Source organism: Haliotis rubra, unplaced genomic scaffold (assembly GCF_003918875.1).
Source record: "Haliotis rubra isolate DU_JTF1 unplaced genomic scaffold, ASM391887v1 Scf209, whole genome shotgun sequence".
Classification (NCBI taxonomy): domain Eukaryota; kingdom Metazoa; phylum Mollusca; class Gastropoda; order Lepetellida; family Haliotidae; genus Haliotis; species Haliotis rubra.
This window is the reverse complement of record NW_025766103.1, coordinates 1,404,500-1,476,588: the sequence shown is the minus strand read 5'-3', so window position 1 is coordinate 1,476,588 and position 72,089 is coordinate 1,404,500. Positions and strand designations below refer to the sequence as shown.

Genomic DNA, 72,089 nt, shown 5'->3' with positions numbered 1-72,089 from the left:
TACCGATCCCTCGTCGAAGCAAGACACTAATAGACGTAGATATGGTCATCATGATTTTTTTTAAATCAGCTTCATCCCCAAATTTTCCCACATCCTTCTCAGTTAATTTCGCAGTTTACGCAGGTGCCTCCAATGTGGCCTTTTAAAACGCCCCAAATTGGAGCGGATTGATGTATCTGTAGCCAATTTATAAACGGCAATGATATTCGGAAGATAACTCCTCACGTACTAAATATTTACCTTCAACATCAGCTGTCTGAAGTAGTAGCAGGAAAATGTACAACATCTTGTCAATTGGACAAACACGTCAAACTATAAGAGTTAGTGCTTTCCTTATCTGTCGTTATCTCTTTTTAATTTGATGGCCTGGCATGTGACACAACATGTGATGGTAATGATCAAACCTTTATCATGTGTTTTATCATGTTTTGTTCCAGTTAATTTGCATGTAGGTGTCTGTTTACAGTTACAGCTAAACCTATGTTGATGTCTTAGATATGTGACTTGATGTCATACGAAATAGGCACAGACCGTTTTCCTATGACTGGCTTCTTTTGCGTGAGTGAATGCGTGAGTTTAGTTTAGCTTTACGATGCAGTAAGCAATATTCCAGCTATATGACTGCGGTCTGTCAATAATCGAGTCTGGACCATACACTCCAGTGATCAACAGCATGAGCATCGATCTACGTAATTGGAATACGACGACATGTGTCAACTACGTTTGAGAGCCTGACCACCCGATCCCGTTAGTCACCTCTTACGACAAGTAAAAGGTCAATTCTAACCCGGTTCTTCACGGGCATTTTGCACGACCCATGTACCGCGTGTACGTGCAGTGTGTTGAGGAGAAGAGCAATAATGCGACCTTCGCTTTGATGAGTGAGAGGATAAATTAACGTCTCAAAGTCACTTTGTTAGCATTCCGTTGCATTGCACATAGCATGACTATCAAAGCTATGAACTCATAATCATAAACCTAACGATACGAATATATACTCACATCGCTCTCCTGTTGCAGTCTGCCCTGACATGCAACATCTGGGTAAATTTTGGGTCCCGACATATTTTAGTTCCATCTAAGACAATTTTTGCCAGTTTACATGCGACAAGGGCATTTATAACTATGATCACGCTGAATTTCCTGCATTCCTGATAACTCTGATCGAACCCAACGTACACCATGTTACATACTGACCATTATTTCTATCTCAGTGAATGTAAGTCACAGTACCATACACATCCCCGGTATTATGTTGCATGTACTACAGCAGCGGCTGCATGTTGTCCTGATGGATGGGTTCACTATCATCACATCACACAGACACTGGAATGAAGCAGCAGTTTGTAGCATAATTTCTTCCACTCTTGCACGATACTCATAGAAACGGACATATATACTATTCGGTTATGTTTTCATGTGCTGATGTATGTATGTATGTGTATGTATACTGTAATCATTTACATTACTTTGATATACGTCAGCGATACTCAAACATACAGAAAACAATATTGTGTGCTTCTGATAATATCAGATAGAGTCTATTAAATAAGTGATAATTTCATTTGTCTCGCCAGAAACTTGAACCTTGAAGTTCTTAACATTGTAGATAGGCTTGAGTGACATGCCAGATGGCAATGGATCCCTCACGGGGAAATCGCCTTCACAGACTCGACAGCCAGGGCAGCCTGGCCACCATGAGGCCAATTCTAGCTTTTAAAATCTTAAATTTATTCAAATAGAGGACCATCGGATGCCAACGGAAATAATGATCAACCTTTGTTTGTGCCTTCCTAGCTTGTTTGCAGTCATCGTTAAACAAATGGTTTTCATATGTGAGGATTTGTGGATTTCCATGCGGGTATAGCTATGTGTGGCATTGGAATTCAGTCACATCCATCACAGTGAACGGGCGACCACTGTTATTACATGATTTGCATGTATAGAGTCCCTTGAACAGAATGAAATAAGATGCTTGAAAAAGAGGTATTAAATCAGAACATCGACGTTTCATGATATGCTCCCCAAAAGGATGATGGTACTTCATCACAACCATACATGGTAACATGAGATGCCTAGGTGGCACATATGTGTTGAAAGGCAGTCACAAACTGAGAAGCCGGTATTTCAAGACGGATGTTTCGAGAAGGGAAAACAGATCCTCCAGCTGTCCAATCACAGCTTGTACAGACGCATATCCTGACGTATTTAGTTTTCTCAAGATATCAGTATATGTTTCCCCTTTACCACAACCTATCGATAACAAAACGCAGGGCACATATATGTATATACTTGCTTTGCTTACCTTTCTGAATCACGTTAAAGAAAATCATTAAAAGTTGTATCTATTTTTTTTACATTATTTACTTCTGACATGAAACAGAAGTGCGAGTAATAGTCTTATCGTGGATGAATTGTTTTTACACATAATATCCATGTGAGAAATCGATCTCATGTCTTCGATTGAACGCTTTAACCACTCATTATAGCATTTTGATGTAACTTTAAGGTTTGAATCTACTGCTCACTAACAAGAGGCAACTGATCAACAATGAAATTGAGGCCACTGATCAACAATGAAATTGAAAATCGCTTGCATTGGACGAAGTCTTTTCCCAGATTTACGAAAGCATATAAATAATGAAGCCATTGGAAGCTAAACTCTCTTCCCAATATGCGTGTATTTACATAGTTGGTATGAAATCCAAGAAATATATAAAACCATGTGGACATAGAGCATTTACGGTACATGTCAATACATTTGATGCCGAACAATTATCATGGATAAAACAGAGAACAGTGTGAATGACAGAAATAACCAGCAAAGGCTTTTAATGTGTTCACCGATTTCAGCTTGGTACCCGGGTTTATCCAACAAGGGGAGGAGATTGCATCCTAAAACGAAAATAGATACTACATTGCATGGACGTGATTGTATCTTGAAATGATCTAGGAAAGAAAAGGATCACCATCTATAGCTACGCCCTGCATATTACTAGTGTCACAAACTGGTCGATTAATAAATGGCTGCACTTTGTGTAATTTAGGGGTCCTCAACAGGAACAGCTTTACAAGTTATGAAACAACTTAATGGGTACACGTCCGGTGACCTGGTTTATTGTGTGTGTCCTATAGTGTGTCCTTCATTCAACAGTGTGTGGAACGTTCCTCCTTGTATCAGCCACTGAACTGGTTGAGTATTTACAAGCCAATGCCGCAACTGAAGCATGGCGGTGTCACGCAAAATTAAACAAAACATATTATTTATACTCTGTGTATCGTATCCTAATAGAGTTGTTAAATTAGAGTAACACTGAGCTCCTCTACTTGTACACGGGTGCATGCCCCAACAACACAGCACATTATACATACGCCTTCTCGCATATAAAGTTTTGAAGTAAGTTGCATCCGTAATCCGACCACGAATAGCCTCCTGGTGCCCAGAGAATACCGCAGTTGGAATTGGCCTCATGACGGTCAGGCTCCCCCGGTGTCCAGTCTGTGAAAGATAACGGTTTCCCCTGTGGGGTCCATTGCCAGGAACCTACCATGTCCGTCAAGCCTATCCACGATGTCAAGGAGGCACCGGAATCTGGGGAGACAAATGTAATGGTCGCTTTGGTAAATGGACAAAGTATTTTTCGCAGTACCCTTGCTGAGTACATTAAAGTATAATTGTGAATTAAAGTCGTTAATTACGTTTTACTGTTTCATAGCTATAGGGATATCCATTACTTGCAAACTTCTTCAAATAGTTCTTGATGAAGTCGTTTTCGGCCTTTGTTTCAATATGTATCAGGTGTGCTCCGTAGATGCCACAATCCGTCTATCAAAAACAAACAAAACTGAAGAGCTTCGCGAGTATGTTTGGTAAATTGAGTATATTCACAGTTGACTGAAAACAAGAACCAACCACAGAAAGCAAAAAGTATAAATCATTCCTGGAAAATCATTCACATAAACGAATAGGAAATCGTTTCATTTAATTTTGCATCGTTTAAGAGTGTAAACGTGCTATATGAATATCTCAGATACCAACTGCTGCTTTAGTCCAGTCTCTCTGTGATGTGATGATGATGTAGCAGGAGCCTCCATACTGCACCCATCCATCTGGACAGCATGCAACCGCTGCTGCAGCACCTGCAGTAATTTACAGGGAGTGTGTATGATACAGTGACACTAGTATTGTACCAGGCGCGCATGTATAAACTTACAGTCACTGAATAAGAAATCATAACCGTTTTGCAACATGGTACCCGTGAAGCTGGATGCATCCTTTTTGTTTGGGTAAAGTTCGTTGCCACAGCACATTTGATGGCGTTTTGTTAATTTAACCAGAGGTGTCTCAATTTCATTAAAATTTGAACTTCTAACACTACAAAAACACCATAAACTTTCCCTCTCGTATCACTTTCAAATTCAAAACTAGTCTGGACTGACCAAATTACCAACCAGTACTATTCATTGTGATAATTGGTCACTGTTTGAGTATTAACATGATTAGTTAATCGTAAATCAACCTCATATTGAAGATCTACTCAAAACGTATCCTCGGAAGAATCTGTTAAAAATCATTTTTAGATAAAATATACGTTCATAGAAGTCCCTTTCGTATTCACAACATATACTCATGGACAAAAATAAGGGAACGCATATTTCTTAGAACAAAGGGGAATTTCATTGAACTATGCTTACTGGTGTGTTGCCGTTACCATGAAAAGCATTGCGCCGAAACTCACCAATTTGGTTTACTTGCACGTGCATTACGTGTTCCTGAAGTCATGGGCATTTTGGATTAATGCATTACATGCATGTGCGCTGTCAAACACGCAGCTTAAAATCAGCGTTAACATGGCGAGACAGTACTTGACTTTGGCACAAAAATGGGAAGCAGTTGGTATGGTTAAGAGTGGAAGCTCATTATATCAGGTTACCACGACATTTCAGAAGTCTGTAAGCGTAATGCCCATGCTTTGGAACCTGTACCGGTATAAACAGACTGGGGATGTCAAAATGAGACGTGGTCGAAGACGGAAATCCAAAAATACCCCTCGGGATGACCGGACCCTACGCCTTATTGCCTTACGAGCTAGGTTTAAATCAAGGACAAACGTTGGAATTTGTTCCCGTACTGTACGGAATCGCCTTAAATTAGTTAGTCTAAAGAATCGTCGTCCTATCGCTGGAATCAACATATTGAGCAGCACAAGCGCTTAAGACTGCAGTGGGCACACAAACATGGTGGAAGAACCTTACGCCAATGGAGACACACCGTGTTTAGCGTGAAAGGAGGTACACATTCGACCATAATGACGGACGAATCCGGGTTTGGAGACCACATTGGTGAAGGTTTCAGTGCCTACACCATTAAACAGCATGGTGGTTATGGATGGGGTTCTGTGATGGTATGGGGCGGGATCACCGTTGACAACAGAAAAGATCCTATTCGTGTTGATGGGGGGATGACAGGTGTACGCTATCGTGACAAAATTTTAATCCGATTGTCATCCCATTTGCGCGTACGGTAGGAAGAATGTTTGAGTTTCAACAAGACAATGCCCGCCCTCATATCGCCCATGTTTGTAGGGACAGACTGAGGGCTGCAAACACCTGAACGACCTATGTGGCCTAACAACTTGGATGAACTTTCCCGGACTCGACAAGAATCCCCATTGGTACCATTCGTAAACTCATACGGAGCATGCCAGGACGATGCCAAGCAGTTTTCCACAAACATGGGGGACACGCCCGATATTGAAAATGATCGCTAGAGGCAAACATTTTCATCTGTGTGAACTTTTCTCTTACCTCAAAATATATTAAAATGACAATCAATTCATGCGTTCCCTTATATTTTTTCTATGAATATATAACTAACCTGTATGCAAAATTGAAAGCAGGAAAATCCCCGTTATCATGTTTAGGAATGCCGTCGTCGCATGTAAACTAGCAAAAGTCGTCTTAGCTTATATCTTAGGATGTGTGAACTATCATATGTTGGGACTGAAATTAGAAAGACTGCTCACAGGTGTTGTTTCAATTCAGGGCTGAATGCACGTTCGGTGTATGCAAGGCAGGCTGTGGTGGAAGAACAATGCAGTTACTTGAGACATCTATTTGACACGCAGTCTATCGGATCTGCTGATTAGATACTACACACTTTTACAGGTGCAACAATTGCAATGAGTGAGTGAGTGAGTTTGATTTTACGCTGCTTTTAACAATATTCCAACAATATTACGGTGGGGGACACCAGAAATGAGCTTTACACATTGTACCCATGTGGGAATCGCACCCGGGCCTTCGGCGTGACGAGCGAACGCTATAACGACGTGGCAACCCCACCGCCCCTACACAATCACAGCGAAGCTACATACAGCCACCTTGATTGAGCAAATGCATCTTACACGTTATCAGGTTTATGTTTTGACGATAAAACATAACTTGGTTTACCTACCATTAATTAAAATGTGTAGCAGTATTTTTGTGTGTAACCCACATGTACGTCTTTGTGTTGTCAAAGAAAAAGAACACGATGGTGGGTCTGGGTCGATGACAGGAATACCAATAGCGAAATTGAGACAAAATTTACATGTATCGTAAGGAGTTATCTACTTGGAGGAGTGTATTGTCCAACATAAAAAAATGAGCACTATCCTTTATATCTGCCACTATACACACAACGAACTGTCAGTGTCACATGTCTGCCGTGGGTTGCGCCCCTGTGTCGGTGGAGGAAGGGGTCTGTTGGTTGAGGGCACTGGTTCCAGGAATAGCGTTCCTTTGCCCAACACACCACTTCGCCCCTTACTTCACCTAGACGGGTGGTAGAATGGGCCCGATTATACCAATCGGCTGGTCATATCGAGTCCTGTGCATTACTTGTATTAGCACAAATTCTATTATGAACTACATTTTTTACTTTATGTCTTGGCTCTTTTGGTTTGTAATATATAAACTGGTTTTGAAATATATCCTATTTAAAATGCCTAGAGTCTTATGCCCAGAAGGCGATGGCTCATGGGCCAATCTGGTGGATTGATTAATTTTCAATCAATCTTCTTCTGGAGTATACCATCTCAGTTTCCCTGGTCATGCCAGTCGGAGACCCACTGGTATATAGCATTGTCCTTGTGATACTCCGTGGTGGGTGGGGAGCTGGGATTGTGAACCTTCTCAAATTAACCATGGCTCAACCAAAAAAACATAAACGTGCATTAGATAAAATGCTCATTCTCTGATGAGGACTCTACCACAAACAAACCTCTTGATACTTGGAGCAGATTTCTAGTAGTATCGTCTACTGATGGTGGACCTCTTAAATTAAATCCTTTTGCGACATCCAAAGCAATTTATGGAATTGTTGGGGATGTTCAAACTGTCCAAAAGATCAGATCCGGCTACCTTTTGATCGAATGTAAAATCGCAAAGCAATCTGCCACTCTTCTAGCAACAAGACACCTCGCCAATGTTGACGTCACAGTTTCTCCTCACAAATCCCTAAACAGCAGTAAAGGCATCATTAGAGACAGGGACCGATGGCTCTATGATATGAGTGAGGCTGAAATAGAAACCGAACTTCAAAGTCAAGGTGTCACGAATGTGAAACGTTTCACAGCCAAGAGAAATGGTGAAATTATAAAAACAAATACATACTTGCTTTCTTTTTCTCAACCCAAACATCCAAAATGTATCAAAGCTGGATATTGTATCATCGAAGTGGAACAGTATATACCGAATCCACTTCGATGCTACAAGTGCCAAAAGTTTGGCCATGGTGCCCAATCTTGCAGGAATCCCATCACTTGCTACCGGTGTGGTGAAGCTGCACATGACGGATCTGATTGTCTCACATCTCCAAAATGTGTGAACTGCCATGGAGAACACATGTCTTCATCCAAGTCCTGTCCTATCTCGAAACGTGAGTATGAAATAGTCAAAGTTAAAGTACAAAAGAATATAACATACCAGGAAGCAAAACTTTTATTCAATGCAGCCACGTCATCGACAGGTATGTCATACTCAGCAGCTGTCACACACCCTCTTTCTAAAAACGTCAAGTCTGTTGACTGTCAGACTGATATTACGTGAGTAAAAACAGAAAAGTACACTGTTTCCAAACCATCTACTAATAGAAAAGAGACATCACAGTCACAGACTGATCCACCATCAATAGTTTCATCTCTTATTGTGAAAAAATGCAAGCCAGAATGTAGATTACACCCAAAAATCTGATCGATTACAAAAGGGTTCACGAGACCCAGTACAAATTTTCAACAAATTTCAGATGCTGGAAGATATGGATGTCTCCCCTCATCCTCGTGCACACGACAGAAGTAAGTCGCCTCTGACTAGGAAAAGTAGATCCCCAGTACTTCCACCATCAAATTAAGTCATAACTCTTTAATTCAGTGGAATTGCAGAGGTCTGAAAAATAATTTCAATGAAATACAATTACTGATACAGGACTTTCGACCGTCAGCGTTATGTCTTCAGGAGACATATCCAAAATCTACAGACACTTTTAATTTACGACAATATAGTGGTTATCACTGTTTCTCTCCTCAAGGTGATAAAGCAACTGGAGGTGCTTCTATTTTGGTAAGGCAGGGTATTACCCATAGCTCTGTTCCACATAAGACCAATCTTCAGGCTGTAGCGCTTCGTCTGACTTTACACATTGCGTTAACACTGTGTAGTTTGTATATCCCTCCTTCTTCCACTATTCAACAGTCAGATCTTCAAAACCTGTATGATCAACTTCCGAAGGCATGTCTAATCATGGGCGATCTCAACGGACACAACCCGCTTTGGGGAAGTAACCATACAAATAATAAAAATAAAATCCTTGAAGGATTCAGTTTAGATAATAACCTATGCATATTTAATGACGATACAAGCACCTATTTACATTCAGCTACGGGCACATATTCTTCCTTGTATTTGTCACTTGCTGACTCCATCTTGTATTATGAATTTGAATGGATGGTCCATGAAGACCTATGTGGGAGTGATCACTTCCCCACCATTCTCAAAACAATCAGCACTGGTGATGATCCTCCTTTATCAAGAAGGAACTTTGCCAGGGCTGATTGGTCATTAAATAAGACTCTATGTGTTGAGCACTTAAAACATGACCTTTTCAGGAACAGTGAAGATTATATACAGTCGTTTTCCGAAGTACTCAATGACATTGCTGACCACACTATACCGAAGTCCTCTGCAATTCCACATATTCGTAAACCATGGTTTACTAATGCGTGTGAACAGGCTAGAAAGTGTAGGAAAAAACCTGAAAAGTTTTTTCGCAAACATCCTACAGTCCATAATTTAGATAAAGTAAAAAATTTAAATGCCAAGACTCGACGCACTTTTAAACAGACTAAGCGTCAGTCTTGGAGGAACTATGTTTCCAAAATTAATTCACGTACACCTATTTCAAAGGTGTGGAACATGATTAAACGAATAAAGGGCAAAGGTTCCAAATCTACTGTCAACCATCTGAAGGATGCTGACAATTTATTAACTGATATGTCTGACATTGCCAATAAGCTTGGTGAAACTCTCGCCAAACATTCTTCTTCGTCAAATTATGTCCCAGAGTTTCAAAAATATCAGAAACAACAGGAGAAGAAGATAATACATTTTAACTCAGACTGAGGGGCTGATCATATACACTATCAGCTCTTGAAACATTTTCCTGAATCCTGTTTAGAAATCCTTTTAGAAATTTTTGATCAAATAACGACTTCAGGGAATTTCCAACCTTCGTGGCGTAATGCCGTTGCTGTCCCTATTCCAAAGCCTGACCGGGATCATACAGATCCATCCAACTACAGACCAATCTCTTTAACGAGTTGTGTTTGTAAAACCATGGAACGAATGGTAAACAATAGATTAACATGGTATCTTGAAACGAATAACCTTATTTCAAATATTCAATGTGGTTTCAGGAAAAATCGTAGTACCATTGATTGTTTGGTACGACTAGAATCCTTTGTTAAAAATGCAATAGTAAATAAACAACATGCCGTATCGATATTCTTTGATCTCGAGAAAGCGTACGATGCCACCTGGAAGCATGGTATTTGGAAGGATTTAAATGATTTTGGTTTAAGGGGTCGTTTACCTCTTTTTATCACAGTTTTTATCAGACAGACAATTTCAAGTCCGAGTAGGTTCAACCCTGTCTGACCATTACAATAAGGATCGCGGTGTCCCCCAAGGAAGTATTTTGTCTGTCACTTTATTTAGCATTAAGATCAACAGTTTATCCAAGGTTTAAACGATTCAATCGAAGGATCACTTTTGTGGATGATTTTAATATTTCTTGTTGCGGTAACAATATGCATACTATTGAACGGCAACTGCAGTTGTGTTTAAACAAAATAAATAAATGGTGCCTTGAAAACAGCTCTAAATCTTCTAAGTCAAAAACTAATTGTCTACACTTTTGTAGAAAATATAAGCCTCATAAGGACCCAGAACTATCTTTAAATGGCACTCCCATCAAAGTTGTAAAGGAGGCCAAGTTCTTGGGCCTAATTTTCGACTCCCATTTAACTTTTCTTCCCCATATCAACTATCTCAAAAATAAATGCCTGAAGGCACTTGACTTGTTGAAAGTCGTTTCCAATTCTAAGTGGGGAAGGGATCAAACTACCCTCCTACATCTATACCGATCACTGGTCCGTTCGAAGGTTGATTACGGCTCCAGTGTCGAATTCTTGATTCTGTCCACCATCAAGGTCTAAGACTATGTCTTGGATCCTTCAGAACTTCTCCTGTTGACAGTCTCTGTGTTGAGACCGATGAACCATCTCTTACACAACGCCGTATAAAGTTATCATTGCAGAATATAACAAAACTGTATTCTAACGAGTCTAACCCTGCATTTAACTGTGTTTTCAACCCTCTTTATGAGGACCTGTACAACAAAAAGTCTTCTCTTGTTCTGCCTCTGGGACTAAGAGTCAAACCTTTCCTTTCTGCTGCTGACATTGAGCTAGAAAATATATCTCCTTCCCGTCTTCTTTCTTCTCCTCCTTGGCAATTGGTGAGACCACAAGTAGACCTAACACTAGCAACATTTAAAAAATCAGAAACTAATGAATTACAATATAGACAAGAATTTAATCAATTAAAAAGTAAATATATACTTACAAATCCTTATTTACAGATGTCTAACCCTGCATTTAACTGTGTTTTCAACCCTCTTTATGAGGACCTGTACAACAAAAAGTCTTCTCTTGTTCTGCCTCTGGGACTAAGAGTCAAACCTTTCCTTTCTGCTGCTGACATTGAGCTAGAAAATATATCTCCTTCCCGTCTTCTTTCTTCTCCTCCTTGGCAATTGGTGAGGCCACAAGTAGGCCTAACACTAGCAACATTTAAAAAATCAGAAACTAATGAATTACAATATAGACAAGAATTTAATCAATTAAAAAGTAAATATATACTTACAAATCCTTATTTACAGATGGGTCCAAGGATGGTGGTGCGGTTGCTTGTGCCACTGTCATTGGATCCAGAACAGTCTCTTCTAGATTACCAAATAACAGCTCTATTTTGACAGCAGAAGCTAACGCCATATTAACAGCGCTTAAATATATTAAACAACACCCTAAATGTAAACAATATATACTATTTTCAGACTCTCTTTCGTGCCTTCAGGCTATTAAAAATCTTTCTTGCAAACATTCACTTTTAATAGAAATAATATAATTATACAATGAGCTTGCTACTGGTCAATATGACATCGTTCTCTGTTGGTTACCCAGCCATGTTGGAACCTCTCGTAACACTTTACGTACTATGGCCGATTTTGCTGCTAAGGGAGCACTCAACAAATCTGTGACACCACTTCTCATTACATACTCCGATTACAAGCCTTCCATTAGGTCGTACATCCGTGATCTGATGCAGAAGAAGTGGGACACTCAAGTAGGTATTAATAAAATACATGAAATAAAGCCATATATTGGATATACCTACTTGGGTTGTCAGTCCAGATTTGAAGAGGTCATAATGCGACGATGTCGTATTGGCCATACTAGATACACGCATGAATACCTGTTAAAAGGTGAGGATCCTTCGTTTTGCATCCCTTGTGATGAAAGAATCACGGTCAAGCATGTCCTGCTTGACTGTATTGATTTTTCCATCACAAGGGATAAGTATTTCAATGTAAAAAGTGTTAAGGATCTTTTTAATACTGTTAATTGTCATTTAATTATTGAATTTTTAAAAGAAATAGAATTATTAGATACATTTTGATGAATTGTTTGTATATAGACAAATATGATAATATTGATAGTTTAGATTAGTAGCTGGGATTGTTAGTGGCTGTACCCTCAAAGGGGGTTGAAGTATAGTACAATTATTGTCCTCCTGAGAGGGTAGGTAAGTCTCAAAACTTTCAAACTAAATTTAAACTTATCAGGATTTTAAACGTAGTATTCTTGTTATTTTAATTCTGGCTAACATTTCTTACAATTGCCAACAGCTGAAGGGATGATGTAAATCCAACTCCGGTCCATGCAGGTAGCAAAGGTACTGTAAGTCCCCATGGTCCCTAGTATGGTGATCTACCTTCAGCTGTTAGCGATCTATAGCCTGTTTTTATATTGTATTGTCCAAATAGTGATATCAGTTTTAACTTTCCTCGCTAGTTTTAATTCTAATTGTGATATTCTAGTTGTTTTACTGTCCTTTCACGACAGGTTTATATGATATACACATGTTTCATTTCAATGTCAAATATGTTCTCGTCACGATATGGCTGAAATATTGCCGATGTGACTTAAAATCTTAACGCACTCACTCACAAAATATACAGCGTATCGTTATATTATTCTCAAAGGCAAAATGTGATCTACACATTTGTTTATATAAATGCATTTTAACATTCTATATAATACACTTACAGTCCGTTTGACTTCATTTGAGACCGATGAATTGCTCACTAACACAAAATCTAATAAATGCAACAAAATCAAACTTTGCACAGTCACATGAAATCGACAGACCAACTCTGATGATTTGTCTCATCATGTTGGACACCCAAATATAAAAGTTGTTTAACAAACGATTATTATTTTGTTGTCACTTTTCGCTATTTCTTACGAGGGTGGACCACTTGCTGGTAGAACAGCCAGGTAATCAACAAGCGTGAGCAGTGAAATTTCAATTTCACACGTACACCTAGCACACCTGGCTCTTCTACCAGCAAGTGGTCCCCCCCTTTATTAGATTTTGTGTTAGTGAGCAATTCATCAGTATCAAATGAAGTCAAACGGACGGTATGTTCACCTTGCGAGACTCCGTGCACTCTACAGTTCACTAGGGATATGTTGAAGGCATGGCAGAAATTTAATAACAGATTACCAAAATTATTAACAACACTGTCGTGAGAATTACAAATCATCAATAGGATAGTTGTCATCATTAAAGCTTGCTTGGAATATATGATTCATATTATCACCATCAAGACTAGGAAGCACATTGTTCTGTTTGCCTGTACGGGCATTCATATCACCACAAATAACTGTGTGACATTCAGCAAAGTCATAGAGATTCGCTAGGAGCTGATCAATATTACATTTGTGATTCACATGCTTATAGTACGTTGAACCAATAGGAGGTGAGGTGAGGTGAGGTGAGGTGAGGTGAGGTGAGGTGAAATTGGGTTTTACGTCGAGCTTGAGAATATTTCGCCCATATGACGACGTGCATGCGCGTGTATGTGTATGTGCGCTTGCTTGTACTAGCCCAGACTTAAGCTGGTTTTATAGTGCTAGCCCACTGAGATACCATGCCGCAGTGAAGCATGAATACCCCACTCAGACACATTATACTGACTCTGAGGCCACCAGTCCTTGTTGTACCCATTAATGCCGAGCGCCAGGCAGGGACCAACAAGTACCATATGTTAACGTCTTTTTGTATGACGCGGTCGGGGATGGAACCCGCGACCTTCCGCTCTCCGGGCGGACGCTCTAACCACTACACCACGGAGACGGTCACCAATAGGAGGGATAAAGGTACACATCAAATTCATTTAAGAATTTGATACAAATGAAATTATCAATACCAGATGTTAATAGTCTAAACATGTTTCTAAGCGAATGGTGGATAAGGGAAAAAGAACATTTCCAAGCCACCCCACAAGAATGAATGACTTTTACTCACAGAAGATCGTATAAATATTTGGGCGTTCGCTTTTCATGCTCAGGACAAATTACACAGAATACCTAGCTGAACAAGTATGGAAAGATGAACCATTCTTAGTTCATCTGTAAAGATATTTGCCTCATATATTTAGTTACATATGTTTGATATTGTAACGGAAAGGCCAAGGACTAGTCCAAAAATACTAGTAGAAAGCTACATTTCGCGATGACAATCAGCGACAATCAAAATTTATAAAATAAAAAAGTCTTATAATGCGAAAATGAGAATTAAGCTATGACGTAACCCTGGTACCCTACCTTGCTTCTCAAAAGTGAAAATGTCCGCACCGAAATTAACCTTGACTGGTCTATTTATTGGTGACCTAAAGTCAAATGATACGCAAACATGACGTCAAAATATCCAAGATGGCGACTGTAAACATGACTGACGTTACTTGTGCTGGAATTTACTGCTATACGTGATACTGCAGCCTGGAAGCAGACTGCATAAAGGTATGTCACAATAAAATGCAGCATGAGACTGAGACAATGTCAAGATTTTACATTTCGTATGTATGAATGGGAATTTTTGGGATTTCGCCCTTCGCTAAATACTACACATGTCCATTATAGATTTTGCAAACAAGCTCTTAATCTTCCATGAAATGTTCCAAAAATACAGCAAATGTTGTTGCTCGTGGTAAAAGTATCAGTATTCATTGAACGTTTATCAGTATTTAAGATTATTAGATATTGGATTTCCAAAGTATAAATATTAGTATAATGTCAGTGACAACGGAATTTATTGATGTGCATTAATGTCAAGTTGAAAAAGTGAAAATCGTTCGTCTACCTCTGGACTGGACCGTTATTCTAAATTGATCGTTCGTAGAAGTGTTTAAATTAATATTTAATTCGCAATTCGTCAAAAATAATGGGCGATAAAAACACATATAGGTTACCTGAGTAACTCCAACCATAGGCTAATGCTTGAGTGTGATAGAGAGAGAGAGAGTGAGAGAGAGAGAGAGAGAGAGAGAGAGAGAGAGAGAGAGAGAGAGAGAGAGAGAGAGAGAGAGAGAGAGAGAGAGTTTGTTTGATAGGGCAAAGAGAAAGATGTTCTTGGTGGTGTGTGTGAAGATATTGAGTGTGATAGATGCTAGACCTAAAAGGGAGAGAGAGAGAGAGAGAGAGAGAGTGAGACTCCAACCATAGGCTAATGCTTGAGTGTGATAGAGAGAGAGAGAGAGAGTTTGTTTGATAGGGCAAAGAGAAAGATGTTCTTGGTGGTGTATGTGAAGATATTGAGTGTGATAGATGCTAGACCTAAAGGAGAGAGAGAGAGAGAGAGAGAGAGAGAGAGAGAGTGAGACTCCAACCATAGGCTAATGCTTGAGTGTGATAGAGAGAGAGAGAGAGTTTGTTTGATAGGGCAAAGAGAAAGATGTTCTTGGTGGTGTATGTGAAGATATTGAGTGTGATAGATGCTAGACCTAAAAGAGAGAGAGAGAGAGAGAGAGAGAGAGAGAGAGAGAGAGTGAGACTCCAACCATAGGCTAATGCTTGAGTGTGATAGAGAGAGAGAGTTTGTTTGATAGGGCAAAGAAAAGATGTTCTTGGTGGTGTATGTGAAGAGAGAGAGAGAGAGAGTAGAGACTCAACCATACTCCATAGGCTAATGCTTGAGTGTGATAGAGAGAGAGAGAGAGTTTGTTTGATAGGGCAAAGAGAAAGATGTTCGTGGTGGTGTATGTGAAGATATTGTTCGGAAAATCCTAGTATATGTGACAGGTCGACTATGTTTGTGATGAGGCATGTGACTGGATTGTAAGTAAGATGATGAGGTAAGTGACTGGACTGTAAGTAAGATGACGAGGTAGCTAACTGGACTTTAACTAAGATGATGAGGTAAGTGGGTGGACTGCAAGTAAGATGATGAGGTCAATGGCTGGCCTGTAAGTAAGATGATGAGGTAAGTGGCTGGCCTGTAAGTAAGATGATGAGGTAAGTGGCTGGACTGTAAGTAAGATGATGAGGTAAGTGGCTGGACTGTAAGTAAGATGATGAGGTAAGTGGCTGGCCTGTAAGTAAGATGATGAGCCTGTAAGTAAGAGTAAGTGGCTGGACTGTAAGTAAGATGATGAGGTAAGTGGCTGGACTGTAAGTAAGAGATGAGGTAAGTGGCTGGACTGTACGGCGGGGAAGTAAGATGATGAGGAATAAGTGGCTGGACTGTAAGTAAGATGATAAGAAAGGTAAGTGGCTGGCTGTGTAATGTAAGATGATGAGGTAAGTGGACTGGACTGTAGATGTGAGGCAAGCTGGAAGTGATGAGGATAAGTGGCTGGACTGTAAGAGTAAGATGATGAGGAGGTGAAAGTGGTTGGACTGTAAGTAAGATGATGAGGTAAGTGGCTGGCCTTGTAAGTAAGATGATGAGGTAAAGTGGCTGGCCTGTAAGTAAGATGATGAGGTAAGTGGCTGGCCTGTAAGTAAGATGATGAGGTAAGTGGCTGGCCTGTAAGTAAGATGATGAGGTAAGTGGCTGGACTGTAAGTAAGATGATGAGGTAAGTGGCTGGCCTGTAAGTAAGATGGACTGTAAGTAAGATGATGAGGTAAGTGACTAAGTGGCTGGACTGTAAGTAAGATGATGAGGTAAGTGGCTGGCCTGTAAGTAAGGTAAGATGATGATGAGGTAAGTGGACTGTAAGTAAGATGATGAGGCAAGGACTGTAAGCTGGCCTGTAAGATGATGAGATGATGAGGTGGCTGGACTGTAAGTAAGATGATGAGGTAAGTGGCTGGACTGTAAGTAAGATGATGAGGTAAGTGGCTGGACTGTAAGTAAGATGATGAGGTAAGTGGCTGGCCTGTAAGTAAGATGATGAGGTAAGTGGCTGGACTGTAAGTAAGATGATGAGGTAAGTGGCTGGACTGTAAGTAAGATGATGAGGTAAGTGGCTGGCCTGTTCGCATAAGGAGGAGGTATGTGGACTTTGTGTCTGGTCTGTTAGTAAGATTGTTAGTTACACGGCTGTTTGCCAGGGCGTGGGGAAATACGGACTCAACCGGCCGTACCATTTCAAATTACCTTTCAGATGGTGTAACGAATGTATTACTCTTATGAAGTTTAGGTGCTTTCCAGTACATATTTTTCTCATCTATTGCCGTTTCCCATCTATGTCTGGCGGGGTATGAGATAAAACACGACACGCCATGATTGCTATTGCAAATGATCATTATCGAACGATATTAAAAGGGACATGACTCGTGTCGGCTAAATACTATGGCTTAATGGACTTGTTGTTTCAAGTAATAACACCATTTAGGACATATCTTCCATTCCGCTGCATAAAGTGTCATCTTCAAATAACGGTTTCGGGACATCAAACGTTGAAATCTGCAATCGAGGTGGATTTCCATATCAAAAGTCGCAAACTGTCGACATCGTCAATACTACCTACCAACTGGAACAGGGTAAGATGCATTCATACTAAAAGTGAAACATTTGAGGACGGTTTCATATGCACCGGCTATTAACCAATCAAAAGTGCTTTCATTTGACGGAAGGGTAATACGATGTGGTATGCGATTTGTATGGGTGTTCATAAGCTATGTGACTGGACAGATGAAAGGGAAAGGGGCCGGAAATATCAAAAATATTCATGATATATGGCGGTGGTCTTTAAATCATCGAGTCTGGACCAGACAATTGAGCATGAACATCAATCAACTCAAATGGGATACGGTGCCATTTGTCTAACCATGTCCACTCGATCCCGTTCAAATATGTATGTTGTATTGACCTCTTCTCACTCTTCCTTGTAAGGTGTAAAATGTCACGTGATAATCAGTTAAAATGAAATTTCTAGCTGGAGGCAATCTCATTTCCAGTGTGTTGTATTGCTCTAAGCAGTGTGTTGACCCTGCAGTCTACAGTTAATGCTGTACAGCGATGCCACTGTGTACAAGTAGCTCAATGCAGATTGCATCGACGATAACTGTTTGCTTCATGGTTGTATTTTCAACATGCAGTACAAGAGAATGTGGACTTCAGACAAAAGAGAAAATGAAGCGCAGATCTGTCCTGTTAAGAAATATTGACATGAAGTTTTGTCAGGTGGACTGTATTGAAGATTCCTTTATATTTGCTTCCTGTCATCGATCAAGTCATGGGCCCCAAACGACTGAAAAGACGAGCAAATCCAGTATATCGACAGAGAATCATCCCACTGTAAGTTATGCCTTTGTCATGAGGATGAGTACAGGCATCTGTAAAAATACTGTATGTGTATGTGTGTATATGTGTGATGATGTGTGTTTGGCTGTGTGTAGACGTGTCAGTGTGTGTAGATGTGTGTTGGTGTGTGTGTGAATAGATACGCGTAGGTATGTGTGTGTGTGTGTGTGTGTGTGTATGTAACTGTATGTGATGTTTGTGTTTGTTGGTGCGAGAAGATGAGTGTGTGTGCGTGTTTACGTTTGTATGAGTAACGTTGTACTACGAGTAATGGCGGTTGTATGTCTGTATCATGTTCATATGCCATGCCCCCTGTTTTAACATGAAGAAAACAACGCTAGGCTGACTTAAAGCTGTCCTGTTCTTGCTCATTTTATCTCTTACGCTGTCCTGTTCTTGTTTTATCTCTTAACTTGAGCTTCAGACAGGACAACAACAAGTATCATCCTTTAAGGTCCTTTAAGGGGCCACTGCTGGCGTCAACACGTAAAACAGTATCGGTGTGAAAAATAAATTTCTTTCAGGAGTTCGAAAATGAGTAATTTTAATTGCCTTTTGATTAGGGCATCGTGGTAATTTATGTCAGTGTCATGGTCTGAAAACCACCATTATATATCCATATAAAAATTAGTTGTATACCGATATATGTTGCTCTTACACACACCGTTGAAAAGTTCTATACTGACATGCAATGAGATAAAATAAATGGTACGATTAACGAAAAGATTTTTCGATCGACTTTACATTGATAGAAGACAAACAACTTTATTTCACTCTAAAGGTCCTCACCAAATCTTGTGGATCCGAGGTCTGCAGTGAGACTTCCCAATGTTTATATGATGGATGTGGAATGGTCTGTATGCAAGGTAAGAGTTTGAAGCAAAGAAGTGTACGATGTTCAGTTTGGTAGGTTTCTCTCCATTCAGTCAATTATTCCATCTGCCATGTGAGAAGTTGTGCTACTAGTTAATATTCTATTACAAACACACACACAGAGACACACACACACACACACACACACACACACACACACACAGAGACACACACACTAACACACACATTAACACGCATTAACACACACACACAAATTGATCACTCAAACTTACAATTCAAATCAACATGAAACTTTCAACAGATTGAACATAAATGATTGAAATACCTTTGCATGGTTTACATGTAATAACTCACTCACTCACTTCTGGATGTGTCTAAGAATCTTTTGAAATACCAACTTACTGTGTTCTGTAACAAAGGTAGTAAAAGATTTCATTGTTGTAATAACACTGACATGTATTATATTCGATGCAAAGGCGCGACTTATCACTTTTTATTCGATTAGGTAATATTATCAACTTTAGATTATGGAAAATAACTAGTTACAAGTCAGTAAGCTTTAAGTTAGTACGTTAAATTATGTCTAATCTATTCGAGCTTCGATGTATAATTTTTTGTGTTTAAACATTATGTTTCATTATATGAAAAATGACAACGTAATAATACCTGAAAAGTAACATTCAAACTATTCTAATGTGTTTGAATTCTTTGTATGTCGTTGAAATTTCGTATATTGTTACCTATGTATTAGGATGTTGAAGAAAATATAATCTTCAGTAACCTCTAAACCATTACATCTAATTCAATCGATGTGCAAATGAAGTGTTTTAGTATCCATTCCCATTGAAGAGTACCAGACACTTACCTCTGTAAAAACATCATAATACCCTTTCTCGCCGACATGTGTTCATTTGCCAGACGCTGTATAAGCCTATGGTAGTGATTAGCAATTGCTATCAAAACACTTTAAATACTTTTTCTGATTGACACTAAAGGTAGCATAACTCGTAAGAAAGGCTAATATTTGCTCAGTACTACTAAATTGGTTGAAATAATAGGTACAGTGCGATTTTTTTAAAAGTACGCCAGGTGCTTTCTTTTAACGAATATATGTGGCTCTCGCTGTGAGAAACTGCCAGTTACCTGCCCCATAAACACGACTCTCGCTGTGAGGAGCTGATTAATTTGCCCCATATATGCAGCTCTCAGCCTTAATGAGTCAACAACCCACAAAAATACTATTATCAGTCACAAGAAGCTTACACCAGTATTTAATCATACTATACTGCCTGTGGAATAAGAGCGGGTAACGACCTTACTCTGCATAAACCATTAAGTTATTTCTTAACCTGTAACAATCTTCTTTTTTACAAAAAATCCAAATGTATATATACGTAACTTTTAAATATCCAATTATAACCCCATGCATTAGACGCATGAGATATTGTACTGCCGACTTAACAATCAGAGTAAAAGAGATTCAGGATTGGGAGAGAGCGAATTGATATTATTGTAAATGGAAAACAAGAGTTATCAGAAGATAAGAAGTCCCCCGGCCCCCATAAATTTCAAAGAACAAATCAACTGACAGTTACTTCAAGTCCAACTTGAATATTTTTGGACTAAGTCTAAATCGTTTCCATGGAAATCATGAAAAATGAAAATGCCAAAAATCTGCAAATAGCAAAAGGCAATACTTCAAGATCTGTTTGATATATCTGTCAAGTCTTGTAAACAGATATTAAACAGTTTTTGAGTTGTGATCCGGAAACAAAACCCACCCCTCCCTTTTGAGACTAAGTCCAAATCGTTTCCATGGAAACCAAGAAAAATAAGAATGACAAAAATCTGCAAATAGCAAAAGGCACCACTTTGGGATCTGCCTCACATATCTGCCAAGTTTTGCTGAAAGATATTAAGAAGTTTTGAGTTGTGCTCTGTAAACGAAGTCCAAGCCTCCCTATTGAGACTAAGTCCGGAACGTTTCCATGGAAACCGAGAAAATAATAAATCAGGAAATTCTGTAAATAGCAAAAGGCACCACTTTAGGTTCTGTTTGATAGATCCACAAAGTTTGGCAGAAAGATATGGAACGTTTTTTTAATTATGCTCCGGAAACAAAATGATTACGTACGGACGGACGAGGCGTCGACTATATTCCCCCGCATTACACACCGGGGGATAAAAATGGGCGTTGTACCCCAATCTGTCCACTGCCACTGAGCCTTTAAAGATCGGTTATTACAATCAAAATGATAAAATTGAAAAGCATGCCTTTTCATGCAACAGCATTTAGTTCTTATACTGAGGCAATACCGTGGAGATAAAGTCGTAATGTCATCTTCTGTAACGTCACAGAGTGGGAAATGTGAAATGGTATTCAGTTTTGACAGTCAGTATTCGAGAATGCAAAAACACACCACCTCATTCAATCTGTCAGAACAACCCTGTTCGAGCGTGTATACGAATTGAATGGAGTCACCCTACATGTTCATCGATTTACTCTTGTTTTATCAATGGGTGAGTCACATGCCGTGTTGTTCCATTGAAGAGATAACAGGCAAGGGTTTAGAAGTGTGGTCGACTGTGAAGTCGTTGAACATGGTCAGCACGCGCCTCGTGAGGGCCCCCTGAGCACTCAACACAATACCCTTTCAAGCATCTATAGAAATTCACTGAACCGTGACGTAGTTGGCTACAAGTAGATAAAAATGTATACATAGTTGTGTTGTGTCGCTTAATTTACACACACGTAATTTAACTACACGTAAATAATTACTGTATGCAATAATTACTACATAATGCACATTCTATTGTGTTGCTCCACATATTGTAGACAGAAACAAGCCCTAATGTGATGTCATACCTTCCCGAAGTTTCTGCATAATGATGTGACACACCTAGGTTATGAGGTCAGTACAAGGTCACATTCTCCTACATAATGAAGTCAGACAGGTGTTTGAAAAAAACAGGTGCATCATAAAAGAAACAAAATGGCCGTCTATTTTCTGCTCAATACCCCTGGTTACAACACAAAACATCATTTGCTCAAAATCTATGCTGTTTTGTATTTGTAACTACTGAATGAATATGTTTTGTTTTGCAAAACAGGATAATGAAAACAACAATTGAATTCTTCCAGTTGTGTTCCACATGCTGGTCATTTTAGCCAGGGTCCATTGCATGTTTAGTGACTAATGTCACATTGCGTCGTAGCCTAAGGTAAACACATTCACTTTCCGGAATTATATGATGTCCTGCATCTTCATTCTTTTTACCTTCATTGTGTTACAGTACCATCGCTGTGTGACCTCCATAGCGCCTCAAAGTCCGGCGAACTATCAAAGGTGAATGTCGTCTTGTCACAGGAACAGGCAGACATTGATTGCAAAGACCGGATTGGTAGAACACCTGTGATGTGGGCAGCTGGTATGGGACATAGAGATGTGGTTGAGTTACTTGTGACTAAAGGGGCTAAGCTGTCACTCGTTGATAATCTCGGTGTCAACATCCTTCAAGCAGCCTGTTTGGGTGGAGATGTAGAGGTGGTGAAGTATGTCCTCTCCCAGGACAGGGTGGATATCAATGGCAGAGTTCGTTGCGGGAGAACACCTGTGATGCTGGCAGCAGAGAACGGACATTTTGAAGTGATGGAGTTACTAGTAGGGAAAGGAGCTAATTTGTCACTCGTTGATAAAAGAGGTAACAACATCCTTCACTGTGCCTGTAGGAGAGGGGATGTTGAGGTGGTGAAGTACATCGTCTCAAAGAAAATGGTTGATATCAACAGTAGGGAACGGAAAAACAAGACACCTTTAATGGTAGCAGGCGTGTGGGGACATGAAGCAGTGGTAGGATTACTCGTAAAACAAGGAGCTAATCAGGCACTCAGGGATAAACGCGGTAACAACATCTTACACTTGGCCTGTCAGGGAGGACATGTGGAAGTAGTGAAGTACATCATCTCGCTGGAAACGGTTGATGTCAACTGTAGAGGATGGAGGAAAACGACACCAGTTATGTGTGCTGGACAAAATGGACATAAAGACGTGGTTGAGTTACTCGTTAATAATGGAGCTAATCTGTTACTCAGAAATTCACGCAAAAACAACATCCTTCACACTGCATGTCATGGAGGACATATTGAGGTGTTGAAATATGTCCTGTCACGGAACACGGTGGACATCAACAGTAGAGGAAATGACAACAAGACACCAGTGATGGTAGCAGGGCGAAGGGGACATAGAGACGTGGTTGAGTTACTCGTTGATCAGAGAGCTAATCTGTTACTCAGAGATGCACGCAGTAACAACATCCTTCACTTAGGATGTCAGGAAGGACATGTGGATGTGGTGAAATATGTTCTCTCAGAGAACGTGGTAGACATCAACAGCAGAGGAAATAACAACAAGACACCAGTGATGGTAGCAGGACGAAGGGGACATAAAGACGTGGTTGAGTTACTCGTACAAAATGGAGCCAAGCTGTCCCTCAGAGATGCCCGCGGTGACAACATCCTTCACCATGTCTGTTCGGGAGGACATGTGGAGTTGCTGAAATATGTTCTCTCACAGAAGACGGTTGACATCAACAGTAGAGGATGTGACAACATGACACCAGTGATGGAAGCAGGACAAAGGGGGCATAAAGAGGTGGTTGGGTTACTCGTAAAAAATGGAGCTAATCTGTCGCTCAAAGCTGACCGCAGTAACAACATCCTTCACCTGGCCTGTTTTAGAGGACATGTGGAGGTGGTGAAATATGTCCTCTCACAGAACGCGGTTGACATCAACAGTAGAGGAAATAGCAGCAAGACACCAGTTATGGATGCAGGACGAAATGGGCATAAAGACATGGTTGAGTTACTCGTACAAAATGGAGCTAATCTGTCACTCAGTGATGCCCACGGTGACAACATCCTTCACTATGTCTGTTCTGGAGGACATGTGGAGGTGCTGAAATATGTTCTATCACGGGACACGGAAGACATCAACAGAAGAGGCAATGGCAACAAAACACCAGTGATGGTAGCAGGAGAAAGGGGACATAGAGACGTGGTTGAGTTACTCGTGCAAAAAGGAGCTAATCTGTCACTCAGAGATGCACGCAGTGACAACATCCTTCACTTGGCCTGTCGGGGAGGACATGTCGGGGTTGTGGAATATATCCTGTCGCAGGGTATTGTGGACGTCAACGCGAAGAATGAAAAGAGAGAGTCAGCCGCCTCGATAGCGAAGACACTGGGACTACGACACGTGCTGGAGCTTCTTGTGTCACATGGTGCTAACATGTAATAGGTGCAAAGAATGAAAGATTGGATTAATAACGCGTTGCGTACAAACATGTGGTACAGAAATAATGACGAGTAAAGACATACATGTGGTGCAGACACATTGACGATTTGAATTCCTACATGGTACAGGAACATTCACGGGTTGAGGGTATGCATGTGATAAAGTTACATTGGCGACTGAGTACATACATGAGGAACACAAATTTTGAGAAGTTGAATCCCTAGATGAGTAGCAACATGACGACTTGATTACATCTGGTGAAGACAAACTGACGATTAGAGTACATGCATTTGCTACTGAAATAATGAGTTGAACCCAACACGAGTACAGACATATTGACGACTTGAATCCCAATATGACAATATGAGTAAAAACATATTGACAAGTTGAATCCCAACCTGAGTACAGACATACTAACGAGTTGAATCCCAGTATGAATACATCCATATTGACGAGTTGAATCCCAATATGTGTACAGATATACTGACGAGTTAAATCCCAGAATGAGTACAGACATACTGACGATTTGAATCCGAACATGTGTACAGACATATTGACGGGTTGAATCCCAACATGAGTTCAGATATATTTTACGATATGAATCCCTACAAGAGTACTGATATAGTTACGAGTTGAATATATATGTGACACACACACTTTAACACTGGGTATAAATCTAAAATATCCTCAAAATACAATTTGATATAACTCGTGAATCCAAAGAAATACAAGTTTTGTTCAGGCCACCTATGCTACACTTGTTTGTGTTTGTGTTTTTTAACCAGTTATTTCAGTATACCCTATTGTAAAAGGAGACAAATCTCCAACCTTTAGTTGTCCATTTGAATAAGGCTGCGTAATAACTAGATGACAACAAACCCAACAAACTGGATTCTGACAAACCAGTGAGCGTCCGGAAATCCGCTTGAATTCAAATTTTCGATCTGATTGTGCTCAACAGAATCTGGGGAACAAAGGATAAAATACAAGCACTTGAGTACAGTGGCCATGTTAGCCAACTTATCTGATAACAACTCTACCATTATATGATGTTGAATATGGAGATAAAGTATACTGATTCTTCAGCACAACTTCCAACTTTTAGCTACCAAGAAACTGGATTCCAAAAAGTCTAGTTGAAAACCAAGGACATTCCCTTGAAATCAAATTTTCGATCAGATTGTGCTCTGCAGAACCTTTCACTTTGCAAGTTTTAATATTAGTGGATAAGTTATGTACAATTATGTACCATAATATACAACAACTGGCGTGGACGTATTACGTTCAGTTTATGTACTCAAAACAGCGACGACCACAACATTTCCAGGCATATTACATTTAATACAATAACTACTCACTTCCAGTGGCAGCGCAGCAAGAGCGGAATGGCCAACTGACTTTCAAAAATCTTCATTTAAAGGATTAACCGATAATACGTAGATTGATAATTACTGTTATGTGTTCAAGTGGTAATGTACATGTATGTAGGTTTGCTACTTTGTAGTTTTTAATTTGCATAATAATGCTGTTCATCGATGTTATATATGATCAACAGAAACTGTTGGCTGTATATCTTTGTTGTATATTCTTTGTTATGATCTACCGCTTCTCATTCTTCGATCCTCCGATATGTACAAGAATTCAAAAAACTGTCGAAATTATAGTCTGAATTGTGATTCCACGAAGAAAAAGCCGATCGACATTTCAACGTGTTCACAGTTGTTTCCCTTCAAAGTGTTATGCTGTCCCCAATTAGTTATGATATAAAAAAGATAAAATGCAAGCATTTGAGTACAATGACGTTTTATCCAGCTTACCTTGTAATAATTAGGACGTGCCCTTATATGTATATGGAGATACAAGTATACTGATTCTTCGGTACAACTTCTGCTGTCTGTGATCAGACAGAAATTGATATGTGTAAATAATATAGCATGAAAGACGTACTCTGCAACAGACGTTACAAGGATACGTGTGTAACAGACACTGAGCCACATAAAACAAATCTTTATCAGGAGGGATCGAACAATCTACCCAGTGAACAGTTACTAATGGAACAAATACATATTAAGTTAATCCACATGGAGAATATGATATCCACCCTGGCTGCAACAGTGGATGAATAGTAAATAGAAGTAGGGTATGTATCGACTATACGATTGATCTACTGTCTGTGCACTTTTTTTACGTGGTGCAGTTTACAAAACACCCTAAACATATCTATTTGTTTATATTCATTAAACCTAGGTTTAACCATGGAGATGAATATTTATTTGATTTTACACCAGCCCCATAAGATGCATGGGGCTGAATATAGCTCACCACGCCATGACTTGCACAAGACGCGGAGCATATTTGGGAGAGAGTCAAACAAACGCTTGCCTCTATATGGGGCTGTGCTTGATTAATGGGATCAGGAGGGACCATCATTTTGGACAGAATTCTGTAGTACACATATAATGAACTGCAAAAGAAACGCCACCTTTCAAGCCAAACAAGATAGTGTTTTTATCATGATTCTACCGATTTGTTAACATGTTTTTCAATCCAAATTCACAGTTACTATCAGCATCAGTTTGCTTTCCGATGAAAGAGCATCTCGACCAAACGCATCAAAAGACAGACGTGGTAAAAGGTTCCAAATGACATTCGTGAAAATGCAAATGCACGTTCATATTGTGACAATCCTGCCAATGAAAGCGAGTCCCAAATTCACCTGAAATCATTTTTGTTTTGACACAACAGTCATGCCACGGATTACGAGAGATCAGAAAGACCAAGCCTTGCACGATTGCAAGTTGGCCAGATTGCACGGCGGCTAGCCAGTCATTTTAATGTTCATGTTTGGACAATCTACTGACTGTTGGAGCGGTATCAGCAACTAACAGCAACAAAGACCGTGGAAGACCTTCAATAACACCACATCGTCAAGACCGACAGATTATGCGCAACCATCTGCAGGATCGCCTTATCAGAGTGACGGAAACAGCACGCCAGGCCATTGTGACTGACAACACACTCTTTAGTACCGATACAGTGCGTCGACTTTGCGTGCGCGAAAGAAACCTTTGCTGTCACCGTCATACCGCCAAAACCGACTGCAATGGGCCACTCAGCATCTCAATTAGCGTTATGATGAAAGCCGATATTGTGTTTCGACAGTCGATGGCAGAGTGAATGTATACAAAGGCGTGAGGAGCGGTTTTCGATGAGAGTATTGTTGAAAGAGACTCGTGGTGTGGTGCAAGTATCATGATGTGGGGTGCGGTTGGTCTGAACCAGAGAGTTGGTCCAGGACGAGGAAATGGCATGACAGCTGCTAATTATATATTGACCAAGTCACAAGACCCCACGTTGTATCACATTTTGAACGTCACAGAAATCACATCTTTCAGCAAAACAACGCTCGTGCTGCAGTGCCAGGCCAGAGCAGCATTGGAGTGAGTGAGTGAGTGAGTGAGTTAATATTTAACGTCACATCGGCAATATCTCAGCCATATCGTGACGAAAACAATTTATGTAAAAAAAAAAATTATAACATTGTGAAGAGTTGAACCTGTCGATGATGGACAGTAAACATACTCGAGTTTCACAGAAATGACCATAAAACTAGCACGTAAAACTAAAACAGTGTAATTAAACAAGACAATACAATATATAACACGGGCTATAGATCGCCAGCATCTGAAGGTAGATCACCATACCAGGAACCATGGGGACTTACATTACTTTTGCTACCTGCATGGAGCCTAGCTGGAAGAGCAACATTGGACGTCCTAAATAAACGTGACATCCAAACCTTACAATGACCTGCACTTTGACCGGAGCGTTTTGAATATTGTTCGACATGAAAGGGAAGTTGACTATTGGAAAGTTGAAATCGCCCCTTTTTGTCATACAGACTTGTGGACAGTTTTTGTCACTATTTATGTCAGTCTATATGCATAGATGTAAATATATAACAGTTGTGGCCGTCTCGCGTGTCTCCTTAATTTTAAGTTCAGGTGGGTAAATCAGTGGAAGGCAATTGGTTATTCGATGGTTACTGAACGATCTACCGGAATCTTAAGTTCTTGGCCAAATTGCCTTATTTTGATTTTGCCAACACATGCAGAAGTTCTGGTTCATGTGCATAAAGAAACAGATCCACAAGGAGAGAAGAGAAAGTGGTGACCATGGGGATGCCTACTTCTGGGCGAAATGTTTTACCCCAAAATCTCACGAAGATGTTATCAATGAGAAAGTCCAGCATTTCACATTATTGTTTTCACTTCAAATGACAATTGCTTTCATTTTTGGCAAATTCTCTTGAACCTCTTAAGATAGATATGTAGGAATATCTTTGTTCACAACGTTTGTTTACAAATGCCGAGTGGATCAAGGAATGAAGTTTTCCCTTCAGTCTGTCATGTGGGATAGTGGCATACAATGTTGGAAAATCCAAGATTTTGACAGAAGGGAACTTGGCTTTTTTTGTGATTTTAAAATTGTAAGCACATTATTTGAGTTTTGAAAATCCACATGGTATTAACTCTTCTTGTCTCAAAAACTTTCTTTGAAAAAGTTCCTCCTTGAAAGCATTAAGGATGATGGTTAATGTTTGAGACAAGACGGATTTTTATGGAGTTTTGTAATCCAGTTCAAAAAGAGTAATTTGCATGTCTTCTGTTTTAAGAGTCAAACCAAACGTTCATAGCACCGTTAAAGGGTTTGGGCAGCTTTCTTCCTCAGCTACATTACAACAAGAAATTATTGAGAATTTAAGATTGTAATTTATTTTTTTACTTTTCTCTCATTACTCACGTATTAATGTGAATATTAGCAGAAGATAACTCCAGATTCAAAGACAGGTGAGCAGTTACTATTTTGTCAAGTCACCATGGGCAGCAATGCAAGCTTCAATGCGGCGGGGCATACTACTGATCAAAGAAGTTAGAAAGATGTGGTCCATGCTGTCACAATATCGGACAACCTCTTCTTTCCTTTCAGGAATATTTGTCAGATTTTTCTTATTGACACATTCCCTCATAAGTCCCCAAACATTTTCTATTGGATTTAGGTCAGGGCTATAGCTTGGCCAATCTAATAATGTCATATTTTGGGTCCGAAACCAGGCCTGTGAATGCTTTGAACGATGTTTTGGGTCGTTGTCCTGCTGGAAAATCAAAAAAATTCCATAGAACACGTGAGCAGATGAAAGTAAATGTCCCTCTGTGTACCGCTCACTGTTCATATTCCCTTCTTATACAGAGAGGGGCGTTGCCCCTAACACAGATATGCCACCCCACACGTTAAATTGCGGACTATACTTTGGGCGCTGATACAAAGGTTTTTCAGTTTGTTTGGTCCAGAATTTCAGTGTACAAGGAAACAGCCACACAGAACTTTCATCTGAGAAAATCACATTGTCCCAGTTAACATGTCTATGCTGTAAGCACGAGTTCAACCTTCGCTCCTTTTGTTCAGGTTTCATGATCGGTGATGGAATTCCTCGACTTTTCTGCCAACCAATTGCATGCATCTCAGTACTAATTGTCTCCTTACAGACAGCCATAGTTCCTCTATCAATCATATCCAGCCTTAAGTTTTCTAAACTTCTTCGTTTGTTTTTACAAACAAGAATACAAAGCCGCCTCCTGTCACCGACAGTCAATTTTCTTGGCCTACCTGCGCCACCCTGGTGCTCAATGCCATATCCATTTGCAATATTTTTCAAAACACGATAAACAGTGGACAAAGGGATGCCTGTTCTACTTGAAATCACTTTAGCTGATCTGATGTCCTTGTTATAATACTCTAAAATCAACTTCCTCTTCTCTACATCATCGATACTGAGGATCACTGAAAATGCCGTCTGCTAGCAAGTAAACAAAAGGGGATAACTCTTCACAAACTAATGAAAAAGGGTTAACGGAGTTGTCTCCCTTGAATGAAACCAAGCACTTGATAGCTGGTCAAGGTTGTTTATACTAGAAATCCAATTAAACATATTCCTAAAATTCTCGATAATTTCTGGTCATACTATAACATACTGGCCTCATATGTGGCATTATTTTATATATTACGTATACCAAGCTCTTTGATCATACAATTGATATAATTGATGTAATTACATTTAATGGTTATGTTATGTCAGGCCTTGTCAGTTGGAATAACTACAAACTTTTCAGGCAGGGCAGCCAAACTTTGGATAGAAACTCTTTTTCCTCTTTTCAGTTTGTGCATTCTTCCAAAGTGAACATTACGACTGACCTAACCTACTCCGAAAGACATTTCACAGGTTCTTTATCTCTTTCGGTCCCTGTACACGTGAGTGAGTGGGTTAAAATGTAACGTCATATCGGCAATATTGCGGCCATATCGTGACGAGAACAGTTGATATCAATAGGCAAATCAATAAATGTATAACGTAAAAAACCTGTCATCGAAGCACAGTAAAACAACTAGAATATCACAGATATACATGTAAAACTAGTAATTAAATCTAAAACATTCTAGTGAGTGAGTGAGTTTAGTTTTACGCCGCACTCAGCAATATTCCAGCTATATGGCGGCGGTCTGTAAATAATCGAGTCTGGACCAGACAATCCAGTGATCAACAGCACTGACATCGATCTGCGCAATTGGGAACCGATGACATGTGTCAACCAAGTCAGCGAAACTGACCACCCGATCCCGTTAGTCGCCTCTTACGACAAGATAGTCGCCTTTTTATGGCAAGCACATGGGTTGCTGAAGACCTATTCTACCCCGGATCTTCACGGGTCCTAAAACATTCTAACTATAGGGGACAACACAATATACAAATAGGCTATAGATCGCCAACTGAAGGTAGATCACCATACTAGGGACCATGGGGACTTACAGTACCTTTGCTACCTGCATGGACCCTAGTTGGATTTACATCATTCCTTCAGCTGTCACCAATTTTTTGACAATCTAGCCGTAAATTGAAAGAACATATATGGTACGATTAAAAATAACAGTAGGTTAAAATCTACTTGGATTGCTTTGGGACTTATGTACCCTCTCAGGAGGACAATGGTTTTACTGTACTTTAACTCCCTTTGAGGGTACAGCCACTAACAATCTCAGTTGTAATGTAAACTACCAATAATAAAATATTTATATATTTACAAATCATTTACCAAATCTAATTCTCTTAAAAATGCAATCATTAAATGAGAACTGACATTATTATAAAGATCCTTCATAGTTCGTGATTTGAAATAGTTATCCCTTGTGATGGAATATTCAATACAGTCAAGCAAGACATGTTCGACCGTGATTCTTTCATCACAAGGGATAAAAACGGAGGATCCTCACCTTTAAGCAAATATTCATGTGTATATCTTGTGTGGCCAATACGACATCATCGTATGGTGACCTCTTCAAGTCTGGACTGACAACCCAAGTAGGTGTAACCAATGTAGGGTTTTCTTTCATGTAGTTTATTTATACCTACTTGGGCGTCCCACTTCTTTTGCATTAGATCATGAATATAAGATCTAATGACAGCTTTATAATCAGAGTATAGGATAAGAAGTGTTGTCACAGATTTATGTAGTGCTGCCTTGGCAGCAAGATCAGCCATTGTATTCCCAGAAATGCCAACGTGGCTGGGTAACCAACAGAGGACGATGTCGTATTGGCCAGTTGTAAGATCATTATATAATTCAATAATTGTTCTATTAAAAGTGGATGTTTACAAGAAATAATTTAATAGCATGAAGGCACGAAAGAGATTCTGAATAGGTTATATATTGTTTGCATTTAGGGTGTCTTTGAATATATTTTAAGGCTGTTAAGATGGCGTTTGCTTCTGCTGTGAAAATTTAGCTGTGATCTGGTAATGTAGAAGATATTGGTCTGGATCCAACGACAGTGGCGCAAGCCACTGCGTCACCATCCTTGGACCCATCCGTAGATAAGGATTTGTATGTATTATATTTAGTTTTTAATTAATTATATTCTTGTCTGTATTGTAATTCATTAGTTTCTGATTTTCTTATATGTTGTCAGTGCAAGGGCAACTTGTGGCCTCACCAATTGCCAAGGAGGAGAAGAAAGAAGACGGGAAGGAGATATATGTTCTAGCTCAATGCCAGCAGCAGAAAGGAAATGTTTCACTCTTATTCCAAAAGGCGGAGAAAGAGAAGACTTCTTGTTATACAAATCCCCGTAAAGAGGATGAAAGACACAGTGACTGTTATATGCAAGGTTTGACTCGTTAGAAAATAGGTTTGTTATATACTGTAACGTTAATTTTATACGGCGTTGGTTAAGATATGGCTCATCAGCCTCGACGTAGAGGCTGTCAACAGGTGAAGTTCTAAAGGACCTAAGACAAAGTCTTAGACATTGGTGGTGGACAGAATCTAAAAGCTTGAGGTTGCTTTTGCAGGCTCCGCCATATACAATGGAGCCATAATCAAATTTTGAACGGACCAGTGATCGATATAGATGGAGGAGGGTAGCATGATTCCCTCCCCACATAGAATTGGAAACGACTTTCAACTCGTCAAGTGCCTTCCACATGCCCTCGTGTCTATGCGAAACTAAAGATTAAAAAGATTGAGATGACCCCCGACTCGAAATGCAACACAGTATTATACAATATGACAAGGCCGGACACTTCGGTGTACCCCACCCGCCTGCTTTGCCGATCGCTAAGCTACTATCACATGCAGTCGATTTAAACTTAATGTAAACATACTGTTGGATGATTGGCCTATTGCGCACCACTCATGACACCTACCAATTCTTTATTGTTATTTCTGCAAGTCGAATGAAACCCGATTTTGACTCTTAACTTAACGATCTTGTCACAAATGGATAATGATACGTCCGCACAAAACGGGGGTGTGGTCGAAGCAAGCAATGTTGATATTGAATGTTGCATTTCAAAATTATATTATTATATACATTTGCCTAGAATCCTATGCCAGAAGGCGGTGGCTCATGGGCCTATCTGGTGATAATGACCTCCAAATGATGCATGTCTCTAATTTCTTGTCTTGGGCCGAACCAGTCGGGCATGTAATTGGTAGGCAAATAGAGATATGTCTCTGGAGTATAACACCCCTGTATCCCTGATGTCGGCATCTTGGCTATCCGGTGCTATTTGACACTGTCCTTGTTGACACTCCGTGGTGGGTGGGGAGCAGGGGTGCTGAAAATTTTTTCCTTTCATCATGGCACTTCAACCATCTGGTTCAACTAGAAATGAACAAAAGAGACGCTTAGAGGATGTAGATCTCTCTACTTGACATGTGTCTTCTAACAGTGACTCATGGGCTAGATTTGAGGCTTCGGACATTCTTCCACTTAAACCTAATTCCTTTGCAATTTCAAAGGCCATCTCCGGAATTTGTGGAGAAGTTACAAATGTTACCCGTCTTCGCAGTGGCTCGCTTCTTGTCGAGTGTGCACGGAGACAGCAATCTCTAAATCTGTTGTCGATCAAGACATTTGCAAACATTGATGTTGCTGTGTCTGTGCACAGGACGCTAAACTCTTGTCGTGGCATTATCCGAGACAGAGCACGCTGTCTCGCTGATATGTCAGAGGAGGACTTTGCTTCAGAGTTGGCAGATGAAGGTGTATCTGCAGTGAAACGATTCACGATTAAGAAAGAAGGCATTATTGTGAAAACCAACACGTATCTACTGACTTTTGACCGTTCATCTCTTCCAAAGTCTATCAAAGCTGGTTATTTCAACATCGGAGTGGATCTGTATGTCCCCAGTCCACTCCGTTGTTATGAATGTCAACATTTGGCTCGCAATCCTGTCGAAACTCCTCAGTCTGCCATCGTTGTGGTGATCGACATGATGGTTCTGACTGTGAGCAAGAATATAAGTGCGCCAACTGTAATGGTTCCTATTCTGCCTCATCAAGGTCATGTCCCGTGTATCAACAGGAATCACATATATTGAAAGTCAAGTGACCAAAACAATATTTCATACCATGAGGCAAAGCAACTGTTGACTCCATCAACTCAGACTCAGTCAAACCTGACCTACTCTGCTGCAGTCACCCGCTCTGTAGCAACGTCCTCCGTTTCCTGTCAGACCGACTTGACATGGGTTACATCACGTAAACCTATTCCTTCTGCTTCAGCCCTTCAGAGTATTTCGAAAGTCACACACTCTACGTCTGTTTCTCAAACAGAAAATCACAATGAGCATCAATCTGAAACGCCTGTTTCTAAACCAATCAGTGAAAATTCAAAACAGAAGAAAGGAAACAGATTAAATAGAGACAAACAACCTATTGTCCCTTCATCTCCTGAGGTTTGAAGACAGAATACATTTGCACCTCTAGATATTCACGTGGACTCACTCCAATTAAACCACCATGAATCACTTGACCAATCTAATTCAGTGGAATTGCAGAGGACTGAAGAATAACTTCAATGAAATACAATTACTCATACGAGATCTTCAACCGTCAGCATTCTTAAAAATACTGATAACTTTAACTTAAGACGGTATAATGATTATCATTCGCCTCCCCCCAGGCGATAAAACTACTGGAGGCGCTTCCAGATCGATGCTCATGCTGTTGATCACTGGATTGTCTGGTCCAGACTTGATTATTTACAGACCGCCGCCATATAGCTGGAATATTGCTGAGTGCGGCGTAAAACTAAACTCACTCACTCACTCACTACTGGAGGCGCTTCTATTTTGGTACATCAGAGCGTCATTCATATCCCTGTCACTCTAAATACGGATCTTCAAGTTGTTGCTGTTCGTCTGACCCTGCACATTGCGCTGACATTATGCAGCTTGTATATACCGCCTTCTTCTAATATTCAAAAGTCCGATCTTCAAAATCTATTTGATCAACTTCCGAAGCCATGTCTTATCATGGGCGATCTTATCGAACATAACCCATTTTGGGAAATGCTTATATTAATACCAAAGGTAAACTCCTTGAAGAATTCATTTCCGATAACAATTTATGTATTTTCAATGACGACTCAGCCACTTATCTACATCCAGCTACGGGAACATATTCTTCCCTGGATTTATCACTCACCGATTCAACCTTGTATAATGAATTCGAATGGATGGTCCATGAGGATCTGTGTGGGAGTGATCACTTCCCCACCATTCTCAAAACAATCAGCCCTGATGATGATCCACCTTTATCAAGAAGTATAACTTCGGCAGGACTGAATGGTCATTATATGAGACTCTGTGTGCTGAACACTGAACTCATGATCGTTTTAGGAACAGTGAAGATCCTATTCAGTCGTTTTCTGATATCCTTAATGGCATTGCTGACAGAACAATTCCTCAGTCCTCTGCAGTTCCACATATTCGTAAACCATGGTTCAATAACGAATGTAAACAGGCCAGAAAGTGTAGGAAGAAAGCAGAAAAATAATTTCGTCGACATCCTACAGTCCATAATTTAGATAATGTTAAAATGTTAACTGCCAAGGCGCGACGCGCTTATAAACAGAATAAGCGTCAGTCTTGGCAAAACTATGTTTCCAAAATAAATTCGCGCACACCGATGTCAAAGGTGTGGAACATGATACAAAGAATAAAGGGCAAAGGTTCCAAATCTACCGTTCATCACTGAAAGGACGGTGATAATTTGTTAACTGATAGGCTGACATTGCCAATAAGCTTGGTGAAACTCTCGCCAAACATTCGTCTTCATCCAGTTATGTCCCTGAGTTTACAACACATGAGAGTGAGTGAGTGAGTTAATATTTAACGTCATATCGGCATTATTACAGCCATCTCATGACGAGAACATTTGACATTTAAATAGAACATATATACAGATATTATAAAAACCTGACGACGAAGGAAAGCAAAACAACTAGAATATCACAGATATACATGTAAAACTAGTAATTAAATCTAAAACATTTTAACTTCAGGGGACAGCACAATACAAAAATAGGCTATAGATCGCCAACAACTGAAGGTAGATCATCATACTAGGAACCATGGGGACTTACATTACTTTTGTTACTTGCATAGACCCTAGCTGGATTTACACCATCCCTTCAGCCGCTGGCGATTGTAGGACAATTTAGCCGGCAATTAAAAGAACAAAGATTCTATGTTTAAAATACGGTAAATTTATATTTTACTTTGAAAGTATTGGGACTTACGTACACTCTCAGGAGGACAATCATTTTACAGTACTTTAACCTCCTTTGACGGTACAGCCACTAACAATCTAAGATACTAATCCAAATTTCCAATCTTTAAAATATATCTTTTTATAGAACACAATAATCAGAATTCATCAAACAAATCATTTCATTAAAAAAACAATAATCAAATGATAATTAACATTTGTAAAAAGATCCTTCATTGTTTTTACTTTGAAATATTTATCTCTTATGATTGGGAATTCAACACAGTCAAGCAAGACATGCTTCACCGTGGTTCTCTCATCACAAGGGATACAAAACGGAGGATCCTCACCTTTCAATAGGTATTTGTGAGTATAACGCGTATGGCCAATGCGACATCGTCGCATAATGACCTCCTCAAATCTGGACTGACAACCCAAGTAGGTGTAACCAATATAAGGTTTTATTGCATGTAATTTATTAATACCTACTTGAGTGCCCCACTTCTTCTGCATCAGATCTCGGATGTAAGTTCTAATGTCAGCTTTATAATCAGAATATGGAATAAGAAGTGGTGTCACAGATATGTTGAGTGCTGCCTTGGCAGCAAGATCAGTCATTGTGTTCCCAGAAATGCCAACGTGGCTGGGTAACCAACAAAAGACGATGTCGCATTGGCCAGTAGCAAGCTCATTATATAATTCAATAATTTCTAATAAAAGTGGATGTTTGCAAGAGAGATTTTTTATAGCCTGAAGGCAAGAAAGAGAATCTGAAAATATGATATATTGTTTACATTTGGAGTGTCTCTTAATATATTTTAGAGCTGTTAGTATTGCGTTTGCTTCTGCTGTGACATTTGAACTGTCATTGGGTAATCTGGAAGATATTGTTTTGTACCTAATGACCGTGGCACAAGCTACTGCGCCTGCATCCTTGGACCCATCTGTAAATAAGGATTTATATTTATTATATTTACTTTTTAATTGATTATATTCTTGTTTATATTGTAATTCGTTAGTTTCTGATTTTTTAAATTTAGTGAGTGTTAGGTCGACTTGTGGCCTAACCAATTGCCAAGGAGGAGAAGAAAGAAGACGAGAAGGAGATATATTTTCCAGCTCAATGCCGGCAGCAGTGATACACGATGGAGCCATAATCAAGCTTCGAGAGGACCAGTGATCTATACAGGTGTAGGAGGGTAGTTTGGTCCCCTCCCCACTTTGAATTAGAAACGACTTTCAATAAATATCTTTAACGAGTTGTGTCTGTAAAGCCATGGAACGAATGGTAAACAATAGGTTAACATGGTATCTTGAAACCAATAACCTCATAACAAATATTCAATGTGGTTTCAGGAAAAATCGTAGCACCATTGCTCATTTGGTACGTTTAGAATCCTTTGTCAAATATGCAATAGTAAATAAACAACATGCACTATCGATATTCTTTGATCTCGAGAAAGCATACGATACTACCTGCAAGCATGGCATTTTAAAGGATTTACATGATTTTGGTTTAAGGGGTCGTTTACCTATTTTTATATCACAGTGTTTAACCGACAGGCAATTTCAAGTCCGAGTGGGTGCAACATTGGTAATAATGAAATGTCTGGTGTCATTCCTTCATAGGAGCAACACAACCCTTTCTGATTTATTTCACTATTTTCATGATGGAAGATGTTTGCATTTATTATTGCATCGCGCATACCTTATCTATCGGCACAGTTGTTGGAATCGCCACTCCTCTCTGTTCTGAATATGCTGCCTCAATAAACACCATCTGCACAGAAACCACAAGCTATCGCATTCTTATTTTAACCAATAAAGATTAATCCCTGTTATTCACAATATGATGTCACTGGTGAAACACTTACTGCTATATATATTCGATGAAACCTGTACTCCGATGGCCAAGCTTGTGATCATGTCCCGAAATCTGAGAAGAGAGGTGTACAAAACACTGTGCCCTAAAGAAAAAGGGCCAGTGACGACCCAAACGGTAAAGTTGCGTAATAAACGCGGTAGTAATTATTTTAACATATTTTGTCTTAACGTTCCGTTTAACGTTAATAGTTAAATAGTTTTCTAAGTAGTGAACAGTGTATAAGAAACAAAGCAGAAATTCATTTAAATGTTGGTGTTCAATTTGCATGCAGTTTCATCATGTTTTCTGAAGCTGGAGCTGAATAGTGCAGAAATATAATTGGTTGGTTTGTTGTGTGCCCAAAGCTCAGGAAGCGCTTTGAACATATGCCTGTGACGTGGAAAGGCACTTTATAAATGGCTTCTTATTAATATTATTATTATAATATTCCAGCTATATGGAGGCGGTCTGTTAATAATCGAGTCTGGACCAGACAACCCAATGATCAACAGCATGAACATCAATCTACGCAATTAGGATTCAATGACAAGTCAGCAAGGCTGACAACCCGATCCCGTTAGACGCCTCTTACGACAAGCATGTGTTACCGAAGACCAATTCTAACATAGATCTTCAGGGGTCGAATAGTAAAGACTGACTGACTGAGTTTGGTTTTACGCCACTTTTAGCAATATCTCAGCAACATCACGACGGGGGACACCAAAAATGGGCTTCACACATTGTGCCCATGTGGGGATTCGAACCCGGGTCTTCGGCATGACGAGCCAACGCTTTAACCATTAGGCTACCCCGCCGCCCCGAATAGTAAAGAAAGAATCTCAAAGTGAAAAGTTTAACAGAAAACTCCATCGTGGCACCAAGTTATAAGAAACGTTGTTATAACATTGTGAGGGAGAGGTGGGAGGACGAGAACCGCCAAGAGGGTTGCCAGCCCTAGTTCAAGTCATAGTCCAGAACAGTCTCCCAATTCCCAATAAGGTTAAATATCAGGGGTGTTAGGGAAGGGTGTTAAATGTTGATGTTATCAGAAATGTAACAAGTTACTATAGTTATCATTTGTGACATTTACAAGTTGGAAAACTTAAGATATTAAAACTATAAAATGTTTCGCCATAAATTTGATAATTATCAAAATTAAGAATCATTTATATTCAAACATTTATTTTATCTTTACTAGAAAGTAAAACAGACAAAAATATACATGTAACGTTTGAAAAACATATTTAATGCTCAGTTAACATATTGCTGATCAAGTAACAGTGCAGTATGCAAAAATAACATGGTATACATATCTTACGCAATTCTTTTCATAATCACGACAATATCAGTGTTACGAGAATCAAGAGAATGTCACTGTATAGTGAGAATAATGTCAGGCATATTCATTACACGAACATCTTGCCCTGCCATGGCACTGAGCCAGCCTTGGATGCCAGATAATGACCCAGATGTCTTCTGATCTGTCTCCCCTCTTGGGTGCCAGCAATGCTGACCTTCTATACGTCAACCAACACTTTGTCCTTTCTCCAGGTGCCTGGGGTCACATTATGAGTTTGGCCCTCGAAGTCCATTAGGTTAGTGTGAGCAGCAGGGTATCTCATTCTGATAAGGATGTGAAGTATGACACAGTATTTGATGATCTTTCTGCATGTTTATGGAATTATGTTTTTTGCACTGAACTTTAAGTTTATGAGTTTGATGTGACGGGATGGTATTTTTTACACTATAAAGACGAAGGCTTAGAATAGCTGATGAAGCACTTTGTACAACGTGTGTGCCAGAATGCCCAAAGCATTCTCAAATACACGCCTGGCTCTTGAGTCAATAATTAAATAATCTCTCATGTTGCTCCATTTTTCGGATGGAAAATGAGTGAGTGAGTTCACATCGACAATATCCCAGCCATATCGTAACGAGAGAACAAATGATAGGTCCAAAATGATTGAAAGGACGAGCGGATCCATTATATCTCCAAAGAATCATTCCAATGTAAGTTATGCTTTTGTCACGAGGATGAATACAGCAATTAGAAAGTATGGAATATATTTAAAGGCTGGATAGAAAATGGGTACATCAGACGCCCGTGGATGCCAAAATCATTGTACCCAGCTATGTAAGAAGGCAGAGGATCATCACTCCCAGGTAAAGGCTTTCATCCGGCAGGTTGATTATGTTTTTCTCACTGATCCATTGTAGATATTGCCATCATTGCTTGGAGCCATCTGAGCTAACATCGATCCACAGAAACCTGTAGTCTGCGTCAACTAAGGCCATGAGCAAACTGGAAAAGAAGCCCTTGAAGTTGTGTAATTGAAGAATGCCTTCTTATCTTCGGTTCTCAGCTCACCAAGTAGAGTTGTGGAGTGGACATAACGCTTATTTACTTTTGTCAGACAGCCATTTCCTTACCCACATAGACCTCGGTTTCCTCCTGCGCCTCTGTTTGCCCCTGCCCTGGAAAATCAAAATCAAAACAAGATAACTACATACTATTAGTCAAATGACAGAATACATGCTTATGAGATAGGAGCCTGGACTGTTAGTGAAATGATAGGGGAAGGGACTGGCCTGTTCTGATGCAAATGAGATAAGAGCCTGGACTGTTAGTAAGATGATAGGGGAAGGGGCTGACCTGATTGGATGCTGATGAAGTAAGAGCCTGGACTGTTAGTGAGATGATAGGGAGGGACTGGCCTGTTCTGATGCAAATGAGATAAGAGCCTGGACTGTTAGTAAGATGATAGGGGAAGGGACTGACCTGTTCTGATGCAAATGAGATAAGAGCCTGGATTGCTAGTGAGATGATAGGGGATGGGGCTGACCTGTTCGGATGCTGATGAGGTAAGAGCCTGGACTGTTAGTGAGATGATAGGGGAGGGGGCTGGCCTGTTCGGATGCTGATGAGGTAAGAGCCTAAAAGCCTGGACTGTTAGTGAGATGATAGGGGAAGGGGCTGACCTGTTCGGATGCTGATGAGGTAAGAGCCTGGACTGTTAGTGAGATGATAGGGGAGGGGGCCGGCCTGTTCGGATGCTGATGAGGTAAGAGCCTGGACTGTTAGTGAGATGATAGGGGAGGGGGCCGGCCTGTTCGGATGCTGATGAGGTAAGAGTCTGGACTGTTAGTGAGATGATAGGGGAGGGGGCCGGCCTGTTCGGATGCTGATGAGGTAAGAACATGGACTGTTAGTGAGATGATAGGGGAGGGGACCGGCCTGTTCGGATGCTGATGAGATAAGAGCATGGACTGTTAGTGAGATGATAGGGGAGGAGGCTGACCTGTTCGGATGCTGATGAGGTAAGAACATGGACTGTTAGTGAGATGATAGGGGAAGGGACCGGCCTGTTCGGATGTTGATGAAGTAAGAGCATGGACTGATAGTGAGATGATGGTGTGTGTGTGTTTGTGTTGGTGTGCGTGAATGAGTGTGTGTGTGTTGTGCGGAATGAGTGGGGGTGTGGGGGGCGCTCATATTTGCACAGCAAGTGTTGAAACATGTGCAGCGATCACCCCAAATGGGAATGATGACATTTGTCAAACCACGTCACCGAGCCTGACAACTCGATCCCGATCAGATATGTACGTTGCATTGATCTCTTGCTAGTCTTCGTTGCTAAGGGTAAAATGTCACGTGGTAACCAGTTAGAATTAATTTTTCACCTGGAGGCAATCTCGTTACCTACGTGTTGTATTCCTCTTCAGTGTGTGGAACCAGCAGTCTACAGTGAATGGTTTACAACGATGCCACTGTGTACAGTGCAGGTTGCCCTGACGGTAACTGTTTACTTCCTGGTTGTACTTTCAACATGCAGTACAAGAGAATGTGGACTTCAGATGAAAGAGAAAATGATGCGCAGATCTGATCTGTTTAGAAATGTTGACATGAAGTTTTGCCAAGTTGAATGTATTGAAGATTCCTTTATATTCGCTTCCTGTCATCAATCAAGTGATAGATCCAAAAAGATTGAAAGGACGAGCGGATCCATTATATCATCAAAGAATCATTCCAATGTAAGTTATGCTTTTGTCACGAGGATGAATCCAATGTATTACTGTCTCATGATGTGTGTTTCACATGTCATTGTGTGTAGAGTTGTTGGTGTGTGTGTGCACGTGTGTCTGAATAGATACGCGTAGATTTGTGTATGTGTGTCGCTGTACTATGATTTCAGAGTAATGGCGGTTGTATTTCTGTATCCTGCTCATATGCCATGCCCATGTTTTAACATGAAGAAACAACTCTATACTGAGTAAAGCTGACTTGTTCTTGTTTTATCCCTGAACTTGAGCTTCAGACAGAGCAACAACAAGTATCATCTATTAAGGACCCGGGACACTCCTGGCGCGCTATCTCCGTGAACACATAAAACAATATCAGTGTGAAATTTCCTTCAGGAGTTCGAAAATTTGTAATATTGCCTTTTGATTCAGGCGTCATGACAATTAATGTCGCTGTCATGGTCTGAAACCCACCGTTACATGTCCATATACAATTTATTTGTATACCGATATATGTTGATCTTACACCTACCGTCGAAAAGTTCTATACTGACATGTCTGACTGACTGAGTTTGGTTTTACGCCGCTGTTAGCAATATTCCAGCAACATCACGGCGGGGTACACCAGAAATGGGCTTCACACATTGTACCCATGTGGGGATTCGAACCCGGGTCTTTGGCGTGACGAGCCAACGCTTTAGCCACTAGGCTACTCCCCCCCCTATATACTGACATGTATTGAGATAAAATAAATGGTATGCTTAACGGAAAGTGTTTTCGATTGACTTTATATTGATAGACGGCAGACGTTTCTATTTCACTCTAAAGGTCCTCACCAAATCCTGTGGATCCGAGGTCTGCAATGAAACTTCCCAGTGTTTAGATGATGGAGGTGGAATGGTCTGTGTGGAAGGTAAGAGTTTCAAGCAAAGACGTGTAGGATGTTCAGTTTCATATGATTTCTCTCAAGTTTGTGGACTTATCAGTTAATCATCCCACCGGAGGTGTGACAGTTTGTGCTACTACCTAATATCCTATAACCCAGAGAGAGACAGACAGACAGCCTCACACACACACACACACACACACACACGTTTACACACAATAAAACAACCTTATTACTGTCTTATTAATTGAAACAGATACATGTAGGACTGACAGCACCATTTTATTGTGGCAGTGTTTTTTTATTGTGCAACATTGTTGTATTTATATTACATTACTTCTGTGACGATTCAGTAGAGGAGTGTGGTGTGCTTTTTGCTATCGGCCCGAGCATGTCTAGTCCTGTTCTGCAACATTACAGTGTATTCTGAACAAGATATCTTGGGAAGATTTCATCTCACATTTGAAGAAGAGCAGCAATTGCGTGAAGATCACATTTCACAAAGGATTCCAAACCTTGGCTTATTTTAGAATGCCTTAAGGTAAAATCTCTGCATTTTGGGTTAAAAACACCATTTGGCTAACTTAACAATTGAACCGTTCCGAACATTTGTCGATATGGATCTACCTGGTGGTAAGCAATCCAGCATGCCCGTCTATTTGTCTGAAACCTCTGATGAGTACAGTATATGTAATCATCTGTTCAAATTCTGTAGTCTATTCAGGGTGCAAGATACCCACGATCAACCAGATGGACGTCTGTCATCAATATATCAATTGCACGTAGCCCTTCCTGGTGTGACACCCATGTGGCATATACAAAAACGTTTAAGTGACAATATCAAAGCAACCTTCAGTCTTTATTTGTCACTGAAATATGTACAGCACTAAACTGACACTTGCAGTTTTGCCAGTTTCATGGCATGATGGGTTTATTCTTCAGCTCTGACCAACGCTTTGTTGTATTTTTCGCGTTAATAACACATTTAACGTGTTAAAGTTTCAGGGCTGTCTGTTTTCTTGGTGTACCAAACAATGTCCTGTCTGTCCACATATTCAAGACATTGACAAATATGGAATGTTATAGACGATGTCGGGTCAAGCATCTGCACCATTATTGCACAATTGCAGAATCGTCTTGTTCTGCGTGTACATGTTGAGGTTGCACAAGAGGTCTGCTTTGCTGTTACATCTAATGTTTCCCAACTTCGCCAGGATAGCAGGCTATGTCTGATTTTCAAGCAATGAAAAAGCTTGACCTTAGACTTAGACCTAATTTCTCCCAAATTCTACAATTTAGCATTGTATATAAGTCTGATATACATATTGGACGTCTTCTTCTCTTGACTACTGTAAAGTGATTGTCCTCCTGAGAGGGTACGTAAGTCCCAACACTTTCAGTCTATTTAGCTCTACACACGTTTTTAATCGCAAAATATTTGTTGTTTTATCATGGCTACATATCAGTACAATCGCCAATGGCTGAAGGGATGGTATAAATCAAGTTAGGGTCCACGCAGGTAGCCAAAGTACTGTTAGTCACCATGGTCCCTAGAGTGGTGGTCTAACTTCAGTTGTTGGCGATCCTCCTTTTTTTGTATATTGTATTGTCCTAATTTGAAATCCTCTTTTAGTGATAAAGGCTAATTTTATTTCTTGCTACTGTGATATACTAGGTGGTTTTACTGTCCTTCGTCGACTGGTTTTTAAACTTTGTGCATTTATCATGAATTTACAACTATTTTAAGTCACAATATGGCTGAAATATTGCTGATGTGACAATAAATTTTAACTCACTCACCCTTCTCTTTACTGGAGTCCATAATGTTCGTTGTCACCACTGTCCTTTGTTCGTTCTTATTTATGGGTTGGTAGCAGTAGTTAAAACGTTCGCTCATCACGCCAAAGACCTGAGTTCGATTCCCGACATTGGTACATTGAGTGAAACCCATTTCTGGTGTCTCCCGCCATGATATCGCTGGTTATGATAAAAGGTGCGAAAACTAAACTCACTCACTATGGGTTCCATTGTTGGGTTTCATCTGTCACCATACCTTTCTTTAATGAAATAGTGACATTGCTCCTGGTTCAATTTCTGTCTGACCCTCCAAACCAGTGTCAATGATGTTCCTTGAAGCCACTGTCCTACCCAAAAAATGGTTCTGGGAGAACTGCACTCGCACTGCACTGCAACGACCTACGGCCATAAAATTACATAGAACTATGGTCTATCGTAAGCTGTAAATACAAGTGCAAATTCGTAGGCGTTTTAAAATAGACGCTGCTTAGAGTTGTCCTAAATTTTGTTATGCCTTAAAAAAGCAAGAAGTATACTTCTGCTTTTTACCAAACACTGATAAAAGTACTCTGCAAAGCTTTATTTTCATTTGGCATCTTCGCGGACGTGCATATCAAATGGGCTTTGTTTTTAGTATAGTGCTATATCTTCAATATAAAAATGGCTGGCCACAAAAGCGAAAAATAGCTAACGAAGTTCCATTCTTCGGTTTGATTTCTCACCATGCCTTTCCTTGATAAAACAGTGATATCGGCGATGTTTCAGAACTACCATTGAAAACAGATATTCGTGAATACTACTATGACATTTGCGAAAAACAATACTCTGAGTAATTTTCCCTTTTTCACATTTCAAAACAAAGACCAAATATCGCCGTGAATCGCTATTTTCAGATGTGTCAACAATGACGACATTTACGATCTACCGGATGTTGAAAGGTTGATCAGCAATTTTGCATTCAATTGACTGTGTTCATGTGTTCCATCCGACGTTATCATATTCTTCAAACATTCAAGACAATTCCGGTCCTGCAATTATCCATTACCTTAGAGTTAATGTGTTTCCTCTCAGTCCAATTGCTCCTTTAACTGACTTTTTCATGAACCTGATCATATGACATTTATCTAACAAATGATGCTGGCACAATCTACAAAGTACTATCTATTTTGACACTAGAGTTGAGAAGTTTACTTCTGAAAAGCCTCTGTTTCCTTATATTCAGTTGTTGGCGATAAATAGACCATTTTTACATTGTATTGTCCAAAATTTGTTTTCTACTTTTAAAGATATTTGCTAGCTAATTTTAAATCGTTTTGTGGTAATCTAGTACTTTTTCTGTCCTTCGTTGACAGGGTTTTATGTATTATATGTATGTATTCTGCATTTAGAACTAGTTTTAGTCACGATATGGCTGAAATAGTGCCGATGTGGCTTTAAATCTTAACTCACTCACTGTTTCCTTATATGGACCATCTGCCCGGTGTTATAGCTGCTGTGATCTGATGATCACGTCTTGTTCTTGCAAGTTATTTTTAAGATGCAATTTACCAAACATGTTTAGGAACATCACCAAATGATTCTGGAAATTTCCACTAAATTGTTTTGGCAATGACATAGAGTGGCTTCTCCTGGTCCAGCTGCAGCACAAGTATTTGCCCTGGATTAATGATACGTATGATGAAAAGGTATGTGCACCTTCAGAAACAGTGGAATGAGGCCAACTGCTATATAATCAGTTTTGGGACGTAGTGAATGCTGACCATGAGAGTAAATCATTGTTGTGCAGTTCTTTTTCCAGCAGTTCCTTCATATGTTACAACTACTCACATTCATGGTCAAACTTTGTGTTAAATACCGTGTACATGATGGGTGAAATGTCCTGATAGAGGTTGAATTACAAGAAATGGCGATGCATTATAGGTTCCAGCCTATCTGAAGCTCCTGAAGATCTTTATATGTAACTCTAAAACAAATTGTGGCAATTGTCGGTTCAACTACATCGACATAATAAGGCAGTGTTTGGTGTTCAGTATTCAGGAGAACGTCCGTTGTATCAGCTGTTTCACCTTCTGCTGATGTTGAAGCTGGGTGCACGGGGACAGGCAATACAAAAGAGAATGAAAAACTAATTAATTACAGCTCGGACAATCACAGACTTGCTAATTGGTGTCAGAACCGCATGCAAACGATTGACAGAGCATAACTTTTTACACCAACCGTGTGGTGGTCACAACCTAAATTGACATTGTTCATAGAGTTATTCTATCAACCATATGGTGGTCACACCCTGTATTTACAACTGTTCACTGAGTTGTTACATCAGCCCTGTGTATGGGCATGTTGTCCTTTTCAATAACGTTTTTTCCCGGTTCCAAAAATGAATGAACCATTTGAACATTTCCGTTCATTGTATTATTCTTGTGAAGCCATTCTCCACTTTCTTCTTTGTTGTGTTTTAACTTTACCTTTACTAGTGTGTACATCCACAACACTAGAGATACATCAGAAGCTGTTTCGGAGAGCCAACAGCCTAACACCATTCCACTCCGCTACAGTAAATTTTATCAAATATCTATTGATTGCAGACTTTTCAGGACCTTTTTCGTGGTGTGAAACTATAGCGGAATAGAGAGCACGTTCTATCAGACGGTGCATGGCATTTATGTGGCGCTGCCAGGTGCCTAAGGTCTGACTGTCAACTCTCCTAGCAGACGACCCATGAAATACGCCACAGAGGCAGTCTCTGTGGATATTGAAAGAGGGCCACAACAAATACTACTGGTTCTTTTTTCGCAGGTTGGGGTCATTCCACTCTCTTTACAGATGCCCCTTCAACTAGCCCACGGAGGCAATGCCAATAACATGTTTTGAGTTTGGCACACGAAACTCCTCTGGCATGCCATTTAGGTGGGAAGAAAACTGATTACATTTATTGCCTAATTTGTAGCATGATTTGGTTGGATGTTGTAAAACCTGTCAGGCCATGCTGACATCAAGGTTTTGAGAAGATATTCCTCTGCGGAAAATTATAGCTTATGTCATTATCGAGGCTTTGTTGAAGGTTTTCACTGTGCTTAGTTTGTCAGGGACTATTCAGAGAGATCAAGGCTCCAATTCCACGTCAGCGGTATACCAACACGTCATGCATTAATTAGGCATAACTCCGGTTAAGTCTAGCGCGTCATCCTTAATCTCAGGCACCTTTTTGGAGAGATTCCATCAGATTCTTTAAGAATACCATTTAGACTCACTGTCTTGAGACTGAGTTGGATGAAGGCATTCATTTCTTGCTGTGCGGTGATGGATTCAGACTTCGTCAGGTTTTAACCGATTTGGCTTTGGCTATTATGTTCGTGGACCATTGAAACATTTGAAAAAGCAATAGTTTCGTTGTAATTGCGGCAGTATGAAATGAGTTTGTTGGACTATGTTTCATCATTTTGGACTAGGCTTTTGACTGACTGACTGACTGAGTTTGGTTTTACGCCGCTTCTTGTAATATTCCAGCAACATCACGGCGGGGAACACCAGCAATGGGCTTCACACATTGTACCCATGTAGGGATTCGAACTCGGGTCTTCGGCGTGACGAGCCAACGCTTTAACCATTAGGCTACCCCACAGCCCCGACTAGGCTTTTGAAAGCTAGTAATAATTAGAAAATATACCAGCACACGATGAAAAGAAGGTTCCAGTGAGAAGTATCAGTCCTGATAAATAGGACCATTAGTGTTAGAGTGTTTGCCAATCCTTCGTCTACCATCACATGCAGATACCATTAGCCGTATGTTATTGGTGAGAAAGTACTAGTACCGGACAATCGTATAGTACACAACATTGTCATGTCAGTATGATCAGAAAATATCATTATAGAAGTGATGTGACTTTGTAAGGTTTGATGCCATTGCTGACTATGACAGCCAACAGCTAGGCAATTCTGACGTTTTAGATTCGTTGTTAAGCCAGCTCATTTGCCAGCTTAATGAACAGCTCAAGTGTCAGAGAAATGAAGAAATCAGAGTATGGAATAAGAAGTGGTGTCAGAGATTTGTTGAGTGCTGCCTTAGCAGCAAAATCAGCCAGTGTATTCCCAGAAATGCCAACGTGGCTGGGTAACCAACAAAAGACGATGTCGCATTGGCCAGTAGCAAGCTCATTATACAATTCAATAATTTCTATTAAAAGTGGATGTTTACAAGAAAGATTTTTAATAGCCTGAATACACGAAAGAGAATCAGAAAAGATTATGTATTGTTTATATTTACGGTGTTTATTTATATATTTAAGAGCTGTTAATATGGCGTTAGCTTCTGCTGTGAAAATAGAGCTATTATTTGGTAGTCGAGAAGATATTGTCTTGATCCAATGACAGTGGCACATCCCACTGCACCACCATCCTTGGACCCATCTGTAAATAAGGATATATATGTATTATATTTATTTTTTAATTGACTAAATTCTGGTTTATACTGTAAATCATTAGTTTCGGATTCTTTAAATGTGGCTAATGTTAAGTCAACGTCTGGCCTCGCCAATTGCCAATGGAGGAGAACAAAGAAGACGGGAAGGCGATATATTCTCCAGCTCAATTCCGGCAGCAGAAATGAATGGTTTAATTCTCAAACCAAGAGGTGGAACAAGAGAAGGCTTTTTGTTGTACAGATCCTCATAAAGAGGATTAAAAGCACAGTTAAATGCAGGATTTGACTCATTAGAATATAGTTTTGTTACATACTGCGAGGATAATTTTATACGGCGTTGTGTAAGAGATGGCTCATCGGCCTCGACGTAGAGACTGTCGACAGGAGAAGTTGTAAAGGACCTAAGACAAAGTCTTAGACCTTGGTGGTGGACAGAATCTAATAGTTTGAGGTTGCTGTTGTAGGCTCCACCATAAACGATGGAACCATAATCAAGTTTGGAACGTACCAGTGATCGATATAGATGTAGGAGGGTAGCTTGATCCCCTCCCCACTTAGAACTGAAACGACTTTCAACAAGTCAAGTGCCTTCATGCATTTAGTTTTAAGAGATTTAATATGTGGTAGAAACGTTAAGTGTGAGTCAAAAATAGTACCCAAGAACTTGGCCTCCTTCCCAACATTGATGGGAGTGCCATTTAGAGATAGTTCAGGGTCTTTATGCGGTTTGTATTTACGGCAGAAATGTATGCAATTAGTTTTGGATTGAGAAAATTTAAAGCCGTTTTCAAGACTGCATTTATTTATCTTGTTTAAACACAACTGCAGTTGCCGTCCAATAGTATGCATATTTTTACCACGACAAGAAATATTAAAATCATCCACAAAAAGTGATCCATCAATTGAATCATTTAAAACCTTTGATAAACTGTTGATCTTGATTCTAAATAAAGTCACAGACAAAATACTGCCTTGTGGGACACACTGATCCTGATTGTAATGATCAGACAGGGTAGAACCCACGCAGACTTGAAATTGTCTGTCATTTAAAAAGTTAGCTATAAATTGAGGCAAACGGCCTCGCAATCCGAAGCCATGTAACTCTCTTAAAATGCCATATTTCCACGTAGTGTCATATGCCTTTTCAAGATTAAAAAAGATAGACACAGCGTGTTGTTTATTAAATTAGATCGTGTTTAACAAATGATTCCAAACGAACTAGGTGATCGACAGTACTTCTGTTTTTACGGAAACCACATTGTATATCTGTTATCAGGTTATTAGTTTCCAAGTACCAAACAAGTTGATTATTTATCATGCGTTCCAGCTTGTTAATGAAATCGATCGATAATTGGACGGATCTGTATGATCACGTACAGGTTTAGGTAATGGTACTACTATAGCATCACGTCATGAGGAAGGAAATTCCCCTGACGTCCAAATATCATCAGAAATGTGTAAGAACATCTCTAAACATGATTCTGGTAAGTGTTTCAGGAGTTGATAATGTACTTTCATTTCAGAAAAAATATCAAGTTCCAACATGTCAGTGGACAATCGATCTCGGTCTCTAACGATTCCTTTGCTAGTGTTAAGTGATCTATGAGGAGAGACTGATACCGGAATGCTGACGAACGTTTCAGTAGTCATCAGGTTAGTTGCCTGCTGCCTTTGGCTGCACTCAATGAGCAATGACCCTCAATGCAAATGTTTAATGTTTTTCACATAACTGGCTATGCTTTATATGGCTTTTTGTACAGCAAAATGATTCAACTTCAATCTTGTGTTATCTCGAGTCTCCATCACTAAGAAACGTGGCCAATAGTCACTTGATTTAGGCTGTCTATGGTCATCATCATCATCAGGATTCAGTGACAAGAGGACGTTTTGTTTTTTGAGGGGAGTTTCATAAGCCATGGTTAAGTGTTTAAAGATTCATCATCCGAGCTCCCCACCCACCACGGAGTATCATGAAGACAATGCTAAAAACAACTGGGTCTCCAATTTGCAGCACCAAGGATACTCGGATGATATTCTCCAGCAGAATAACTAAAATATTCATTCTTCCACCAGAGTGGCCCATGAGCCACCACCCTCTGGGCATGAGACTCTGGGCAAAGTTCATAATAAACATGTTACAAAGTCAAATGCTATTCTATAAACAAAGGGTGCCAATACTCAAATTTATACAATTCCAAATCAAATTTTGTGCAGTTACATACAATCTATGCACAGGGCCTGGCATGACCAGCCGATTGATTGAACCGGGCCCATTCAACCACCGTCTATGTGAAGTACAGGGCGAAGTGGTGTGTTGGGCAAAGGAAGGCTATTCCTTGAACCAGTGCCCTCAACCACCAGACTCCTCCCACGGTAAACAGGTTGCCCAATTCGGTCTAAAGACCAGCAATAGGGTGTGTAGACAACATATATAATGAGTAGATAAAGGCAACCACCCATGTTTTAATGCCTGTATATGTAAAGCTTTTGAATTGTGTTTTCAACAATGGTGTAGTGCCTGAAGCTTGGCAAGTTGGTTATATAAAGCCAATCTATAAAAACAAAGGGGATCCTTCTGAACCATGTAACTGCAGGGGAATCTCTTTATTAAGTTGTTTAGAAAAACTTTTCAATTCCATTTTAAGTGCACGACTGCAAAAGTATTCAGACAAAATTGACTTAATAAGTAAGGCACAAGCCGGCTTTAGAAGCAAATATTCTACGATGGATCAAATTTATGTTCTGAAATCATTGATTGACATTTATCAAAAATTTTAAAAGAAATTGCTTTGTGTTTTCGTTGATTTTAGTAAAGCTATTGATACTGTTTGAAGAACTGGACTTTGGTATAAATTAATTCAGAGTAATATCGATGGAAAATGTTTCTGTATCATAAAGAATATGTATGAGCATATAAAATCTAGAGTTGTACATGAGGATGTAGTAACAAATGCCTTCCCATGTAAGATTGGGGTAAGACAGGGTGAAAATCGATCTCACTTCCATTTTGCTTTGTACATAAATGATCTTGAGTGTTTTCTTTATGAACATGATGTAACTGGCCTCGAACATGTTAATAAGCTTATTGAGGACCAGATTGGTATGAAATTGTCGATATTGCATTACGCTGACGATACTGTCATTTTAGCTGAAACACGTGATGGAATGCAGAAATCTTTGAATGTGTTTGACCAATATTGTAAAGAATGGAAACTCAGTGTGAATTTAGAAAAAAACAAAGGTTGTTATATTTTCAAAAGGATATTGTAAGAAGAAATACACTTTTACGCTAAATGGTACAACTATTGACATCTCAGATGAATATCTGTATCTTGGTGTACTTTTCACTGGTAATGGTGGATTCGTTAGAGCAATCAAACGCCTCTCTGTACAATAAGAAAGTAAGAAAGTTTATGGATAACAACTTCTTTATTATATATGATGCGACGTTTCGGTATGGATTCTTATACCGTTGTCAAGCAAGAGTGAAGTACTACAGCACAGAACAGACTTACATACATGAACAGGGATTAAGTAATAACAACATGTAGGACTGAATCAGGGGGATTAACAACAACAACAAGGCACGGTGGCAATAATGTAGTGACAATGGGAAGCCAATGGTGGTGGAGGTAAAAACAAAATATCCATGCTGATGAGATTAATTAACAATGATGGCTGAGGTGCTCTAATCTGTTGTTTTTATGAGATCATTGTATGCAGAAGGGATGAGATATCCCTGGTCTCTGTTGATTGAGGGCTTGTGTCTCCGGATTTGAACTGCTTCTGCAAGTTTCCTTTTGGTGAAGTCCTGGTGGTTTTTGGATAATATCTCCACATTGTCCCAAATTATGTTGTGATTGGGGCAGTTGATGATGTGGTCTGATATTGCCGATTTTCTATCAGATTTAGTGGTGGATGATAAGTGTTCTTTGATTCTAATATTTATGGGTCGAGAGGTTTCGCCAACATAGGCCTCGCCACAGTCACAGTTGGTTTTATAGACAACACATTTGGGTTGATGTTGTCGTTTGGAGGTGTTCCTGCCATTCGCTTTCAGTAGGGTTTTAGTGGTGTAGAGGTGGTAAAGTAGGTTTCGATGCCTGCTTCTCGCTTGAGGAGACGGCTGATGTGGTGAGAGGTTTTCCCTATGAAGGGGAGGGAGATACGAATAGGTGCTGGTTCAGGTTTGTTGGAGGCCGGTTCAGTTGTAACTGGGTTTCAAATGTTAGATCTTTGCTGTTTGCTTGTGGGTATTCTTTTGTTTGGATTGCGCAAGACTTTGATGATGAAGAGTTATTTCTATTTTCATTAAAACAAAGATTATGTATTATCAAACCTGGCACAATAGTATTTCATCTTCATCCTTTTTATGTCATTAGAATTCGATTAAGTCAGCTATAGAACCAGAGAAGTATTTAACGTCATTAGGAAATAAGGATTTGATAAGAGCCATGTGCAAATTTAGACTTTCCCTACACAATTTTAATGTCAATTTTTCCAGAAGGTATAAACAAGACGATATTGGCCTTATTAAATGTGCAAACTGTAAATTGGGTTTTATTAAAGATGAATTCAATGTATTATTAGTTTGTGATAAATATAAAGATTTGAGGGAGAAATATCTTCTACACATTATACATGTCCATAAAAACAATATGTTAATGGTAAATTTATTAAACTCTCACAATCCTCTTGTTATACATGCAGTTGCAACATTGTTAAAACATATATTTATTGCTAGATAACTATTTCAGTGTGTGCTCACGTGACATTAAAAAACAAACACATTTTATATTAACTGTAAAATAGGCCATAAGGCCGTATATTACCGAATAAAGTGTCTGTCGGTCTGTCTGTAATATTTCTTGTCGTGGTAAAAATATGCGAACTATTGAGAGACAATTACAACTTTATCTCATCAAAATTCATAGATGGTGTCTGGAAAACGGGTTTAAATTTTCGAAATACAAAACCAATTGCATACATTTTTGTAGGAAATACAAACCCCATAAAGATCCCGAATTGTCATTAAATGGCACACCCATCAAAGTTGTCAAGGAAGATAAATTCCTTGGTATAATCTTTGACTCCCATTTAACCTTTCTGCCACATATCAAACATCTAAAAGCCAAATGCCTGAAGGCACTCGACTTGTTGAAAGTCGTTTCCAGTTCAAAGTCGGGAGGGGACCAAACCACCCTTCTTCATTTGTATAGATCATTGATTACTGCTGTATCGTATGTGGTGGGGCCTGTAAAAACAACCTCAAACTACTTGATTCTATCCATCACCAGGGTCAAGGACTTTGTCTTGGGTCTTTCAGAACCTCTCCCATTGAGAGTGTCTACATTGAGGCCGATAAGCCATCTTTAAAACTTCGCCGTGGAATCTCTGGTAACACAATGGCTGATTTTGCTGCTAAGGCATTGCTCAACAAATCTGTGACACCTCTTCTTATGCCATACTCTGATTACAAAGAGAGCATTAGAACCTGCATCCGTGATCTGATGCAGAAGAAGTGGGACACCCAAGTAGGTATCAATAAATAACAAGAAATAAAACCCTAAATTGGTTACACCTACTTAGGTTGTCAGTCCAGATTTGAAGAGGTCATCATGCGACGATGTTGCATTGGCCATACAGGGTATACACATGAATATTTGTTGAAAGGCGAAGATCCTCCATTTTGCTTCCCTTGTGATGAGAGAATCTCGGTAAAGCATGTCCTGCTTTACTGTATTGATTTTTCCATCACAAGGGATAAGTATTTCAATGTCAAAACATTGACAGATCGTATTTACAATGTCAATAATCATTTAATACTTGAATTTTTAAAGGAAATATAATTATTAGATAAATTTTGAATAATGTGTTTTGTAAATAGATAAATGGTATTTTAAACATGGTAGTATGAATTTGCAACTGCCATTGTTAGTGGCTGTACCCTCAAAGGGGGTTAAAGTATCGTAAAGTTATTGTCCCCCTGAGAAGGTACGTAAGTTCCAAAACTTTCAAAGTTAAATTTAAGCTTACCAGAGTGTATTTGTTCCTTTAAAATTCGGCTAAACTTTCCTACACTCGCCAGCGGCTGAAGGGATGGTGTAAATCCAACTAGGGTCCATGTAGGTAGCAAAGGTACTGTAAGTCCCCATGGTCCCTGGTATGGTGATCTACCTTCAGTTGTTGGCGATCTATAGCCTATTTATATATAGTGTTGTCCCCTATAGTTAGAATGTTTCAGATTTAATTACTAGTTTTACCTGTATATGTGTGATATTCTAGTTGTTTTACTGTCTTTCGATGACAGGTTTTTATGTTATACATTTACTGATTTTCCTATTGATATCACCTGTTCTCGTCACGATATGGCTGCAATATTGCCAATGTGACCTTAAATTTTAACTCACTCACTCACTCAAAATGTTATGTTTGCAATGAGAACTTAAATACAATTTTTTAGCATGTCATGTACACTTTATATTCTTCAAATGCTGATTTTAATTTTCCATTGTTATCAAGTGTCAAGCGTATCCTCCAGGATACTGGATTGTATTATATTTGGCTCAGCCAATCTGTACCTAGCATTGTTTGGCTTAAACATAATGTACAGTTCATTCTAATTGATCAGTTTAAGCAGTTATGGTGGCGCTCTGCTGTCGACTCATCGAAGGGTTATTACTATATAATGTATAAGCATTCACTAATTTTAGAACCTTATTTGTTACAATTACCTTAATACTATAGACGCTGGTTAACTTAATTAATTTAGAACTTCAAACCACAGGTTGCCCATTTGAACAGGACGTTGGTACGGCATCGAACGATGTAATAGAACCTGCCAACTTTGTTCATCATCTGTCTGTGATGAACTTCACTTTCTATTATACTGTCCAGCACTCAATGCCCTCATACATCAATTTCTTCCCCAATATTTATGTAAGCATCCTACTCTTGAAATATTTGTTTATCTAATGATATGTGACTATTCACCACTTAACTCTAAAATTGCCAAATGTATCAAAACGGGACTTTCCTCAATGTTTTGAATATGTGCCAAATTGCTGTATGTTCTCTGTGTCTCTATATGTGATTTTTGAGAATAACATTTCTGTTCTGTTCTGTTCGGACCAAATATGCCCCCGGGTCCATACGGGGGGTTGAATAGCTCTTAGCGTTACCCAGCACCCATCACGAGGAGGTGATCTTCACGGGTGCCAGACTTCTAATATATCATGAAGACAATGGCAATGAACATATTTATCACAAAATACATTCTTTTGCTATTTGTTTGAGGTTAAATCGTAGATTTACCAGACTTTTTCTGAAACTGACTCTAACCCAATACCAAGAACTGATCTCTGCATCGACCGGATCGATCAGCACGTGGAAAGTACGTAAGTTCACATAAAATGAAGGGGTATTGGCAGATTCTACTGACAGAGCGTACCAAATGGTTTACATATTTTTGTTTACTCCAGATACTTTTTATCAATACAAAGTAATGTCATTGGAGCTCAGCCTTCCTAAACGACATTAACCTCAATCTGGTGAAAATTGACACCGATATTACCATCACTCATTCCATGTGATGTGAGGGACACCGAAATAGGAACCATGCTCTCCTCGAAAGACTCACTTAAGCCAAGCTAACTGCGAATTTAGTTAGGGTGATGTTGCATAAGCACGATTACAATTTTAGGTTAATATGCTATAGGTCAGGTAGAGCCAGTAAAGAAGGTGGAATCTATTTCAAAATTCCTAGTTCCTAAAAATTAGAAGGAACGTACGAGATATCTTGCCATGGCTGGTTACTAAGATCAAGTTTGTCCGATATTTAATTTCACTAATTTGCTTTGCAAAATAGTAAAATTTGTTTGGGACAGCAAAGGCAAAGTTCTGCTTTTAAGAAACTCAAAGTCATTTTCAGGAAGTTTCCTTTTCTGCAGGCCTCAAATTGTGCACATGCCAGTGACATCCTGTTGGTGGAAGATGCATCAGACTTTGAATACCCTTTGTTCAGAGAAAGGAGTCCACCATTAAAAAAAACCTATTGCTTTGTTGTCGGTTCTGTCATAACCTTGGTACTACTTTGTTTCCTATTCAATTGTACAGTGATCACAATCCACTCAATTTAAATGAAGACCAAACAAAACGAATGTGGTAGAGCTTGTCTTTCCAAGAATTTGATTTAGACATCATGCATTAAAGGCAAAGACCAAGTTATTGCTGATGTGTTTTCACGTGATGGTGGTGAGTCTTGACTGCAGACATGATCTCAGTATCGGAAAATGTTGTAGAATGTGCTTGGATTTTCGTTGTCTTGCCCCTTAAATCACATTTCATCTTAACCTTCGAATTTGTATTGCCATTGTATTTTGTACTGCCTTTGTGATACCTATGTGTTGATTTCTGAACTTTGTTCTCTTAATAATACATTTGTTCTTACAGCTCATTTATTTGTTGTTTGTTGCTTTGACATCATGTTCTTTTGCGGGCTGATTACATCTTAAGTTCCTACTTGGAATTAATGCGTGACAATGCATACAAAAGAACCTACCTACCTAAAACATACATACACACGCTCGCACACGCCCGAACGACCGCAAGCACACGTATACATACATAAACAGAAAACCATCAGTTGGACAGGAATCCATAACATACTTCACTCATAATCTATGCTATTTTGTATTTTTAATTGCTGAAAGAAATTATATGTTCTGCTTTGCAAAACATGATAGTATAAACAACAACTGAATTATTCTTCCAGTTTTGTTCCCCATGCTGGTGATTTCAGTCAACGTCCATTGCATAAACACAGTTTTAGGTGACTAATGTCACACTGAGCCATAGCCTCTGCAGTTAACTACTATCCTCTTTGCATGAATAAAGTTGTAACCCTTGTGCCATCTTAATGAAACATTCATCCTTTGTCCCATTATCAACCCGCTGATCTGAGAAAGGTAATGACAATCACTTTCCGGAATTATATGATGTCAACCTTTTATTCCTTTTACCTTCAAAACTGTTATCAAAGATGTGTATGGTGTTAAACATTGTGTTACAGCACCATCGCTGTGTTTCGTCTACAACGCCTCAACGTCCGGCGACCTATCAAAGGTGAAATTCGCCTTGTCCCAGGAACAGGTAGACATTGATTGCAAAGACCGAATTGGTAGAACACCGTTGATGTGGGCAGCTGGTAAGGGACATAGAGATGTGGTTGAGTTATTCGTAAAACGTGGAGCTAATTTGTTACTTACAGATAGAAGCAGGAGCAACATACTTCACTATGCCTGTGCGGGAGGACATGTGGAGGTGACGAAATATATCCTCTCACAGAACACAGTGGACATCAACAGTAGAAGAAATGACAACAGGACACCAGTGATGATAGCCGGACGATGGGGACATAGGGACGTGGTAGAGTTACTCGTTGATCACAGAGCTAATCTGTCACTCAGAGATGTACACGGTTACAACATCCTGCATTTAGGATCTCATGGAGAATATGTAGAGGTGCTGAAATATGTCCTGTCACAGGACACGGAAGACATCAATAGCAGAGCAAATGACAACAAAACACCAGTGATGGTTGCAGGGCGAAGGGGACATAAAGACGTGGTTGAGTTATTCGTAAAACGTGGAGCTAATTTGTCACTTACAGATAGAAGCAGGAGCAACATACTTCATTATGCCTGTGCGGGAGGACATGTGGAGGTGACGAAATATATCCTCTCACAGAACACAGTGGACATCAACAGTAGAAGAAATGACAACAGGACACCAGTGATGATAGCCGGACGATGGGGACATAGGGACGTGGTAGAGTTACTCGTTGATCACAGAGCTAATCTGTCACTCAGAGATGTACACGGTTACAACATCCTGCATTTAGGATCTCATGGAGAATATGTAGAGGTGCTGAAATATGTCCTGTCACAGGACACGGAAGACATCAATAGCAGAGCAAATGACAACAAAACACCAGTGATGGTTGCAGGGCGAAGGGGTCATAGAGACGTGGTTGAGTTATTCGTAAAACGTGGAGCTAATTTGTCACTTACAGATAGAAGCAGGAGCAACATACTTCACTATGCCTGTGCGGGAGGACATGTGGAGGTAACGAAATATATCCTCTCACAGAACACAGTGGACATCAACAGTAGAAGAAATGACAACAGGACACCAGTGATGATAGCCGGACGATGGGGACATAGGGACGTGGTAGAGTTACTCGTTGATCACAGAGCTAATCTGTCACTCAGAGATGTACACGGTTACAACATCCTGCATTTAGGATCTCATGGAGAATATGTAGAGGTGCTGAAATATGTCCTGTCACAGGACACGGAAGACATCAATAGCAGAGCAAATGACAACAAAACACCAGTGATGGTAGCAGGAGAAAGGGGTCATAGAGACGTGGTTGAGTTATTCGTAAAACGTGGAGCTAATTTGTCACTTACAGATAGAAGCAGGAGCAACATACTTCATTATGCCTGTGCGGGAGGACATGTGGAGGTGACGAAATATATCCTCTCACAGAACACAGTGGACATCAACAGTAGAAGAAATGACAACAGGACACCAGTGATGATAGCCGGACGATGGGGACATAGGGACGTGGTAGAGTTACTCGTTGATCACAGAGCTAATCTGTCACTCAGAGATGTACACGGTTACAACATCCTGCATTTAGGATCTCATGGAGAATATGTAGAGGTGCTGAAATATGTCCTGTCACAGGACACGGAAGACATCAATAGCAGAGCAAATGACAACAAAACACCAGTGATGGTTGCAGGGCGAAGGGGACATAAAGACGTGGTTGAGTTATTCGTAAAACGTGGAGCTAATTTGTCACTTACAGATAGAAGCAAGAGCAACATACTTCACTATGCCTGTGCGGGAGGACATGTGGAGGTGACGAAATATATCCTCTCACAGAACACAGTGGACATCAACAGTAGAAGAAATGACAACAGGACACCAGTGATGATAGCCGGACGATGGGGTCATAGGGACGTGGTAGAGTTACTCGTCGATCACAGAGCTAATCTGTCACTCAGAGATGTACACGGTTACAACATCCTGCATTTAGGATCTCATGGAGAACATGTAGAGGTGCTGAAATATGTCCTGTCACAGGACACGGAAGACATCAATAGCAGAGCAAATGACAACAAAACACCAGTGATGGTTGCAGGGCGAAGGGGACATAAAGACGTGGTTGAGTTACTCGTGAAAAAAGGAGCTAATCTGACACTCAGAGATGCACGCAGTGACAACATCCTTCACTTGGCCTGTCGGGGAGGACATGTCGGGGTTGTGGAATATGTCCTGTCGCAGGGTATTGTGGACGTCAACGCAAAGAATGAAAAGAGAGAGTCAGCCGCCTCGATAGCGAAGACACTGGGACTACGACACGTGCTGGAGCTTCTTGTTTCACATGGTGCTAACATGTGACAGGTAAAATGAATAAATGAATTACTAACGTGTTGCGTACATACATGTACATACATACTGAAATATTGACGAGTGAAGGCATACTGACGATTTGAATCCCTACGTGGGTACAACTATAATGACGACTTCAATACATACATGTGGTACAGAAACATTCACGGGTTGAGGGCATAGAAAAATATATATTGACGTTAAAAGAGATATGTAGTGTTAAAGATATAATGACGACTTGACTACAAACATGTGGTGCACAACTATTGACGAGTTGAGTTCAATCCCCAGATGGGTACAGACATACTGACGACTTGATCACATCTGGTAGAGACATAATAACGAGTTGAATCCCTTGATGAGTGCAGACATATTGACGACTTGATGACATATGGTAGAGACATAATAAAGAGTTGAATCCCTTGATGAGACATATTGATGACTTGAGGACATACATGTGGCAGAGACACATTGACAATTAGAGTACATACATGTGGTACTGACATATTGACGAAATAAATCCCTCCATGAGGACTGACATATTGAAGAGTTGAATCCCAACATGAGAACAAACATATGGACGAGTTGAAATTTACATATTACAAGCAAGAGTGACAACGGTACAAGAATCTGTATCGAAACGTCGCACTCACGAAATAAAGAAGTTGTTATCCATAAAAACTTGTTCCATATTGTGCGTCTCAACTTCTAAAATGCAACTCAAACAAGTTATGTTTTAAATGTAGTATTCTTGTCATTTTAATTTCGGCTAAATTTGTCTTCAATCGCCAGCGGCTGAAGGAGTGACATAAATCCAACTAGGGTCCATGCAGGTAGCAAAGGTACTGTAAATGCCCTTGGTCCCTAGTTTGGTGATCTACCTTCAGTTGTTGGCGATCTATAGCCAGTTTTTATATTGTATTGTCCAAATAGTGCTGTTAAAGAACTGTCAGAAATAGAAAAAAAAACTGTTTTTAGGCTGTTGCTCTGTATCCCTAAAATTTACAAAAATGCAAATAGCAAATGTCGAAATAACCCACTTCGGCCTAATTTGGGCTTTCAGTGGGTTGCGTAATAGAATATCCAGAAAAACATGTTTACTCGTAAAATCGGGCAAAACTTAGAGAAAATACGAATAGCTGCTGAAAACAATAGATCAGACTTTAGATGGCAATTATGTCGCAGCCAGGTATGACGACGGACCGTCATACAGGCACAAAGGGTCATCTCAAAGGTATTGTGTGCTTTTTAATGTGTGTTGACTATGCCTCATGTATTGATTAACAACTTGCGTGTCTTTCTTTCTTGAAGTTGATGTTGAGATATGTAAAAGTGTATGATACCTGATAACCATAGAAACGCATCGGCATGACCACCCGATCGCGAAGATCGACAGGACTGGATATTATATGTGAATTGTTATTACATGCCGTGTACTTCCCCAGTATAATTGCCCTAAAGGATTATCTTATCTTAGATATGCAGGTAGCAAAGGTACTGTAAGTCCCCATGGACCCTGGTATGGTGATCTACCTTCAGTTGTTGGTGATCTATAGCCAGTTTTTTATTTTGTATTGTCTATAGTTATTTAATTTTACGTCAGCGTACTAGTTTTAAATTTATATAGCTGTGATGTTCTATTATTTTTACTGTCCTTCGATGACAGGTATTTATGTTCTATCCTTACTGATTTTCATATTGATATAAACTGGATTGTTCTCGTCACGATATGGCTGAAATATTGCCGATGTGACGCTAAATAATAACTCACTCACTCACTCACTCTTATCTTAGCTGATATCTCTATCCCCAAGCCCGATCTCATCTAGTGATTAACAGCTTAAGTGTTTTTCTTTCATAAAGTTTTTGTTGAGATATGTAAAAGAGTTTGATACCTGATAACCATAGAAACGCATCGTATTAAATGTCCAAAATATATAGGTGACATGACCACCTGATCGCAAAGATCGACAGGATTGGATATTATTTGTAAGTTGTTATGACATGCCGTATACCCAGTATAATTGCCCTAAAGGATTATCGTATCTTAGCTGAAATCTTTATCCCCAAGCCCGACCCCAACGATCGTCTGCGACACCCGTCCAGGTTTTGCTTTTGAGACGAACCCTCCTATCTGTTTCTTTTTATAGTGACGGTGAAACTGCATGGTAGCTACATCCTGAATAGTTTCAGCATGAAAGTTATTATTTTTACGCCAGCTATCGTTTATAATGAAGCTACGTCTAATTTCAAATTGGTCACTTAAATAGTGTCCTTTATAATACAATATCGTCGCACACTAATTTGCATACAGCCATGGTCTGTTCCAAATAATTCGTTTTGGACTTGGGAAAAAAATCGCATTGCTCATTTCTGCACTAATATCTCCTCAGTAAAATCATTTTTCTACGTTTCTTGTGTCCCTACCATTGAGACTGTAGTTAGGCCGAACTTAGTTTAACAGATATTTCACACTTGCACATATCAAATACAGAAATTGAAGAGATAAATGAGAAAATACAGTTTTTTTTCTATTTCCGACAGTACTTTAGTTTTCATTTTCTACACTAGTTTTAGTTGTAATTGTGATATTCTAGTTGTTTTACTGTCCTTCGTCGACAGGTTTTTATAATATACATCTATTCCATTTCAATGTCACATATGTTCTCGTAACCACAGGCTGAAATATTGCCGATGTGACGTTAAATAATAACTCACTCACTCACTGTTTTGAAACCATACATGTGGTACACACGCTTTAACATTGGAAAAAATATCCACAGAATACAATTTGATATAGCTCGTGAATCCAAAGAAATACAAACTTTGCGCAGGCCACCAATGTAACACTTGTTTGTGTTTGTGTATATCGAATTTTTTTTTACCAGTTCTTTCATTTTCTTCTTTTTTACAGGTATACCTTGTTGTAAAAGTAGACAAATCTCCAAGTTTTAGCTACCCACCGAACTGGCTTCCGACAAGTCTCGTTGAAAACCAGGGATATCCTCTTGAATTCAAATTTTCCATCATGTTCCTATATGAGTGTATAATTATGTACAATTATGTAGTATAATTTTCAACAACTGGCGTTGGCGCATTACGTTCAGTTTAGGTACTCAAAACAGCGACGACCACTACCTTTTCAGGGACATTACATTTAACACAACAATAACTGCTCCCTTCTAGTGGCAGCGCAGCAAGAGAGGAATGGCCAACTGAGTTGTAAAAGACTTTATTCAAAGGATTAACCGATAATGCGTTGATTCATAATCACTGTTATGTGTGAAGTGTTGATGTGCATGCATGTAGATTTACCACTTTGTAGTTTTTAATTTGCATAATAATGTTGTACATCGATTAGCTTCACATGTAATCATTAATCAACAAAAACTGTTGGCTGTACCTCTTTATTGTATGTTCTTTGTTATAATCTACCGGTTCTCATTCTTTGATCCGCCGATATGCACAAGAACTCAAAAACAGTCAGAAATCTAGTCTAAATTGTTATTCCACAAAGAAAAAAACGATCCATATTTCAACAGGTTGAAACTTGTTTCCTTTCAAAGTGTGATGATGTCCCTAACTAATTACGATGTTCAAAAGATAAAATATAAGCAGATGGGTACAATGGATGTTTAATCCACCTTATCTTGTAAGGCGCGTTGCAAGCCAGTTTTTTCGTGTAAGCCCGATAGTTTGAAAAGCTGAATATTTAGATAGTATTGAGGGCTTGCCCAACCTTTTTAGCAAATATCATGTGTAAGCCCGGGCTTTTCTTATAATGGTAGCTACGCCCCTGCATGTAATAATTGGGACATACTCTTACAGTACAACCAGAAATTATTGAGAATTTAAAGATTGTAATTTTTTTATTTTTTTCACTCCTTACTCACGTATTGAATGTGAATATTAGCAGAACATAACTCCAGATTCAAAGACAGGTGAACAGTTAGTACTTTATCAAGTCACCATGGGCAGCAATGCAGGCTTCAATGCGGCAGGGCATACTTCTGATGAAAGAAGTTAGTCATGCTGTCCCAATATCAGACCACCTCTTCTTTCATTTCAGCAATATTTGTCAGATTTTTCTTATTGACACTTTCCTTCATAAGGTCAGGGCTATAGCTTGGCCAATCTAATAATGTCGAAACCAGGCCTGAATGCTTTGAACGAGAATATCAGTGTACCGCTCACTCACTCACTCATATTCCCTTCAAATACACAGAGGAGCGTTGCCCCTAACACAGATATGCCACCCCACACCTTAAATTTCGCACTTTACTTTGGGGGCTGATACAAATGTTTTTTCAGTTTGTTTGGTCCAGAATGTCAGTGTATTAGGAAACAGCCACACAGAACTTCCGTCTGAGAAAATCACATTGTCCCAGTTACAATTTCTATGCTGTAAGCACCAGTTTAACCTTCGCTCCTTTTGTTCAGGTTTCATGATCGGTGATGGAATTCCTCGACTTTCCTGCCAACCCATTGCATGCAGCTCAGTTCTAATTGTCTCCTTACAGACAGCCATAGTTCCTCTATCAATCATATCCAGCCTTAAGTTTTCTAAACTCCTTCGTTTGTTTTTAGAAACAAGAATACCAAGCCGCCTCCTGTCACCGACAGTCAATTTTCTGGGCCTACCTGCGCCTCCCTGGTGCTCAATGCCATATCCATTTGCAATATTTTTCAAAATACGATAAACAGTGGACAAAGGGGTGCCTGTTCTACTTGAAATCACTTTAGCTGATCTGATGTCCTTGTTATAATTCTCTGAAATCAACTTCCTCTTCTCTAAATCATCCATACTGATGATCACTGAAAATGTCGTCTGCTAGCAAGTAAACAAAAGGGGATGACTCTTCACAAACTAATGAAAAAGGATTAACGGAGTTGTCTCTCTTGAATGAAACCAAGCACTTGATAGCTGGTCAAGGTTGTTTATACTAGAAATCCAATTAAACATATTCCTAAAATGCTCAATAATTTCTGGTCATACTATATATGCTGTTGTATATGGAGATAAAAGTGTATTGATTCTTTAGCACAACTTCTGTTGTTTGTGATCAGATAGAAATATATGTGTGTCAGTGATAAAGCATAAAAGACATACTCAGTAACAGACGTTACAAGAATACAATCTACCCAGTGACCAGTTATTAATGGAACAGATACACATTAGGCATTACACATGGAAAACTTGAAATCCACCCTGGCTGCAACAGTGGATGAATAGTGAATAGAAGTAGGGTATGTATCGGCTTTGTGATTGATCTACTGTCTGTGCACTTTTTGTACATGATGCAGTTTACAAAACAACCTAAACATATGTATTTGTTAATATTCATTAAGCCTAGGTTTAACCATGGAGATGAAGATGTATTTGATTTTACACCTGTCCCCGAGGATGAGTGTGGCTGAATATAGCTCACCACCACAGCTGGAAGAACATGTCAGGTGCAAAGCGACTGACGCCTTGGCTTGCCGAGGACACGGACCATATTTGAAGAGAGTCAAACAAACGTTTAAGTCTAGATGGGTCTGTGCTTGCCCAAAGAGACCAGGAGAGGCCATCATTATGGAGACAATTCTGTAGTACGCATATACCGATCATCACACCCCACCCCCACCCCCACCCACCCCGAAAAACAAAAATAAAACAAAAACAACAAAACATGTAGTGCTTTGATTTTGTTTGCAAATCGCACAAATTGCATTTGCAAATTTCACATCTTTAAATGATGACTATTAGGTTAGGGAGATTAATTTCCTGGAGTCTTTAAGATAAAGTCAATCATGACTTGGAACGAGCTTGTAGTGATTATGAAATGTCAATTTAATGACACAGACAAAACCAACCTTGTGAAAACTTTGTTAATGCCAGCAAGTGTTCCAAAATTGTTTGTGTTCGAGTAAGAGAAAACATGATCAATTGCTTGGTCGTTTAGTCACTGCGACCAATCTATGATTATTTCAATTAATTCGGGCCACCACTATAACAGATTGAAGGTTCAAGAAGAATTGGAAAAGGAAAGGTGAATAAAACAATAAAATAGTATTCACTGCCTGTGTTGTCACTGAATTAATTATGATATGCACTATAAGCAATAAAAAGTGACAAAACCCTTTCGACATAAATAAGATATCTCTCCTAAAAGCGGGGTCGATTGTACAAGCGTGACTTTATCATGAGTATATTATTGTGTCAGCAGTATTACAGCTGTACGATGGTTTTTTTAATCAAATCGAGTCTGGACCAGACAATCCAGTGATTGTTACCATGCGATACGATGACAGATCATGTGTTTATGAATCACTATGAATTAGTGATGATACAAGGTGTTCACAAAAAGGTGAGCGTATTCTGGCCCAGCGGTGGCAACCATCATAAACATATGCTAGTTTAGTCAGTTGTTCACCTGAAATGATTCAGGGACGTATGGTATAAGTCAAACTAGGGAATGGCATCATTTTGTCACTGGTATATCAGATTTGGTGATTTCCTACACATGTCTACCATGAAATTTATTGAAACCTTTACAGAGGACTTGATTGGTGTAACCTTGATCAAAAACCTTCTGAGCAAGACTACAATGACGCTCTTTGAGATCCTGATAAAAAGAGCTCGATTTTACCTCAACAGTTATGAAATGTAAACACCAAAGGCTGGACCGGTTGGAACATTGCTCGACATGAAAGGGAAGTTGAGTATTGGAAAGTTGAAATCGCCCCTTTTGTCATACAGCCTTGTAGAGTGTTTTTGTCACTCTGAATCTTTATGCATAGATGTAAATATATAACAACTGAGGCGGTCTCACTTGTCTCCATAATTTCAAGTTCAAGTGGGTAATCAGTGGAAGGCAATTAGTTATTTGATGGTTACTGGACGATATTAGATCATCGATGTACTGGAAGCTTAAGTTAGACTTCTTGGGCAAATTACCTTATTTTGATTTTGCGAACCCATGCAGAAATTCTGATTCATGTGTAGAAAGAAACAGATCCACAAGGAGGGGGCGCAATTGGTGACCGTGGAGATGCCTACTTCTGGGCGAAATGTTTTACACCAAATTTCACGAAGATGTTATCAATGAGAAAGTTCAGCATTTCGCATACTGTTTTCACTTCAAATTGTATTTGCTTTCATTTTTGGCAACATCTCTTGAACCTCTGAAGATAGAGAAGTGGTTTAATCATATCTATGTTCACCACGTTTGTTTACAAATGTCCCATGGGTCCAGGAATGAAGTTTTCCCTTCGGTTTGTCATGTGGGATAGTAGTATACAATGTTGAAAAATGAAAGGTGGTTTTGACAGAACGAAACTTGGTTTGTTTCTGAGATTGTAAAAATGTAAAAGTGAGTGAGTGAGTGAATATTTAACGTCACATCGGCAATATCTCAGCCATATCGTGACGAAAACAATGTATATAATAAAAGGTGTCTGCGGAGAGGTAAAGAATGTCACTCGCCTCCGAAACGGTTCACTTTTGGTAGAATGTATACGACGACAGCAATCTGTCAATCTGCTGGGATTGCAGCAGTTTGTGAACAAACAGGTCGTTGTCTCGGTTCGCAAGACACTGAACACTTGTACAGGTATTGTTAGAGACAGGTCGCGTACTTTATCAGATATATCTTAAGAAGAATTTGTGGCAGAGTTGACGGATCAAGGTGTTATTTCTGTGAAGCGATTCACCCGGAAACAGGATTCAAACGTGATAAAAACAAACACCTACCTCTTCACTTTTGGTCTGACTATGCTTTTGCAATCTATTACGGCTGGATGCTGTAATATCGGAGTGGAGGCATATGTACCAAATCCACTCCGGTGTTATAAATGCCAAAGGTTTGGCCATGGTGCAAGATCATGTACCGGTAAGTGTATCTGCTCACGCTGCAGTGGAACCCATGACAGTACCGATTGCACTGGTAACATCAAGTGCGCAAATTGCAGTGGTGAGCATCTGGCTTCGTCTAAATCTTGCCCAAAGTTTGAATATGAAAGCCACATTCTCAAAAGCAAATGCATGAATAACATCTCGTACTTTGAGGCAAAGAAATTAGTTAACGCTCAGTCATAATCTTCTATTGGTCAAACATATTCGGCCACAGTTTCTTCTTCTGTTTCGATATCTATTAAAAAAAACATTTTCAACTTCCTGTCAGACTGACATATCCTGGATAACGGCAACTCGGATGAACTTGAGTGTCAATACTTCAATATCACAAGATTGTCAACGCTCATCAGCATCCCAGACTGAGGAATCACAGCCAGATGATATTAATTCAACACAGGCAACAGAGAGTGTTGTCCACCTGTCGAATAAGGAAAAGAAAAAAATTGAGAAGAAAAACCAGAGCTCTTCAACATTTGGAAGAGTCTCCTTCGTCGACACCTCCTGTGACGGTTCAAAATCCATTTGAACCACTTGATATGGAGATCACTCACTCACATAGAGGGTGTAGGAGTTGCACTTCCATGCGCTCACGATCTGCATTTGAACCTCCTTAAATTTGTTTTATGAAATTACTACAATGGAATTGCAGAGGCCTTAGGAACAATTTTAATGATCTACAATTACTATCGCAAGATATTAAACCATCGGCTTTTAGTTTGCAAGAGACATACTTGAAAAGTACTGATGAACTTGAATTGCGCCAGTACAATTCCTTTCATTCATTCTCTCCTCCAGGTGATAAAGCAACATTGTAAATTTGTCAATAGTTGTCCACAACATGATGAGTGTGTGCCCCTGGTATATGAATAGACACTGAATAACACTGTGAGGCAGGGTGTTATCCATAGCCCGGTTACTCTTAAATGCAATCTTCAAGCTGTTGCTTACCTTCTTACTTTACAGATAACCTTTACACTTTGTGCTTTATATATTTCTGCGTCTTCAACTCCTCAGCAGTCTGACCTTTGACCAGCTTCCTCTACCATTTATAATCATTTGTGATCTTAACGGCCATAACCCTTTGTGGGAAAGTGCCGATACCAACAATAAAGGAAAAATTCTTGAGCTCTTCATTTCAAACAATAATTTATGCATACTTAATGATGGATCTGTCACATATTTACACCTTGGTGTAAAAATAGACCCAAATATTTATAACGAATTCGAATGGCCAGTCCATGATGACCTGTGTGGAAGTGACCATTTTCCCACAATACTTTCGGCTGTAATCCCGAATGATGAACCATCTGCAACAAGGTGGAATTTTAATAAGGCCAACTGGACATTATTTCAGACACCATGTGCTGACAGCTTGAAATCAGAATTGTTTGTCAATGCTCCAGATTCGATTCAGCTGTTCTCTGATAAACTGAAGAATATTGCCTAAGGCTTCTGCTAAGCCGCACATTCGTAAACCATGGTTTACTGACGATTGTAAACAAGCTAGGAAGTGTAGGAAAAAGGCAGAAAAGTACTTTCGCCGCCATCTTACAATTCACCATTTCAATAATTTAAAAATGAATAATGCCAAGGCTCGTAAACGTCAGTCTTGGAAGAACTTTTTATCAAAGATTACTTCCCGTACACCAATGACGAAGGTATGGAACATGATACAGAGAATCATGGGCAAAGGTAGAAATTCTAGTGTTCATCATCTGAAAGATGGACACGATCATTTAACTGATAAAGTTGACATTGCAAACAAGTTGGGTGAAACTTTAGCTAGACATTCTTCTTCATCCAACTACAATCCAAAGTTTCAGAAATATAAAGATCATCAAGAAAAACTTCAAATTAACTTTCATTGTGATAATGGTGAAGATTATAATCAAGTATTTTCGCTACATGAGCTGAATACTGCCTTAGCGCAAGCTCATGATACGGGAACAGGTGCTGATAATATCAACTATCAGCTCCTGAACATTTACCTAATGCATGTCTTGAAACACTTCTGAACATTTTTGATAATATTTTAACGGCAGGGCATTTTCCTCCGTCGTGGCGTCATGCAATTATTGTACCAATACATAAGCCTGGCCGAGATCATACAGATCTATCAAACTACAGACCCATTTCATTAACTAGCTACGTTTGCATGGCCATGGAACGCATGGTCAATAATGGACTAGTGTGGTTTCTAGAACCCAGTAATCTAATTACTAACATTCAATGTGGTTTTCGTAACAATAGACTGACTGACTGAGTTTTGGTTTTACGCCGCTTTTAGCAATATTCCAGCAACATCACGGCGGGGGACACCAGAAATGGGCTTCACACATTGTGCCCATGTGGGGATTCGAACCCGGGTCTTCGGCGTGACGAGCCAACGCTTTAACCATTAGGCTACCCCGCCGCCCCCGTGACTATAGAAGCACTATTGACCATTTGGTTCGACTAAAATCATTCGTTAAAAATTCCATTGTAAATAAACCAGCATGCTGTATCAATCTTTTTCGAAATATAGAAAGCTTATGATACAACATGGAAACATGGTATTTTAAGAGATTTACATGACTTTGGTTTGAGAGGCCGTTTGCCTCATTTTATATCACAGTTTTTAGCGGACAGGCAATTTCAGGTGCGTGTTGGATCAACCCTGTCTGACCATTATAATCAGGATCAGGGGTTCCACTGTAATTGGATCCAGAACTATCTCTACTAGATTACCAGGCGGTAGTTCTATTTTCACAGCAGAAGCGAATGCCATATTAACAGCACTTACATATATTGAACATCATCCTAAATATAGACAGTATATCATATTTTCAGACTCTCTTTCGTGCCTTCAGGCTATATGAAATCTCTCTTGCAAACTTCCACTTTTAATCAATATAATTGAATTATATAACGAGCTTGCTACTGGCCTATACGACATCGTCCTCTGTTGGTTACGCAGCCACGTTGGCATTTCTAGGAACACAATGGCTGATCTTGCTGCTAAAGCAGCACTCAACAAATCTGTGACACCACTTCTTATTCCATACTCTGATTACAAATTTAGCATTAGAACCTACATCCGTGATCTGATGC

General features: G+C 39.6%; 4 protein-coding genes across 4 annotated transcripts in view; 2 read left to right on the top strand and 2 right to left on the bottom strand.

The window, feature by feature from the left end:
• The window catches only part of LOC124276413 (perlucin-like), a 13,584-nt gene extending 13,253 nt beyond the window's left edge, over window positions 1-331 (bottom strand). Inside the window, 1 exon segment of the mRNA XM_046712054.1 lies at window positions 241-331. Coding sequence (XP_046568010.1) covers window positions 241-286 — 46 coding nt within the window. The 5' untranslated portion in view covers window positions 287-331.
• A 2,353-nt stretch (window positions 332-2,684) lies between these two features.
• LOC124276412 (C-type lectin lectoxin-Thr1-like) lies at window positions 2,685-5,940 on the bottom strand. The gene is made up of 5 exons (XM_046712053.1): window positions 5,879-5,940; window positions 4,040-4,140; window positions 3,736-3,826; window positions 3,373-3,592; window positions 2,685-2,895 (listed from the first exon to the last, which is right to left on the bottom strand). Exons 1-5 carry the CDS (start codon window positions 5,916-5,918, stop codon window positions 2,868-2,870), a joined length of 480 nt encoding a protein of 159 aa, XP_046568009.1. The 5' UTR covers window positions 5,919-5,940; the 3' UTR covers window positions 2,685-2,867.
• Window positions 5,941-22,663: 16,723 nt separating this feature from the next.
• LOC124276400 (serine/threonine-protein phosphatase 6 regulatory ankyrin repeat subunit A-like) lies at window positions 22,664-24,541 on the top strand. Its single transcript, XM_046712042.1, has one exon. It carries the CDS (start codon window positions 22,664-22,666, stop codon window positions 24,539-24,541), a length of 1,878 nt encoding a protein of 625 aa, XP_046567998.1.
• Window positions 24,542-34,101: 9,560 nt separating this feature from the next.
• Window positions 34,102-61,111, top strand: LOC124276399 (ankyrin repeat and KH domain-containing protein mask-like). Its single transcript, XM_046712041.1, has 2 exons — window positions 34,102-34,441; window positions 58,710-61,111. The coding sequence occupies exons 1-2, from the start codon at window positions 34,102-34,104 to the stop codon at window positions 61,109-61,111; spliced, it is 2,742 nt and encodes a 913-aa protein (XP_046567997.1).
• Window positions 61,112-72,089: the final 10,978 nt, after the last annotated feature.

What these genes read in the sequence shown, in the direction of transcription:
- LOC124276399 (XM_046712041.1), top strand. Translation starts at nt 34,102, where the DNA reads ATGTCAGAGGAGGACTTTGCTTCAGAGTTGGCAGATGAAGGTGTATCT. An exon ending in TCCTATTCTGCCTCATCAAG is followed by an intron (nt 34,442 to 58,709) that starts GTCATGTCCCGT and finishes ATTGTGTTACAG; the next exon opens with CACCATCGCTGTGTTTCGTC.
- LOC124276400 (XM_046712042.1), top strand. Translation starts at nt 22,664, where the DNA reads ATGTGGGCAGCTGGTATGGGACATAGAGATGTGGTTGAGTTACTTGTG.
- LOC124276412 (XM_046712053.1), bottom strand. Translation starts at nt 5,918, where the DNA reads ATGATAACGGGGATTTTCCTGCTTTCAATTTTGCATACAG. An exon ending in GAGACTGGACTAAAGCAGCA is followed by an intron (nt 3,827 to 4,039) that starts GTTGGTATCTGA and finishes TGTTTTTGATAG; the next exon opens with ACGGATTGTGGCATCTACGG. An exon ending in CTATTTGAAGAAGTTTGCAA is followed by an intron (nt 3,593 to 3,735) that starts GTAATGGATATC and finishes TTGTCTCCCCAG; the next exon opens with ATTCCGGTGCCTCCTTGACA.